Source organism: Mizuhopecten yessoensis, unplaced genomic scaffold (assembly GCF_002113885.1).
Source record: "Mizuhopecten yessoensis strain PY_sf001 unplaced genomic scaffold, ASM211388v2 scaffold716339, whole genome shotgun sequence".
Lineage (NCBI taxonomy): Eukaryota > Metazoa > Mollusca > Bivalvia > Pectinida > Pectinidae > Mizuhopecten > Mizuhopecten yessoensis.
Genome location: NW_018480067.1, coordinates 824,781 through 896,869, shown reverse-complemented (window position 1 = coordinate 896,869; position 72,089 = coordinate 824,781). Strand labels below are relative to the sequence as shown.

General features: G+C 35.7%; 1 protein-coding gene across 1 annotated transcript; it reads right to left on the bottom strand.

The window, feature by feature from the left end:
• Positions 1-32,187: 32,187 nt before the first annotated feature.
• LOC110443315 lies at positions 32,188-62,518 on the bottom strand. The gene is made up of 23 exons (XM_021487470.1): positions 62,403-62,518; positions 56,275-56,340; positions 55,801-55,892; positions 55,033-55,128; positions 51,514-51,627; positions 50,852-51,121; positions 50,431-50,560; positions 47,613-47,814; positions 44,985-45,220; positions 43,767-44,099; positions 42,935-43,192; positions 42,333-42,459; positions 41,002-41,196; positions 39,243-39,279; positions 38,629-38,703; positions 37,989-38,143; positions 37,561-37,753; positions 37,108-37,227; positions 36,206-36,360; positions 35,550-35,663; positions 34,402-34,516; positions 34,036-34,129; positions 32,188-33,798 (listed from the first exon to the last, which is right to left on the bottom strand). Exons 1-23 carry the CDS (start codon positions 62,468-62,470, stop codon positions 33,657-33,659), a joined length of 3,387 nt encoding a protein of 1,128 aa, XP_021343145.1. The 5' UTR covers positions 62,471-62,518; the 3' UTR covers positions 32,188-33,656.
• Positions 62,519-72,089: the final 9,571 nt, after the last annotated feature.

Sequence of the window (72,089 nt, the reverse complement as noted above, 5' to 3'; positions counted from 1 at the left end):
ATCATCTGGGGTGTTGTTTGTTTACACCGGAAGTTAGCACTCAATGCGAGAAACATGTGTGACACTTCGCGGGGAAACGTGTCAGGAAAAACAAAATATAAATTTGAAATTCAGCAAGCAGGGTTGTATACAGAGACATTTTGGAAATACATGAATCTGTTGGTGTGTCAAGAACGAAATTATAATGGTGTGTTACGTTTGGTTACCATAGAATTCCTGTAATTTAACAAAAAGTGCCAAAAATTTGCGGAAGTCTTCAGAAGACAGCCATCTCTCAAGTGTCTCTACATGAGATCACATTATACATTATCAGCAACGTGATGACCCTGACTTTCTGATTACGAGTTACCTTTCTGAGTGACTGATGCAGGTCTAGTAAATAAATGTTTGATCAGTCTTTCACGTTATTTTCCCATTTTGTTCGTTGAAATTTCTCGACTTCCGTTTTTCATCCCAACCTCGCTAAATTTTGCACGAATCTGAAGAATTGTTCTATACTTTAACACTTTCTGGAACGTCATAAACACCTAAGTAGTATCGTATCGGATATCAATTGTAAACAGAGTAGTCACGTTGATAATGTATGCCAAAAGTATCGAAGCAGGTAAGTGTTCTGCGTCAACTAAGATATATATTAAATAGACAAACATTAAAATAGATAAACCCTACAATCTTCCGTTATTAGAATACTGTTGAGAGGTATGGGATGGTGTACCATTAGTTTAGGTGACAAAGACAAACTAGAAAAAAATCACGAGATTGCTGTAAAAGATGTGGATTAATTAGGTTGCCTTTCTTATTATTAGAGAATTGTTGGTGCTCCGAAAGTGAATTGCAGCCATTATCTAAGACTAAGAAACGAAGCTAATACCATACGCAATGATCTACTCCATTCTGTATTATATAAATATCACATTCATGAGAGGGCGATATTGCATATTTTCATCCCAAGGAAGCATTGTTGACCGAGGCGAAGCCTGCTTTCCGAGGGGTGAAAATATGCAATATCGCCCTCTCATGAATGTGATTTTATGTTATTATACCGAGTGTCATGTTTAGGTGTTTCACCACTTCACCATTTTTAAAGGTCCTTGTGTTGATTTGACATAAACCAAGACTTCATCTTAACAGTTGTCGAATGAACCAACCATGAATGTGATTTGATAACACCCTGGCACTGGGACGAACCGTGCACGCATACGTTTGGCGCATGTAACATTTTTTTGGAATAACACCCTGGCACTGGGACGAACCGTGCACGCATACGTTTGGCGCATGTGATATTTTTTAGAATGTCACCCTGTCCTCTTTATCTTTGTAAAACGAGCAAGTAACATTGAAAATGTTCACATCTTTCTCAACCAGTCAGATTACGAGATTTTAACAGAAGGTATAATAATATAATATAACGAAGCTAATACCATACACAATGATCTACTCCATTCTAATTTAATCAATTTCCGATGCTGTCAATGTGGATACACTGTTTGAGTTAAGAATTAATCTCTCTCTCTCTCTCTCTCTCTCTCTCTCTCTCTCTCTCTCTCTCTCTCTCTCTCTCTCTCCAATACTTAATTGGAAAAAATAATTAAAATCACAAATTTTCACTCTTGTATATACATATATATGCAGGTGTGAGTAAAATGTCAATATAAGTTTGATAACTTGTGCCTAATCCCTTCGTGTATTTAATGCAGATAAAAAATGTTTATATCAAAACGTAGAAATACATGTATTGATACGATTTGTCCATATGTTGTAGAGATATCAATTTCTGAACGTGGCAGAAAGAGTTACATTTGACATCATCTAAATATAAGTCAGAATGTTAAATTTTGCCGCACAAATTATTTAGGCCAAGTATTAAATAAGTCCTGGACGATTTTCTATTTGTGTGCCGAATTTCGCCAAAACGGGACAAAAAAATCAGGAACATTTGTTTTAAAAGAAAATTGAAATATATCACAATGAGAAATTAACGTAACATGAAAGACTTATGGTCCGTAAAATTTGACATCAATATAGTTTTTAAACTTATTTAATGCAGTAATGTAGGAGAACGTATGATAGTTATTCTCTGGTGAATTTATAGCGTATTATCTTAAACGGAAAAGAACTCTGTTATATTACTGTAGTATATACTTGAAAGATCTAGTCAAAGATATGATAGAGTCTATGTACGCGCGCCCATTTGATTCGGAACTGACCTGGTTATCTGCCTCTATAACTATCACTTTGGAATTAATCTTGTCAATAAGTAGATTTAGTTGTGAAGTGTGACTTGTGTTTGCTGGTATCTGACTGCTTCCTGTCTGATCTGGTAAATATCAGATCTTGAGTTTCAGTGCCTTTTCGGTGTTGTACAAGTCCGACACAAAACCGTTTTCTAGTCTCCTCTGTAAATACGTCGCGGTGAATCTGATTTTAAACATGCTTTCTGCAATGTTTCTTTAAATGTTTTACCATTAGGATGTACGATGAAATTCCAGAGCGTCTCATGTATGATTCCATTGCTCTGGATGTTTCGGTTAAACTTTGTATATAATGGATGACCACACGAGCTTTAATTTATTCTTCAAACTTTCTTGTCCTTCGCTCTGCTTTCAAATTGTTTGCTTACCATCTTGATTGCGCTTTCCGGATATCCGTTTTTTTTTTATAACTTTAAGGATGTGATGTTGCTCGTACTTTTTGTTCTGTGACAATTTGTATTTCACCTGTTGAGCAACTCGCATAGAACGCAAAACCGCTGGTTGGAAATTGGTGTCATTCAGTTTTAGTCCGTATGCGTCTTTTCCCTATAAACCAATACATTTGCTGCTCTGTCTTCGTTCTGTCGAAGAAGGGAACTGCGCCATTCATATCCTTCTTACATGTGAATTTGATGATGGTGACAATGGAATCTATGCAAGTGTCTATACAGAAACGTTCTTGATAGATGAAGTTTCTTGGAAGATGAAATATGTTGTCGTCAGCACACAATCTAGCACATTCATGATCTCCTGGAGATTTGTGTCTTAAGCCAGGGGAAGTCTAAGCGGCAGAAAACGATTCCGAGTGCATAGTCAACGGAAGTGTTGGTTAAGTGTTGTTAAAGAGAGACATATCACGTGGTATGCTAGATGTTTCTAGTTTACTCTTCAAGATGACCTTTGTCTTTTACTTTTACGTTCGTTTGATGTCATTTCGTTTACCATGCTCGTTTTACTATTCATTGGCCCCAATGACCTCTTTTGTATTGGTGGGCCGTTAAAAACCCATTAACTAACTTACTTCTTGACTCGGTGTTCTGATTTATAATGGAATCTATGTAACTAATAAATAACTAATGATGATAACCATGGAAGCACGGTCTCGCTACAAACAGAACACAATACATCGCCAGCACACACGCAGGCATACACACATAAGGAGATATTAGCCAGGTGGCAAAGGCAGCTCCTGCGAATTCCTCAAAAATTGTATTGATTGTACAAACTGCATATCTATGTACTGTAAAGCGCTTTAGAGTGGCTTATTCTAGCTAGATAGGGCCCTATATCAAATGTTATATATCATTTATTATTTACAATTTACCAACTAGCGATGCGAGTACCCAATATAACTCGACAGGTTCCTTATTTGTGGATCCGGTGTGTTCAGCACATTCTAGGAGTGTTCTTTGCAGTTGTATACACTATACAGGTGCATATATTGGGGTTCAGTAATGTCAATCTCTAGTTTTCAATTAGACAGACTGGCTATAAGGCCCATTCTAAACTTTTGAATTTTATTGATTTTAAGCTGTTCACGTGTTTTGTTGTGCTGTGGTCACGACCTTGACTTCAAATCGTCGATGTCTATGAATACTGTTGTATTAACTATGTAAAATTTAAGAGAAAGTAGGTAGTAAAGAAAGAAGACATGCAGGTTAGGAAAACGAACAAATTATAAATGTTTCAATGGTTGCAACAGATCAATTTTAACCAGGGAATAACAACTACCATTTTTAAGGACTTTGGTATGTTGCGGCTTTAGACAGAATCAATTGCCTTCATTACCAGGGCGAACGTTCACCATTACAGCCAAGAGTAAGGTATTGAAAAGCAAGGCTCTACGATATATTACTCCTCATCTATATCTTTATGTTATTTTGTCTCAGATTTTCTTTCTGTGTGGTGTTCCACCTTGATGACTACCCTAAACAGTTCACCTGCAGCTGCAGGTGGCAAAAAAGAACGAAGTCAAAAGTAAAATGACATCAAGCAAACGAACAGGTACACAACAAACCTGAACATGAAACCTTAAAGTGGCTGTGGCCACAATGACAATGAACATGTCATTCTGTGTATTCGGGTTTAAGTGTTTGTTCCCATAGCTTTTTGATTTTTTGGGTTGGGCTACCTAAACTATCAATTTAATCTCTCGCCGAGAGCACATCTTTCCGCCGTTTTCTGCTAAAGAAAGAGGAAATGTGATCATACTCCAATTAATCAATATGAGAAATTGATTAATAAATAAAAAAATAAAAAAAAATCCCTTTTTTTACGAGGCCAAAAATGACCCATAACGCCCAAGTCCTGTCTGGATTCGGCAGAAATTAGACAAAATCCTACAGTGAGTATGCTACATTGTAAGGCGTATTTGTTATGTTAAACCGTAAAGATTTAGCCAAAAAGGAAGGGTTTGCACCTCTGCATGGTACCACCATGACAAAACTTGAAAGTTTCAAAGAAATCTATTAAAAAATGAGCAAATGCAGAGAAGGATTGTCAATTCTTTTATGTAAAATGGCATAACTGTACCAAAAGGTCCGAAACGCTAAATTATTTCAGGGGGCACAACTAAATATATGGTACTGTCACTACAGATAAAACTCGGAAAAAAATCTTTGAACAAATGAGCAAATGGAGAGACGGACAAATTTTGCCAACGGGCAGACGGACAAGCTTATTCCAGTTTACGTGTAACGGGGTCAGCATAGTCCTGTACGGATACCACTAATCATTAGTTACCGGTACGAACTTGGAACCTGTTATGGTTATGATTCATGTCTTTAAAGCTTACTTACCTGTGTCATCATTAATTTACGGCGAATTAGGGACCTAATAAAGTGAACGGGGTCAGTTTACATTTTGGTCGTTCGAAACCAGCGTGAAGTTGGTTACTTATTCAATATTGGGCTACCCAATATTGGACTGGACCAATGTTGGGCTGGCGCAATATTGGGCTCGTTTGATATTCAAATGAACCTAACATAATAGGTCTTATGCCACTTTTTCACAGCTATACCACAACTGGGCATCTTCTAAGGTATCCAAATGCAAAACGGCATCAACGATACCCCAGGCTAAATATGCCCACTGGACATCATTTCGAATTTCAGTACATAATCGTTATTATTTTGTTTTCAACAGGCCACGGCATATTGTTATAGGTCTTATGCCGCTTTTTCACACATATACCACAATTGGGCATCTTCTAAGGTATAAACATGTAAAACGGCATCAACGATACCCCAGGCTAAAGATGCCCACTGGACATCATTTCGAATTTCAGTACATCATCGTTATTATTTCGTTTTCAACAGGCCAAGGCATATTGTATAGGTCGTATGCCGTTTTTTCACACCTATACCACAACTGGGCATCTTCTAAGGTATCCACATGTAAAACGGCATTAAGGATACACCAGGCTATGGGCATCATTTAGAATTTCAGTACATAATCGTTATTTTTTCGTTTTCAACAGGCCATGGCATATTGTATAGATCTTACGCCACTTTTTCACACCTATACCACAACTAGGCATCTTCTATGGTATCCAAATGTAAAACGGCATCAACGATTCCCCAGGCTTAAGATGCACACTGGGCATCATTTCGAATTTCAGTACATTATCGTTATTTTTTCGTTTTCAACAGGCCACGGCATATTGTTCTAGGTCTTATGCTGCTTTTTCACACCTATACCACAAATGGGCATCTTCTATGGTATCCACATGCAAAACGGCATCAACAATACCCGGGCTAAATTTGCCCACTGGACATCATTTCGAATTTCAGTACATTATCGTTATTTTTTGTTTTCAAAAGGCCACGGCATATTGTTCTAGGTCTTATGCTGCTTTTTCACACCTATACCACAAATGGGCATCTTCTATGGTATCCACATGCAAAACGGCATCAACAATACCCGGGCTAAATTTGCCCACTGGACATCATTTCGAATTTCAGTACATAATCGTTATTGTTTCGTTTTCAACAGGTCACGGCATATTCTCATAGGTCTTATGCCGCTTTTTCACACCTATACCACAACTGGGCACCTTCTAAGGTATCCACATGCAAAACGGCATCAACGATTCCCCAGGCTTAAGAGGCACACTGGGCATCATTTCGAATTTCAGTACATTATCGTTATTTGTTCGTTTTCAACAGGCCACGGCATATTGTTATAGGTCTTATGCTGCTTTTTCACACCTATAACACAAATGGGCATCTTCTATGGTATCCACATGCAAAACGGCATCAACAATACCCCAGGCTAAATTTGCCCACTGGACATCATTTCGAATTTCAGTACATTATCGTTATTTTTTCGTTTTCAAAAGGCCACGGCATATTGTTATAGGTCTTATGCTGCTTTTTCACACCTATACCACAAATGGGCATCTTCTATGGTATCCACATGCAAAACGGCATCAACAATACCCCAGGCTAAATTTGCCCACTGGACATCATTTCGAATTTCAGTACATAATCGTTATTGTTTCGTTTTCAACAGGTCACGGCATATTGTTAAATGTCTTATGCCGCTTTTTCACACATATACCACAAATGGGAATCTTCTAAGGTATATACTTGTAAAACGGCATCAACGATACCCCAGGCTAAAGATGCCCACTGGGCATCATTTCGAATTTCAGTACATAATCGTTATTATTTCGTTTTCAACAGGCCACGGCATTTTGTATAGGTCTTATGCCGTTTTTTCACACCTATACCACAACTGGGAATCTTCTAAGGTATCCACATGTAAAACGGCATCAAGGATACACAAGGCTATGGGCATCATTTCGAATTTCAGTAAATAATCATTATTTTTTCTTTTTCAACAGGCCATGGCATATTGTATAGATCTTACGCCACTTTTTCACACCTATACCACAACTGGGCATCTTCTAAGGTATCCACATGCAAAACGGCATTAACGATTCCCCAGCCTAAAGATGCACACTGGGCATCATTTAGAATTTCAGTACATTATCGTTATTTTTTCGTTTTCAACAGGCCACGGCATATTGTTCTAGGTCTTATGCTGCTTTTTCACACCTATACCACAAATGGGCATCTTCTATGGTATCCACATGCAAAACGGCATCAACAATACCCCAGGCTAAATTTGCCCACTGGACATCATTTCGAATTTCAGTACATAATCGTTATTTGTTCGTTTTCAACAGGCCACGGCATAATGTATAGGTCTTATGTCACTTTTTCACACCTATACCACAAGTGGGCATCTTCTAAGGTATCCACATGTAAAACGGCATCAAGGATACACCAGGCTATGGGCATCATTTAGAATTTCAGTACATAATCATTATTTTTCGTTTTCAACAGGCCATGGCATATTGTATAGATCTTACGTCACTTTTTTCACAGCTATACCACAACTGGGCATCTTCTAGGGTATCCACATGCACAACGGCATCAACGATTCCCCGGGCTAAAGATGCACACTGGGCATCATTTAGAATTTCAGTACATTATCGTTATTTTTTCGTTTTCAACAGGCCACGGCATATTGTTCTAGGTCTTATGCTGCTTTTTCACACCTATACCACAAATGGGCATCTTCTATGGTATCGACATGCAAAACGGCATCAACAATACCCAAGGCTAAATTTGCCCACTGGACATCATTTCGAATTTCAGTACATAATCGTTATTGTTTCGTTTTCAACAGGCCACGGCATATTGTTCTAGGTCTTATGCCGCTTTTTCACACCTATACCACAACTGGGCATCTTCTAAGGTATATACATGTAAAACGGCATCAACGATACCCCAGGCTAAAGATGCCCACTGGGCATCATTTCGAATTTCAGTACATAATCGTTATTTGTTCGTTTTCAACAGGCCACGGCATAATGTATAGGTCTTATGTCACTTTTTCACACCTAAACCGCAACAGGGCTGTGGGCATCTTTAAGAATTGAGATCTAATATATTTGCACATAATTTGCGTCCACAACGATGTCACATTGTGTCTCACACGACGCATTCTTTAACAATATTTGTGTAACACACTTCTTATTATTTATGACTTGCGCAAGTCTAAAATGTCTTGGTTATATCACATTGATTTCTATGCACTCATAATTTAAATAGAATGGATAATCTGCATTTCTACTGCAGCGGGAACATCAGCATTTTTTCCCAGCATAGTAAACCGAACCAATATGAATTGAATGTCAGCTTTCACTCATCATATTGGTGTTATTATAATACGTGTAATATTAACGGGATTATTTCTGCAAATTACGAACTACCTTCGTATACAACACCGCCGATTGACTGCCTATATGTATCCATTGTTTCTCTGACGTCATTTCGTACTCTGGGAATCCCCATCTACAGTCAGCTACTGTAGACTTGCCAAAGTGCATGCCTGACACTTTGCAGAATTGAATTATCAGTGACAATTACCATGGCAGTTCTTCTTCTTTTCCAGCGGATGTGCCATTTCGAAATCTTAAAGACATATGATGAACTGATTATGTAAGTGATAAATGATGCAAGGAAGCCTAGTTATTTCAGCACCCCATCCTGCTCGTCAATTGATCTAACTCCCCATTTTCTCTAATTTCCTGAATGAAAACGGTTCCTACATATGTAGCCTCCGCTTAGGTTATATTTCACTTTGGCAATCATACCGTTATGTGTATAAGGACATCAGTTACTTCATTTTGTTAATAATTTATCGTACGAAATTATTATTGATGTTATCAATTTTTATCGGTGTTATAAAAAAACTCCATCAGTTCTCTAGGTTTTTTTTTTTATCATCAAAGTGTAGCGACCGCCCGAACATCTTCAATGGTACGCATGCGTACGAAAGGATTACAGAATTGCTTGCCATATGTTACACTTTTGTCGCCCGGAACTAAAACACCAATGAATGGCAGTTTCAACATATACACTTATATATGAACAGATCCCGTCATAGGAGTCAAATTTCCCCTTCCAGGCATCATGACAAAATGTTCGTTTTAGCGAGTCAATCACTGTGACTTATCATTCAAATGCTAATTAGGGGCATCTCCAAGATCTATCGAGTCTCATGTCATATGATGATGTCATGAAAAGCTGCAAAGGTATGATCCTCTAAGTTCTGCTTACGCTGATCAGATTTTACCTGTGCACTATAGAAAATACAAACAAGCATAGTCAAGTGTTCTCGTACCATAAAAAATAAAAATATGTTATAACATCGTTTGAGGAAAAGCTATCTTATTTTGCATTGGTTTATTACAAATACCACTGAAAATAATATTTACGTTTTTTATTACGTTTTGTATTTATATGTAGCAAACATTTCAATACAAAATACGATGCAGAAAGGAGGTGTTACATAGGAGGTGAAAATCGGCCCACGATAATTTTTGAATGTTTTCGTGTAAATCAATTAATTTGAACAACTGAAAAACAAGGCTTAAACTTCATCTCGACAGCAAGTTTGACTGCAGCGAATTTTACCTCCCCATGTGACTTTAATAGGATCAGTGTGGCAATAACAAAAACATAATTGCAATCTGCTTGCACATTTAAGTAACATAAACAATTACCTTTGAAAGGATATATAACGATTGGCCATATGTTATAACAATTTTTCGCAAATAACCATAAACATGTAAATCTGCTCCCATAAAATGGCTTTTCAATTTTTGACTGTTTTGTTTTTGTAAGAGTATTAACAAGATAAAACTCGGGTTCCATCAAACTTCCACACTTACAATTTTCTTTAATAATTCATCTTTCTAGCACATAAAACTTGTGTTGATGGTTCACGGGAAATGCCCACTTTTTGGATCTTCTTTTCCGCTTTCCTCTTTGGTTTTCATCAAATATCAAAGTACTGAAAGTACTGAATCAGTTCTGCCATCTGATCTTAAAAACGTTGTATTGATTAATTGATTGAACTTTGCTCAGAAACAACATTTTATGTTTATGTTCATGGAATATGACTGTAGCGCCACATTTTTTATGCATTTTCATTGAAAATTCATCAATATCGATTAACATTTTAATCCTTTGCGAAATCCTATTTTTTATTTTATTTCAGTTTTATTTTATTTGAAAATGTGGTCTGCAGTATGCATATGCGATGTACTGCATGTGTTTATCGCATGAAAACCCACAATAACTGAATGATACACTTTTGTCAATTATAGTAATAATTCATATTTTGTAATGAATAACATAACTGTTATATTTTTGCTGCAGACAAAACGCATGACCAGACTTATCATTTTAATCAATTAACCATCCTTACATAATTTAGTAAAAAAAAAAGGCTCACAGACCCTACCAGTGACAGGAGATATATAGTTTCTTGTTTGGAGAGTTGAAATGTATAATGCTGAATTCACAGCGAGATATAAACATAAGGAATAAGCGACAAAAATATGTTTCGGCATGGCCAACTGACACAAATATACAGCTTGTATAGCAAGTGATCGCTGGAAATCATAGTCTTTGTCTACTGGTTATGAAATTATTATTGATTATGGAATTTTAAATATTCCTTTAGCCTTACAATTTTCAAAAATCATTATTTGCACAAGCATGATAGCCTGCCATTCAGATTAGCTATCTAAATCATAACACTATGCTTTAAAACTTGATAAACTTGCATTCTAGCTACACATTATTTAAATATCATGATGGACTTATGGTTCTTCAGTTTTTTTGGGGTTTTTTTGTGTTTTTTTTTAAAGTTAAACATATTTTACCTTTGTGACCTTGAAATACGATTGGGGTCATTTATTTCAATAACATTTATAACAATTAATCCTATTTTCATACTGCTTAAAAACATAACCTGAGGTGTTATGATTGCTGAGAAGACTTGCTTGAGACTCATATAAATTTTACCCTACTAACCTTGAATGAAGGTCAATGTGATATATTTACATTTGCATGGCATTGTCACTATATAGCCTCTTTGAAAGCTGTGTCGTTGATGGGACTTTAATTACCATGCCGCACGAGACATAATTACCATGCCGCACGAGACACAATTCTTAGCGTATTAATTACAACACTGACCGGAACTACAATATCCAATGTAAATAAACATGACGGCTGCTGAAATATCGCTGGGCATTGTGAGATTTGATAATGTCATTGTAAATTTATGTGCAAAATAAAAAATAAAATAAAAAACACTTTTATTACAACGAAAACAAGACCAAGGTCTGCAATATCGTACAAAATGCACATCGGTTGAAATCACCAATGCCGGCAATGGAAACAATTTTAACGCTCATGCAATTTATCAGAAATATCGTCTGTTACACTGCACTGATCAACAGGGGTTCGTTATAAATGTCTGAAATACACATATTCTATAGACCTACTGACACATATGTTACAGACCTACTGATATGAGTCACAGCACACATAAACATTTCAGACATTTGTAACGAACCTGTGCTCCGTCGCAAGATCACTCACTTCAAACGCTATCAGTTTCACGCGTCTCGCATCCACGGTTCCTCAGTTTCTGACGACATGTCAAATAACGAGGCTGTTATAGAATCTACCGACTGTTGTCAGGTTCCCATACAATCAACAAATAAATTCACGCCTGGATTCTTCACAAAATGAGCAAAGAGAAAAGTTCGAATTAACTTCCAAAAATAACTCCCTCGTGGAGGTCAAGGTCCCATTCACGGTGTTCACTGTATTTATCCATGCGCGAAATTTGTTCCGGGGGAAAATCGAAACAATTTCAAATCTAACTTTCAGCTAAGATTTCTATTGAAAAACTGGAATCACCCTATAGACATATCATACGCAATTGTATTGATACTAAATTGTGGAATAAATTTGAAGTGTTTGTTAAAATGTCAAAGTACTACTTTGTTTGCCAATCAGCACGCGACAATACGCTGTTCAAACTATTGAACCAAATTGTGTGGACTGTCAATAAGGCGGGCATTTTTAAATATAAATATAAGTATTGAACTGTTTCTGTATGATATTTATGATCTATTTGAATGACACAGCTTTGCAAGGAAACAAATCATAATGCGCTAGCGCGCATTATGTTGTTTGCTTGCAAAGCTTTGTCATTCAAATAGATCATAAATACCATACAAAAACAGTTCAATGCTTAATTATTTGATCAGCACAAAAACAATAATTGGAATGGGTTATGCAATGTCACTTCACAAATTTGAACACCACTAGCCCAAAACAATTTTGGTTTAAGTTCAAAATGGCGGTCACGGTCAATTGAAAATTGAATGATTGGAAACAAATCTTAGGTAGGGCAACCTTCTTTGATTTCAGATAGTCTTGAGAAACAACATATACTTTCGAAATTATTTTAAACGCTAGTAAATCTTTTGATTTCAATTGACCCCATGTTTTTAAGAAGTCGAATACATTCAATTTTTGAAGGTTTGTGTGAGAGCAGAGCCTAAGCAGATGTTGCTACATTGCATATTTTAAGCTCACTGTACCATCAAGATTGAATGTCATATGAGGATGTTTAGAATATGGTTCGGTAACGTAGGTTCACTTGATTTGACAATGCATGCATTATACAGTAATGCCGAAATGCCACTTAATTTGACAAGCAGTAAATAAGCAAATGTTCCAGAGAAGACTATGCAATATAAGGACTTTGGTATGTTCCAAACTTAAAGCATCAACAATATTTAGTTTAATTGATAACCGTTAGTTAGTCTTACTTGCCAACATCGCACTGGTCTGGGCACTTCGCATCCCCCCTTTAATAGACCACAACCAAATTGTAGTTTACACTTAAAAACAATAAAGGTAAAGAAACTGTTAACTTAATAAAATATCTTCAGGAAGAGGAAACTACAGAATTCCCCGAAAAGTAGTCCGAATTATTCTGACGTTTTATCGACTTTTTTCATATCGGTCTGTCGTCGATTAACGTCAGAACTCCGGCCCTCTATAATATGCGGGTAATATGCGACCCGCGCCCGGAGCGCACTTCAAACTGATATTTTAGAAACAAATCGTCACTTTCACACACATGTCGCACATGGATCGAAAGATCTATTCTTTATGCACTAGGTGGTCTCAATAACATGGTTCAAAGATCATTACTAAAAGTATTTTCCAACGTTTTCTATACCAACCCATGTTTTTAATGGAAATTAGGCCATGAGTAATGTCACATGACTTGACGAGGTCTCGCGTTACCGAAGGTAAGCATCTTCTATTTTGTGTCAAACTAATTTAATGTAGCATTTTGGCGTAGTGAAACTTTAACCATATGGGGAAAACTAAGAAGCATTAAAAATAAAAGAACAAAATGGGCGATATTAATATTGACAGTGGCGGACACGGCGTGTTGCCCTAGTTGCCCGGGCAACACCCTTTTTCAGTATCCAAAAATAATCTGGACGTAGGTTTTTGAAGATTTTCCTCTTTTTCATATGTGATTTTCTTCTAATATCAACCATTCTGTGAACTATGATTGTCTATGTATGCCTAAGGGTGCAGATGCCCAAACAATAAGTCCACTACTTATACTCTAAACAATAGGGGATTAATCCTCTTTTGTTTATATATTAGTGGGGTCTCCAGTCAGGTCAGTGGTGAAGGCTCAACGGACTGTCTACCTATACTAATCGTATTGTTCTAATGTCACGGTGTGGTGATCCCCCTGTCCGTTGAGAGGATAAAACCATCTGTTGGAATTAGGTATATATGTTAATTGTTATTTCAAAGGTAAAGTCCATTTCATGATAGATAAACCTGAATTTTCACCTGTGGTTTCATGTACACATGATCACCAGGAGTGATTTATCATACCTGTTAAAAAATGTAAATTTCAAAAATTTCAAAGACAATAAAGCATCCACCTTAGTATCACATTATCAGGTGAATAATAACCAATGATAGCATAAAAGCCTGGCATGTATATATGTATATCCTTTTTAACAGGTGTTGCCCTTGTACATATGCATGCATACAAATTCACAATAAAAGACAAACAGTCAAATCATAATTCATATTTATGACAATATAAATCAATATTCAATTGTCAAAATGCTCGCCTAAACTACATGCACATGAAAGGCATGACACAAACATCAACATTTTAATCAAAAACCTACATTTTCCCCATTGTTTCTGTTTCAAAGAATTTGTTAACACTCGTTCCGCTCGGCCATCATAAAATATAAATACTTTATGTTATAAAATATAATCTGGAATAATACCGCAAACTCAGAAAACTATTCTGTGCCTTATTCGATCTGTTTGACAATGGAAATAATGTCCGATAAATTCTAGCTTTCTACGCTTGACAGTGCTTGAACAAGTTTAGTATTACATCTTCAGAAAAAAAATCTCCTCGCTCTGCTCGGCAGGGAAATAATAATTGTCACAATCTCAGAAATAATGGAGTTCTATATATTGTTTGGTGCCAGAGGGTAGTATACATGTACAACCAACATGACAATTATTATTTATTAGCTTTTTTGAGTCTTTATGTGAGTTTAAAATTTTTGGCAACACCCAAAATTAATTCCTTGGTCCCCCTCTGGTTGATAATTATTATCCTGCATGATTCAGCCTGACTAGGTATGATTTATTACTATTAAAAAGAATTATTGCTTTAGAACTTTCCAGCTTTTATATTTTGTCTGGCGATTTCGGATTTCCGTCCTGAAGACATGCAGGCTTTACTATTATGACCAAGTAGTGCTTTCACTTTGGGATTTAACTAACTTTAAAAGGTTTATCACCCTTTTTCAATATTTCTATCATGTCCTGAAATCTGCTTGTTCAGTTTTTAATCTTCTAAAATTTTGACTGGGTTTATTGTTAAAGTATGGACAGTAAAACCCCGTTGTAATGACACCCGTTAAACCTCCAAACCCGTATACCGCCATTCATTTCCTCAGAACGGATTTTCCCCAACGTTAATGCGACTGGTTATGCAAGTACATTATGTACTGTGATGTAAAATTCTGTATTGAAATTGTTGGGATATCAAGTTATTAATTAAACATTATGTATATGTGTGTAACACTTCTATACATATTGTGATTATGTTTTGCACGCTCAACAGTTTGATACATTAAATTACAATTTTGAAAGAAAACATCTTCTGAAGTTTATTATTATTTTTAAAGCTGTGCATTCAAATATAAGACCATGGCAAAGACATTTTCACAGAGTTATTGACCTTTTCTGTATCGATGGGCGTAACACACACCCGTTTGTGGTGGTTTTTTTTTTAACTTACGAACTTGGTTAAACTTTTTCAGACTACTGCACTGAAGCAGCTTTTGGTAAGTTACATATGCAAATTGCGATTATTTAACCCAGCCCCTCTTCATAATCAACATCCATTTATAAATAGATATGATAATGCAACTTTTTTCTGGAGATTTTCAATATCAATCACCAATAGACACCAATAGACGCATTTTTACCCACGACCTGACCATACCGTACCGCCAAATCATGTTATTGGTTGGGGTATACAGCGAGAACAATATCTTCTTGTGTCAGAGAAAGGAAGAAACCCGAATAAGCAACATGGGGCCAGTTCTTAATCGAGATTAGGGGGCCAATATACACCTGCACATCACCAGACATTAAACAAAGTGTAGGCTAAATGATTTGTCGGTTTGAGTCATCTTACTGTACAACAAGTGTGCATACACGTATAGTGTAGCCAAATGGACGGCGATCGTAATTGTCAACTGTGTATACAGTTGGGAGCAAACTTATCTTAGTATATAGTGCACTTCGTAGTACACACGTAATGAACAAGGAAGTGCACTTGACAAAACACTGAAGTGCACTCCAGTTCGGCTACCAAGTTAAGTTTGTCCCAACTGTACATGTAAATGTACGTTTCACTGGTCATTTGTCTGATTAAGGTGACAGCGTACATACCGTGCTAGTAATCAAAATTTCACACATAAACACTTTACTGATTGTGCTACATAAACCTTCTGAAAATTAATGCACAATACTCTCTCTATGATCTAGTGACAGTCGTCACCCGATCTTCCAGTACTTTGATATTTAATTAATAGTTAATTCGTTTATTGGTAGATGATTTGTGAGAGGTGCATCGCCTGTCTGAAATTATCTGTAAACACACATCTTGTTCTTTTTGTCCAGGGCCCGTATTCATGAAACCGTTTTCATGCTCAAGCATGGATTTTGTGCTCAACTTCAATTTCTTGTTCTGGCTGAAATTTATAAGAAAAACTTATTCTGTAAATGATTTTGAAACACTTTGAAGAGATTTAAAGCAGAAAATTGTTTCCAATGTTTATATTTGACTTTTAGTTGTTTTACATGATTTCGGTGAGCTACAAGAATGTTGGTTTGATCACAGAATCAATGATTGAGTACAAGAACGGTTTCATGAATACGGGCCCTGATCTTCCGCTAATACGTGTCTTTTCTGAAGTTGGAACAACCTTAAATGAAAGTGCTATCCTTATCTAATATCTGAATACATTTTTACACACGTGATAGGTCATAGTTTCCCCCATAAGCTATGGCGAATGCAGGGATGTTGCTCTAGCTGACCGGGTGAACCAGTTTTTCTAAATGCTCAACTTTCGCCGCCTAGGTGAAGTAGGCAATGGGTTCTGTCCCCAGGCCGGGACATACTAAAGTGGTAGTTGTTATTCCCTGCTTAACGTTCAACATTTAGGAATTGGCATCAACTGGTTCACCCGTTGTCAGTATAATGTGACTGGGCGGGGTTCCTTCGGCATGGTATTTCAATGAGAAAGTGCTATAAGTTCGGCATCAGATCAGCGCTTTAACAAGAGGGCAATGAGTCTCGCTCACGCTTTTTCCGCATACAGGCGGCGCCACTGCACTAACGGTTATTGCTTTGGGACTCTTTTGTGTTCAGGATGAGAAGATGACAACTTGTCCATCTTATTTTTATCTACATAACCGTTTATTACCATGCCACAATACCGCTTTATCAAAGGATGCAAGAAGTTTTGTGGGCATACATTCCCAGCGAAAATTGCTATGCAGTAAAGATAGCGAATTGCAATCAGGAGAGTAGATACCGCGACGAAAGCATGTGGCAGCAAGGGGAATCGGATGTTGTTTGTCATCGCAATTTCATAACATCGGATTACAAGAACATGCTTTCTTTTGTTGATGATGATGATTTAATTTATTATAAGCACGGTTTAGTTTGATTTTATTCAACGTTTATGTCATTTAAGGACGAGTCCCATATTTTATGTGTATCCGTGCTTGCGCACTTATGTGTGTGTGTGTGTGTGTGTGTGTGTGGTGCTGGAAGCAGGGTATGTTGGTGTAGTTCCCTCCTTATGATAGCGCGGATCTGTTGCCGAATTAAGGGTGCTACCTCACTGTGATACCATGCCAATTGCACCAAACAAAGCTTTCTGCCCTGTCACATTATACTGACAACGGATGAACAAGTTGTTGCCATTACCCTTAAAGTTAATGTGGGAGAGTGCTTTCAAGCACAGATAAATAGTCATGTTTAGCTGACGATCTATCGACGGACAAAAAAAAATGCTTGTGAAACTCAAATATACCACCCTCGCCAACAAAACAGACTGTACATGGGCCAACAAACGCTAAAATGTGTTTTCTCCGGAAACTCGAACTGCTCTGGAAACTCTGTTTGCGACAGAAGGCCAAAGATAAAAAGGCCCTGAAAAAGACACTAAGCAAAGAACTCTAATAGCGGATGGTTTAAAGAACTGTTAATTTGACAGCCCGTGATTCGAGTCTGAATCAAAGACAATCAATTTCATTTTTTTTTGCATTAAGAACTCTCCTTTACAATTGATGGTTTAAAGGGCTGCGAATGTGATAGACTGTGATGGGAGTTTCTGTGATTTTTGCAGATATATGATTAAATGTCCATTGGTCATTGTATGATCCTTTTAATATAGTGCAATACTTTAACAGTATAACAATAAAGGAATACCCCTTTTCTGAAAACTTGGTACCATGAAAACTGCAAAAACAGGTGCTAGACAAGTGGTTGAATTTTCTCCTCAAAAGTCTATAAACCATGGATGAGCTGATCGATCGGGTGTATGCCCACTTTACATGCAATGTTCCTGGTTTGTTACGTTGACCAAGGTTTTCTAAAAGTTGACACCCTCCTCAACATTTTGCTAATTTTTTTTTATGTCGAAATAGAATAATTTTTTAAGCGTTGCGGTACTGGTTATAAATCAATATTAAAGAAATAACAGCACATCAAATTTTGGTTTAATTGCACATTCAAGGGTAATAACTCTGGCATGCTTAATTTAAAACTCATAAATAACTCGATTCGAGAACCAAATGCAACATTTCTGTATAACTATAGGTGTATATCGCTAACTAGGACGCACATTTGTTTGGAGTTTTTGTTAATACACAAAGATACCCTGTCAAGGAGACAAATACAGATCATGCTTGAACCCTCTGGTACAGGAAATATCTACGATGGACGCAGTTTGCTTCCACCTTCCTCAAAGAAGGCTTGAAAGTTCCTGGAAGTGCCAAGATGTTGTACCTAGCTAATAATTCCGATCTTGATGTCAATGTCTCATTCTGGTCCTGAGCGAACTGTGCTGAGACCAGCTCCCATTCCAGGGTATGTTGGTGTATTTGACTCCTTGTTATAGCGCTGATCTTAATTAGATTTTATAGCGCTATCTCACTGAAATACCGACGGAACCCAGCACAGCATTCGCCCGGTCATATTATACTGACAACGGGTAAACCAGTTGTTGCCATTCCCCTAAATTTTGAACGTGGGGATAGCTACCACTTTTAAGGACTTTATTATGTATCGGCCTGGGGACACATCGCCGTACTTACTTGGGTGAACATTAAAGCTAAAACGGTGAAGTTTTGCCAAGCAAGACGCTAGAAAATGAAAAGTAGAGAGAAAATATAATATTAAGAATAAGAATAATATTGCAATGGGTGCAGCTGATTTATTTTGGTCGCTTTTGAGTCCCCGAAATGAAGAATCCCCAATTATCCAGGGGGATCCAACAATAGTAGCCTCTTACGTTATATGCAGTGGGTAACAGCAGGTTTATTCTTTTTCTCGATCCCCGACCCGCAGGGGTGGGAGCAATGCATTTGCTAAAGTTTCTAGTGTAAATAAAACTTATTATGGATATAATAGTGATATTGATTGGTACAATAAATACAGTGTGGTCCGTTTTCTACCTGCACTTAATTTACAGGGGTTGATGAGAGATTTGATTTGTTTGGAATGGAATTCATTGTGAATTTGCATGAACTGAACTTTGACAAAACACTTAAAATCACTCATTTATACAAGGAAATGAATATCATTAACTCCTATTGGAAGAATGGACATTATCAAGTCACTACTCATATCTCAGTTTAATAACTGGTGTATTTAAGTACCTTATCCAGATGATACATTTCTCAAAAGGCTCAACTTAGTATTGTATGAATAATAGATATTTATTAAAACATTATGCTATTAGTGGCTTAAAGATAGCTCACCTTGTTGCATTTATAAACTCCTAAAACCTTACTTCGATTAGAATTCTCTATCATGTACTGAAAATTTGCAAGCTATATTAAAATTATGTATTGATACAGATATTCTTGCAACTTGAGATAGTAGATATATTCATCTTTGTATAAGCAAGTGTAAAAGAAATGGCATGATGCCATTAAAGCATGGTATAAACTAAACTCGGAGTATGATGACACGTTTTTTGAGGAAAACATCTTCATTTGGTATAACAGCAAAATTAAGATAGGCGAAAGAGCAACTTACTATAAAAATTCGTATAGAAACGACTTAATTAAATAATCCTACACATGTATAGTTTACACAATTCAAGAATTTATTCAAAAGCATCCAACCAACGCTCACTATCTACAATATAATGGTCTTGTCTCAGCAATATTGTTTTTATTTCTTCATGCAGTATGCGTAGATCTGGTATGATAATCTGCCCTTACATACCAATCAATATCTACATAGGTTTCTCAGAGATAAAAAAATGGGTATAAACTATTACAATAAATTAAACGTGATTCAAATTAAATACCGTGTTCAATGACATTGACAATTTAACCTAGAATACATACTACACAATGTCATTCCAAGTACCAAATAATACAAAACTCCAGTGGTTCCAGTACAGAGAAACACCTTATATTTTAATTACTAACTCATTTTTATTTTAAAAAAGGCTGGTAATCTCCCCTCTCTGTGTATTTTGTAACTCTGAAATGGGAATATCGCTCGATTACTATGGGAATGTCAAGAAGTTTAAAAAATATTGCAATGCATTTGCCTATTACTAGAAGCCCTACTTACTCCTTTCTGTGTATATATAACAAAAGCAAAGCCTTCTCGATCAAAAATGCCTTCCCAGTAATTGTGTATACAATGAAATGGTCGTTTTTATAAACAGGTACATTTACAAAATGAGAAGCTTGCATAATTCACTAAAAATAAAGGTGCTGTAAACAGATTCAAAGACAACTAAACAGTTCAGAAATACATTGCTAATGGTTAAGATGACAGAAAAAGCAAAAGCTTGAAAATAGATAGACAAAATGGAATAAACGACTTCATTATTATAAACTATGACGCTTATACAATGTATACGATTACATCATCCACAACAGAGTAGAGAGTAAAAATGACTCCCTTTTTCTTTTCTTGTTGAGAATCACTAAACTCTGTTATATAAATGCAGATTTAATCAACTAGCTGATAGTTTACATATTTTGTGTTTCATATTTGGTGTTTATTCTGTTGTATATAACATTGTTTAAATGTCAGTTGTTAACCGTCCGTGTTATGCATACTATGTATATAATATATGTTTAACAGGGCCATATTGTAAACTAGACAAACGTCTAAATATATTACCCTGTCTAAATAAAAATTACAAAAAAGAATTTATAGTCATTGACAGTCGAATAATTGTGTATGTACCAATAACGCACATATTAACTTTTTATAAGAAACATTTCTACCCCAGTCCCCATTTTACCCTTATCTGTTTCCTCTCTCTCTCTCTCTGTTCATTTGTATGTGCGCTTAGAAATGGTAGTAGTTACGCACATGTACGCTTACACAACACACATGGAGGCACGTCCTTAAACGACCTAAGCTGTTGATAGGACGTTAAACAAAATTTAACAAAACCAAACTATGTTGATATGTTTGCTTGTTAGTTTGAATTTGCACATATGATGATAATGTAATGATGATTACCAATAACTAATGATGATGGTGATGCTAATTTATATGTTGAAGAAGATAATGATAATGATTACAAATTACTAATGATGATGATGATGGTGATGATGATGGTGATGATGATTATGGTGATGATAATTTATATCTTGTTGAAGATAATGATGATGATTACAAATTACTAATGATGATGATGATGATGGTGATGATGATGATGGTGATGATAATTTATATCTTGTTGAAGATAACAATGATGATTACAAATTACTAATGATAATGATGATGATGGTATGATAAGATATATGTTGTTGAAGATAGTGATGGTGATGATGATGGTGATGATCATGATTGTGATGATTAATTTAGTGTTATTGAAGATATGATGATTACTACAAATTACTAATGATGATGATGATTGTGATGATAATTTATATCTTGTTGAAGATAATAATGATGATTACAAATTACTAATGATGATGATGATGGTGATGATAATGTATATGTTGTTGAAGATAATGATGATGATTACAAATTACTAATGATGATGATGATGGTGATGATGATTGTGATGATGATGGTGATGATGATGATGGTGATGATAATTTATATCTTGTTGAAGATAATAATGATGATTACAAATTACTAATGATGATGATGATGGTGATGATAATTTATATGTTGTTGACGATAATGATGATGATTACAAATTACTAATGATGATGACGATGATAATTCATATGTTGTTGAAGATAATGATGATGATAACAAATTACAAATGATGATGATGATGGTGATGATAATGTATATGTTGTTGAAGATAATTATGATGATTACAAATTACTAATGATGATGATGATGGTGATGATAATGTTTATGTTGTTGACGATAATGATAATGATTACAAATTACTTATGATAATGATGATGGTGATGATGATGGTGATGATCATGATTGTGATGATTATTTATGTGTTATTGAAGATATGATGATTACTACAAATTACTCATGATGATGATGATGATGATGGTGATGATAATTTATATGTTGTTGACGATAATGATGATGATTACAAATTACTAATGATAATGATGATGATGGTATGATAAGATATATGTTGTTGAAGATAGTGATGGTGATGATGATGGTGATGATCATTTATATGGTGTTGAGGATATTGATGATGATTACAAATTACTAATGATGATGATGATGGTGATGATGATGATGCTGATGATCATGTATATGTTGTTGAATATAATGATGATGATTACAAATTACTAATGATGATGACGATGATAATTCATATGTTGTTGAAGATAATGATGATGATAACAAATTACAAATGATGATGATGATGGTGATGATAATTTATATGTTGTTTAAACTAAAGATGATGATTACAAATTACTAATGATAATGGTGATGATTATTTATGTGTTGTTGAAGATAATGATGATGATAACAAATTATAAATGATGATGATGATGGTGATGCTGATGATAATTTATGTTTTTTTGAAGATAATGATGATGATTACGTTTTACTTATGATGATAATGATGTATTAATGGTGAGATGACCATGATGTTAATGTCATAATGATGATGCAATAATGGTGTGATTATGGTTTAATGATAGCAACGATGTAGAGATAAATGATGATGTGCTGCTGCTGATTATGAATAATGCAATTTTGATGTGAAGATGTTGATCACTTTTGTTTCGTTGGATCTCCAAATTAACGTGGCTGTTGTAAGGGCGTTTAACAAGCGAACAAATAAACGTATAATCAGTAGCTTCCACTGAAACAATTACGGTAATCGGCTTCGGGAAAACCAACACGTGTGGGGAAAACCTTCGATTCCTGAGTTTTCAGAATTTAACACTAATCTTCCTGGTTATTTGAGCATACGCCTGATACAAACACGATATTTAACAACGTGCGGGTTGAATTCTTCCGTTTCCTCCACTTATCCCACTCGCCTCGGTGAGTATCACCGGCAATGTGTATTATGGATAAATCTGCTGTCCCTTATCACAAGTGTTTCGCTTGCTCCGTCTAGTATCTGATTGAAAATAGCACTTAAGGTTTCGTGTTAAAGGTCTTATTGTATGTCAAAATGTATTTCAGGTTCATAGATTCCTGTCGGTATTGAATAAAACTACTTTTTATTGATCAGATGCAAAATACACTGCCACTGTTTTTGGCAGTTTTAATTCATTGTAACAATACAGACGGCTGTTTAGTATAAAAAAATATATATCTATATAGAGAAGTATAAACTATAGAATCAAATTTCTAATATAAACGGTTATGAAAACTGAACAATCGATATATATATATATATATATATAGAATGCTATGAAATAGCGTAGCACTATATCCATATAGAAGGGTTATACAAGTTTCAAACGGTATAAAGTATAGATGTTTTATTTTATCTTTTTACTTCCGGTGGCTGAAGAGAATGGACGTGAAATTGCCAGCTCCAAGTAACGTGATGTGATCGAAATTGACTCGTCATGGATTGCTTGACTCATCCTACACGATATTTTTAATCTTTGGGTAATGTTGAACATCATCATGCATATGAATTAGCTACCTATACCGGGTAAGCTCCACATACCCGTATATATATGTACCCTATACACGACTAGTGGTCACTGTTTGAGCCGCCATGTTTCGCTTAATATAAACTGTGTATATATACGTGTCTTCCCATATCACTCTTCATATTCTGTACTATATTCATCATTAATTCCGCTATTAAGAAGATTATCAACACTATAAATGCAATAACTGACCCTGATGTTATTGGTGAAGTTGTTTCCTGACTTTTGAGTAATGAGCTTTTCAAGGACACGCTGATTTCTAAACTTGGGATCCCAGACATACAGAAACAAATAACTGATCTCCATAAGAGACAGGACGATCTAGAACAATATTTTCGGAGAAACTGTCTTAAGTTCCGAGGTATTCCCGAGAAAGAACACGAAAACACTGATACTCTAATTATTGATGCATGTAACTCGTTCGTTGTGTGATTATAATGGAGAGGGATATAAGCCGATCCCATAGGGTGGGTCCTAAATCTTGACAATTCCCTCGTGACTTCATTGTCCGATTTATCTCGTACCATGAACGTGCTTCCGTGTACGCTGCTAGGGTCTCACATTTGCCAAGGATTCTGACAAGAGGAATGGATCCTCCCCCTCCAATCAACGTACATTTCCAAGGCCCGTTATCTCAAATCAACAGGAGCCATATCTGGAACATGGACTAACGACGGGAGAATTGTCACCAGACATGCTAATGGGGCCATTGCCCATGTCACCCACCTCAGCGAGTTAGATTCCTATCCCGACCCCCCTCAACAAGAACCCCGACACGATCCTCCATCCTGTATCAGAACTTTAGCCTCTCAACACTGTCAACATACTCATCCCAACAAACCAAAACATCAGCCTGATACTACCGCCTCTTTCACTTCAGCCAACCGATTTGACTCTCGTTCCCATGTTAAATAATTATGTGACCTCATATACAGTATTATGTTTTACTAAATATCAGTCGATGTGTTATGAATATGATGAATATCTCTATTCTGAGTGAATATACAAAGATACACTATGAAATAAACAAGTATAAGTATATGTACTATATTTTGTGTTTCAGTGTTACTGTAATCTAAATGTGCGTGCTGTAGTCAACAACCCATGCTTCAGCTATTATGACTGTATCTTTCTTTTAATGCGATCTATATATACTAGTATATAACATAAAATCTGTAAGTGATATATTATGATTCATGTGCATCTAATCAGTGACCAAAATATTTCTGCTCATGATGGTACTGCTTATAAATGTTCTACATGCATTCATATGTGCATACATAACTGAATATTATAACACAGGCATTATATATCATAAACATTCAGATTAAAGGTATTCTATTGTACGTAATGTCTTATATAAAATTGTTATTATGACTTTTCTGTAATATATGCTATTGTTGTTTATATACCACAAAATTTGAGCATATAATACTGAGTCACTCTCCGAGGACATGCCCTTTGTGTTACACATATCACTATATATATTGTTTAACCCTCTATAATTTATGTCAATATAATAAGACCATAAAGATCAATAAACATAATATAGCAATTATATATCCTATGGCATCATAGAAATGTCACCTGCAAGGGTATGTGAAATTTTAACAACCATTATGCTAATATTTTGAACGTCTAGCCTAAGATGTTATATATCTTATTCAGTTTACTCTTCCTAAATTTCACTATGCAAAGCTACATGTATATGGTTTAATGTTGAAAAAAGAAAGAAACTCATTTATCCAGTTACTTTTTAATTTTAATTGATCACTTCAGTTTTACTTTCTATAGGCGCATGTAATCTCAACTCTACTGCCACTATATATTTACATACATGAACCACTGTGCTCACTATAAACTACGCGTGGCATTGAATTATAGTATTTCGTACGCATATGTTTCATATATTTTAGTACTTTACATGTACATGTAGGAATATTAAAATCCTATCACTTCCATATATAATCCATAGCAACTACACATCCTCTTTCTCCTTTACTCTGTTTTCCAGCTACGTGTATGAAGTACACGTGAAATCAAAACGATAGCTTTTTTTTTTGCGCGCGTGCACAAACATCCAGATAATTTGTACGTGCCTCTACCTTTTGTTGTTCGGCTTGATTTAATTTATAAAAACAGCCCGTTCTTTCTATACACTGGCAATAAAAAGACGACTTTGTGAGTGTGAATTGTTACAATTGATATTCTATTTGTATGTTTTTGTTTAGTATAGCTAAATGCAGGAGATATGTTGATCGCAGGGGCTTGTGGAGTTCAACATAAATATTACAAATATTTTCTCTTATGTTTTCACTATTGATATGCATATTTGATGTTTTATCTATTTTGCATATTTATGTTTTGGATCGATATTAATAACTATTGCAAGTGTATTATAAAATACTGGATGTATTACTCGAAGACCTATGCTTTCAAGCATCTGAAGCACATTGACGAGTCGTTTCCGCTTCCGTTTAATAAAATGTGTTTGTGTGCTATTGTTGTAAGTGTGTGTGGAAGTTGTATTGTATTGTCTGTTTTAGTTAATAAAGAAGGTGTTGCATTCCTTTAACTTTGGTGTTTGTAATATTCATTTCAAAATGGATGTATACAATTAAATTAAACCAAAAATGACATAATCCATTACTCTAGCCACCTTTGGAGAAAATTTATATAGGCTTTGCCTCTTATTCCATCCAATTGACTAGAAACAACTTTGTCAATTTTTTTTGTTAAAATTAAGTTTTAAAATTAAAAAAAATTAAATCAACATTCCCCGTCATAAATAAAGAAGCAATATATCAAAAAAGGCGATGACATGCATGTAGATAAAGAAACATTTTGAACTAAGAGAATTAACTGAAATAAACGATCAATGTAGACAGTTATATATATATATATTCATATTCTTTATTTCCACCTCGTCAAGAGAGTTCAATGTATTAATATTATATCAGACCTCTTGACAAAGTTAATGTGATAGAAAAAAAGAAGGCTTCCTAATAAGTCGGCATATTTCTTACGTTCATTCATGTGTGTAATGTTTAAAAATCAACTTTGCAATAGACTTCATCGTAACTGCCAACCCTAAGTTTGATTAAACGATATTGACCGGCCTCTTACAAAGAATACCTCAGTGTTTTCTCTGTCACTCATTTTAGGAATTTGACGTTGTCATTTAAATGTAAACTGTTAACCACAATCTCAATTATTACATCACTTTCCATGAATATAATATTTCACTCTGCACTTAAGTGTATCAGATTATCAAACAACAAGAGACCCAATGGGCCTGTATCGCTCACCTGGTATTAATCTCACAATTGTCATCTTAAAAGTGGACTAAAACACAGCTACAGGCAGAATATCAAGAACCTATTAAAAGATTTAAACATATGACGCCTGTGACCTTGAATGTCAAACAAGGACATTAGGTTGAACAGAGTTTATAGTCTTCCAACCCAGCACTTGGTAGCCCTTCATCCCAGCATGTTAATGTGAATATCATCACCCTTGGTCTTTTGCTTATTCAGAAGTCTTTTAAAGGTTTTTAACATATTTGACCCCTGTGAGCTTGAATATGTGTCAAGGTCATTCATTTGAACAAACGTGGTAGTCCTTCATCTCAGCATGTTTCTGGCAGCATCATAGGCCTCTTGTTATTCAGAAGAAGTTGTTTATTAAAACATATTTGACCACTGTGACCTTGAAAGTGGGTCAAGGTCATTCATTTGAACAAACTTGGTAGCCCTTCATCCCATCATATTACTAGAATTATCCTAGGCCTCTTGGTTATTCAGAAGAAGTTGTTTAAAGTTTTAAAACATATTTGACCCATGTGACCTTGAAAAAAGATGAAGGTCATTCATTTGAACAAAACTTTGTAGCCCTTCATCCCAGCATGCTACTAGCCAAATATCATCACCCTAGGTCTCTTGGTTATTCAGGAGAAGTTATTTTAAATGTTTTTAACATATTCAACCCTTGTGACCTTGAAAGTGGGTCAGTCATTCATTTGGACAAACTTGGCAGTCCTTCATTCAAGCATGCTACAGGCCCAATATCAGTACCCTTGGCCTTTTGGTTATTGAGAAGTTGTTTGAAGATTTAATAACATTTGACCTCTGTTACCTTTAAAGTGGGTCAAGGTCATTCATTTGAACACACTTGGTAGCCCTTCATCCCAGAATATTACAGGCCCAATATCAGTACCCTGGGCCTTTCTGTTATGGAGAAGTTGTTTGAAGATTTAATGACATTTGACCTCATGACCTTGAAAGTGGGTCCAGGTCATTCATTTGAACAAACTTGGTAGCCCTTTATCCCAGCATGATACAGGCCCAATATCAGTACCCTGGGCCTCTATTCAGAAGAAGTTGTCTGAAGATTTTAACATATTTAACCCCTGTGACCTTTAATATAACCAAGGTCATTTATTTAAACAAACTTGGTAGCCCTTCATTCCAGCATGTTACTGGCCAAATATCATCACCATAGCCGTCCCGGTTATTCAGAAGAAGTTGTTTAAAGGTTTTAAACATATTTGACCCCTGTGACCTTGAATATCAGTCAAGGTCATTTATTTGAGCTTACTTGGTAGCCCTTCATCCCAGCATGTTACTTGCAAAATATCATCACCCTTGCTCTCTCGCTTATTCAGAAGAAGTTGTTTAAAGGTTTAAAACATATTTGACCCCTGTGACCTTGAATATAAGTGAAGGTCATTTATTTGAACAAATTTGGTAGCCCTTCATCCCAGCATGTTACTTGCAAAATATCATCACCCTAGGCCTCTTGGTTATTCAGAAGAAATTGTTTAAAGATTTTAACATATTTGCCCCCTGTGACCTTGAAAATGGATGAAGGGCATTTATTTGAACACACTTGGTAGCCCGTTATCCCAGCATGCTTCTGGCCAAACATCATCTCCCTAGGCCTTTTGGTTACTGAGAAGAAGTTGTTTAAAATAAAAAGTTGACGCCGGACGGACGAAGGACGCTGCACCATGCCAGAAGCTCACTTGGCCCTTCGGGCCAGGTGAGCTAAAAATGATGGAGACAACAATTCAGAAAGTTTCCCTCCTTCTGCTACATAAGACTTTTATAGCTTCTTGTATATGGACGCTCGGAAAGACGATCAAGTTATCCTTTTCCGACAGTTATTTTCTCTCAATCGTTTCTCTTGCATGATTGGATAACTCTGTTCATTCCAACATGCGAATACAAGATTTTCTACGGCAGGTTATTTTTGATTTTGTGGTGACCTTTCCTATTCATGACGAAAAGGTTATGTTTTAACATTTTAATAATCGCCCTCTTGTGAAACTCCAACACTCGAAAACACTCGACAATCCGTTCTTTCCGGTTGACTTAAATTATATTCTAATTAATATAATATTCTCCTACTTTGAGGATGTGATAGAGAAATCTCCGATTCGATTGAATGCGTAAGAGAAATGTCAAACTCGAGGAATGATATTTTTAGTTGTCTTATCCGAGACTTTGCCGAGGATTAGACACCTAAACAATCGTCCCGACGGTTGATTATTTCTCCGTCACGCTCTTATGGTTGGGATGATTATTTTTCTTCCATCATTCAAATTCTAAGTTTAAGATTGTTTTGAAATATTTAGTAGCTTTAAGAATCGATTTCGTTATCCTGATTTGCAAATGACCTATCCTGCCGATAGCTTATTGTGACGTCATATCTTATTGTTTCCATGTTGTTGTTTCCTTCACAAATAACACAAATACCACTGTTCTAGGAAAAAAGAACATTTATTTTATTTACCACATCGAATCCAAAAATACAAGATAAAACAAAAGGTTTATGTTATGTAATCAAAAATCAGTAGGCTTTTAAATTGCGTAAAGGATGAAAAATATGTACTAACTACAACCCCGGTAGTTTCATCGGCAGAACTTCCGATTTGTGCGATGGAGATTCTGCGGGGTTGAATTTAAGGTTCTAAATTATTTTTGTCAACGATCTGACATTTGTTTTAGAACATTCTAACACGTTACTGTTTGCTATTGATAGTCTGTTAGGGGACATCTCAGATTGTATCTAATTACAGATTTGTGTGTAAAGGGTTGAACGTCCTTGCAACAGCCAGTGTCATACAATGACGGGTGCCTAGGGAGACACCGCCAGAATCAGAAAGCTGGTAAAAAAAGTGTTGCAATGGGACAACAGAGTGACGTTGAAAAGTTGTATGAATAGTGTAAAGACTGGATGATAAAAGTGAATGTGAAAAGGTGTTTTCATGAGAATTTCTATATGAAGAAAAAAAAAAGAATTACAACTAGTAGTATAGGCAAAATAGGAAAATGTGTTATATTGGGTGCGTGGTTAACTTCAGATTTTGGTATTAATATTCATATTAGGAAAGTGAACAGAACCTATGCGATTTTTTTTTTAAACAATACAAATACAATTTTTTTAATTATTTTCATGTTTTTCAAGCAAAATGTACTGATGTTTATAAGCAATTTCATTGACAAAGTCTGGAATCCTGACGGAAATATCTAGACATAGTTTTCCTTTTTCAATATATCCATATCCTTAAACACAAGGCAATAACTTTATTTTACAGCTCATTTAGTAGACTTCATGTTGTTCCTACGGCTTTTTTTTATCAGTAAAGGGATAACCAACGATCTTTTAACATGACAGACACGCTGTCACGTTTTAAAGAAAAGTGTACTTTTAGCCACTAAATGTTTACCATTTTATTTGTAGGACTCTGCTATAGGTTATATATCTCAGAAGGACACTGATATAGGTGACATCGTAGAAGAACACTGCTATAGGTAATATCTCAGTAAGATACTGCTTTAGGTAATATCTCAGCAGAACACCGCTTTTGGCGGTATCTCAGTAGGAAACTATTTTAGGTAATATCTCAGGAAGATACTGTAATAGATGTTATCTCGGTAAGAAACTGCTATTGGTGATATCTCAGTTGGATATTGATATAGGTGATATCTCAGTAATATACTGGTATAGGTAATATCTCAGAAGAACACTGCTAAAGGAGATATCGCCGTGAGATACTGCTACATATGATATCTCCGTTAGATTCTTTTATAGGCGATATCTTAGTAATATACTGGTATATGTAATATCTCAGAAGAACACTGCTAAAGGAGATATCGCCGTGAGATACTGCTACATATGATATCTCCGTTAGATTCTTTTATAGGCGATATCTAAGTAATATACTGGTATAGGTAATATCCCAGAAGAACACAGCTAAAGGAGAAATCGCAGTGAGATACTGCAACATGAGATATCTCCGTTAGCTACTTCTATAGGCGATACCTCAGTAATATACTGGTATATGTAATATCTCAGAAGAACACAGCTAATGGAGATATCGCAGTGAGATAATGCTACATGTGATATCTTCGTTAGATACTTCTATAGGCAATATCTCAGTAATATACTGGTTTAGGTAATATCTCAGGAAGATACTGTAATAGATGTTATCTCTGTAAGAAACTGCTATTGGTGATATCTCAGTAATATAATGGTATAGGTAATATCTCAAAAGAACACAGCTAAAGGAGATATCTCAGTGAGATATTGCTACATGTGATATCTCGGTTAGATACTTCTATAGGCGATACCTCAGTAATATACTGGTAAAGGTAATATCTCAGAAGATCACAGCTAAAGGAGATATCTCAGTGAGATATTGCTACATGTGATATCTTCGTTAGATACTTCTATAGGCAATATCTCAGTAATATACTGGTAAAGGTAATATCTCAGAAGAACACATCTAAAGGAGATATCGCAGTTAGATACTGCTACATGTGAGATCTCCGTTAGATACTTTTATAGGCGATATCTCAGTAATATACTGGTTTAGGTAATATCTCAGGAAGATACTGTAATAGATGTTATCTCGGTAAGAAACTGCTATTGGTGATATCTCAGTAATATACTGGTAAAGGTAATATCTCAGAAGATCACAGCTAAAGGAGATAGCGCAGTGAGATACTGCTACTTGTGATATCTCCGTTAGATTCTTTTATAGGCGATATCTTAGTAATATACTGGTATATGTAATATCTCAGAAGAACTCAGCTAAAGGAGATATCTCAGTGAGATATTGCTACATGTGATATCTCGGTTAGATACTTCTATAGGCAATATCTCAGTAATATACTGGTACAGGTAATATCTCAGAAGAACACAGCTAAATGAGATATCGCAGTGAGATAATGCTACATGTGATATCTTCGTTAGATACTTCTATAGGCAATATCTCAGTAATATACTGGTACAGGTAATATCTCAGAAGAACTCAGCTAAAGGAGATATCGCAGTGAGATACTGCTAAATGAGATATCTCCGTTAGCTACTTCTATAGGCGATACCTCAGTAATATACTGGTATATGTAATATCTCAGAAGAACACTGCTAAAGGAGATATCGCCGTGAGATACTGCTACATATGATATCTCCGTTAGATCCTTCTATAGGCGATATCTCAGTAAGATACTACGATAGGTAATATCTCAGAAGATCACAGCTAAAGGAGATAGCGCAGTGAGATACTGCTACTTGTGATATCTCCGTTAGATTCTTTTATAGGCGATATCTAAGTAATATACTGGTATATGTAATATCTCAGAAGAACACAGCTATAGGAGCTATCGCAGTGAGATACTGGTACATGTGATATCTCCGTTAGGTACTTCTATAGGCGATACCTCAGTAATATACTGGTACAGGTAATATCTCAGAAGAACACAGCTATAGGAGCTATCGCAGTGAGATACTGCTAAATGAGATATCTCCGTTAGCTACTTCTATAGGCGATACCTCAGTAATATACTGGTATATGTAATATCTCAGAAGAACACAACTAAAGGAGATATCGCATTGAGATACTGCTACATGTGAGATCTCCGTTAGATACTTTTATAGGCGATATCTAAGTAATATACTGGTATATGTAATATCTCAGAAGAACACAGCTAATGGAGATATCGCAGTGAGATGCTGCTACATGTGATATCTCCGTTAGATACTTCTATAGGCGATATCTCAGTAGGATACTGCTTTAGGTTATATTGCTGCAGTTTATACTAATTTCTTTACTGGCAATTATATGTCGGTTGCGAGTATGTTAATGCTATAACATACATATTTATCTCAAATTGTTAACAAGGGTAACACAAGTACGTATAAAGAAATGTTCATATGCTTCAACACAAGAACATATAATGAAATGTTCATATGCTTCAGTAAAGTTCCTACTTTGTTTAGCTATATGTATCAACAATTTTTTGTTTATAAATGTGTGCCTCCTTTATGATGTCATGTATATACATTTACAGTATCTTTTTCCACAATAGCATTTAGGGCTTTTAGTAACTTAACAAATAAACGCCATGGAAAATAATTGTTTTTGGAAATCTATTTCAAATTTTTACTATGATCCTGGAGGTGTTGAAATCAGAAAAAGTGACAAAGATAGATCGACAAATACCCATCGAATTTAAACCAGTGCAAGTGTTTTTTTCCCCAAAACATCAGTTTAATTGTTGGCAAAATTTGCGTCGTAGTAGTCAACATCCCCTGATGCGTTGAACTCATTTTCAATTTGTTCGCGAACTTCTCGGAACGTTGGTCTTTGTGCTGGTTTCATGTTCCATGATCTCTCCATGATGTCGTAATGACTGAAACAGAAGGCATTTTATTTCAGAAGTGTGTTTTTGAAATTCAATCAAAAATCTCAATATCACTATGAAAATTGCAATTTATAGGTCAATTTTCTACAAAAACAAAATGTGTAACGGACTTGATGTCCAATGATATACTAAAACTATTTAAAAGCTAAATGAAATGAGACTTATTTGAGAAATAATAGCTTTTGTGTTAGCTCCCCGGAAGAATTGTTTCCGGTGGTTCCTTACGTTTTGTCGCAGAATTCAGGTCGGCGAAGTCGTTCCCCTTTCTTGAGTGCACGGGACAGGTCGGCCGACCTAATCTTCGGATAGGGGGTTTCTCCTGTAAAGTGTAATGTTAACCTTTGTTAATATCGATATGGCAATGATGATTTCCTCTTATGCACGATACACGCGCATGAATGTCTGTATGTTTTAATGCGTTTGTGGGCACATCGTCAATTCTGGTTAGCTGAAGACTTCAACCGGTAGCTGTGTGGACACCACATTTACTTATGTGGAACTAATACCGTTAACAACATCGTTGAAGGAAGTATTTACAAGTCACAGGATAAAGACAATTGACTTTTGCCGAAGAATAACAAAATATTTTACCAAATGAAAATATTTCCCACATGACCACGCCGTTCGACCACACATCTGACTTCTCCGATGCCGCCTTGCTATTGCTTACGCATTCTGGAGCAATCCACTTTATTGGAATGCGTTCCTGAAAATGAAAACAAATCCATTAAGTGCACATACATATATATCATGGAAAATATCAGATTCATGTTATTGTTAGTTAAGTTGAAAGTTAATGACGCGTATTAATCACTACGTTTAAATTTGAATGATATTTATCGCAGATTCGTCAACAAAACTAAGATGTCTGTGTATTTCAATACTTTGAGATAATTTAAAAGTAAGACAGAGAATAACTAAATTGGGCCGAACTCTTTGAAAGGAATTAAACGAATAGTACGAGAATTTTACTGCCGTCGAGTTCTTATCTATAAACAAATATTGACAATCATCCGTCTTTCTTGTCATTATGTTGCAGTTCACAAAGTTTGACACTTATTCACGTGGGTTAAACGTAGATAATTTGATTTATATATTTCTATCAGCACAAAACAAGGTCATACTGATGCAAGAACAAACGGTAATATATTAAGGTAGTCTTGCTGTACTTTCAACCAAACAAGGCCATTCAGTAATGAACGACAAAACACTTGGTAAAAGTAATACTAAGCATAGCACAAGGCTGTGCAAAATTGTCAAGTAGTAAAAAAAATTCTGGTCTAGGTGTACCATTAGGAAGGTAACTGTTGTGTCTTATAAAGGATCATTCCTCTAGATAATTTCTGTTGTATTTTCCCAAAATCATCGTTAAATTGTTTTTTTTTTCTCTCTCCCAAAAATCAAAAGTCGCAGTTCAAACGGTATTGCAATGGGTAGACGATAGTTTTATACCAAGGTATAGGATTTGAAAAGTAAAATCAAATGCTGTTCAGTATTCCTGATTGTTTATAGTTGTCGCCCCATATCAACACGTATATATTACTATGTAACGTGCCCATGTTACTTATATTTAAACTACGCATTTGACAACGTTATCCATAATGCGATATATATTTATTAACCAGTGTGTGATTGTCGATGTAAGCAAATCATCGATAGTGTGAAGTATAATAAAACGTTTACATGAATGATCAAATATAAAGATACATATATTGATAATAAAATAGATATATACTGACTTTCTTTTCTCCGTCTTCTTCGTCATCACCATGGCGGGGTCCAAAACCCGCGATCTTTGTTTCAAGCTTGTCCGTTAACAATACGTTCCTGGCAGCCAAACGCATGTGAGTAATCTAAGTAAGAACCAAATGATTAATATCAGTGAGGATAAAGGCCCAAACTTTACAAGCAATACGATTGGTATCATTGCTTCCAATTGCCTCACGTAAGAGACGAGAGGGGGCTCCCTGAAGAATCAGGGGTAGGGATCGTTTTTGTCCGTTGTTTCTTCTAAGGGACATGACAAAAAAGGACCGATGTCCTTTCTCTATACTATCGAAGAACCTTTTTGTTTCCTAGTGTCTTGCTTGGGCAGACCGTACTTTGGGCCTTATTGTTGACGTTCAATGGGATCTGTCCCCAAGCCGCGACATGTCCTTAAAATAGAAGTTGTTACGTTATTCCATGCATTCTCAGCAGTTTGGGTAATTGCAACAATTGGTTCACAACTGGTACTAATAGAAACTGTTATTTTAGTCAGGTGAATACTGATGCACTGAACCTAGCTTGGGACATCCAAAAACGACCGTTTGGGATGAGAGGAAAAAAACTGACTGTAATCTACTCTTGCAATGAATGAGGTACAATCACAATGACATAACATATAAGAACAGACCTCTCGACCTGCCAGATATTCCATTCCTTGAACAATGGAATACACAAATCGGAAGAGGAAGTCGATGGTAGAGTCAGCAGTGCGGTCTTTGTTATTGATAAGCCAGTCCTTCACCGAGCCGTAGCCACAACGCTCCAGTACCATAACGGGTCCCACTTGAAAACCAAAGAGATGACATGTGATCAGAATGTTTTTATGATCCCCAGTTGTGCGATACAAATGTTGTTATTAATACGACACCACTGATTCAGAGCAAATGAAGATGTTTGTTTTCGTATTGTAACAAAAAGTTATGCAAAACAATAAGACTTTTTTACGTCACCCCTTCTTTTTCTCTTAGCTTTTAGTCTTGTGTATACTTACATGGATAAAAAGACATCACCGACGTGTCATAGTTTCAAGTTTCAATGGCCAAAAATTAATTAAACTGTATCATAAGCTGTTTCGTCTTTTAGTAGTCATTCGTGATGCTAAAGACCAACACATTATTAATCCATATTGTTTAAAACAACTGTTGAATAAAACAAATTGATATACAACCGATCAGTAGCTAATATGTTTGCGAAAAGAGACACAGGAAAGGCATTTATATATTATCGACCGGGCAAGAGACACAGGAAAGGCATTCATAAATTATCGCCCGGGCAAGAGACATAGGAAAGGCATTCATATATAATCGCCCGGGCAAGAGACACAGGAAAGGCATTCAGATATTATCGCCCGGGCAAGAGACACATGAAAGGCATTCAGATATAATCGCCCGGGCAAGAATCGCATAACTCACGCTCATAATGGGTAGTTTAACATGTATGGGACAGACTGGTGTTATATAGACGGAGAGACACTGTACTATAAAAATGTGTTGACTTATATAATCAAATATTCTATCCATATAGTCTTACTCTTTTCATCGTCTAGGATTGCTCCGACCATTTCCAAGACACACGAATGCCGTCCCACCTTTGTGCCGAAGAAGTTTATCTTAGCCGTCATCAAGACCGAGTCCTGTTCTGTGAAATCGGCTGAAAGAAGAAAAAAATGCTGCCGCTACAAATACATCCAATCAAAACAATATGTCTTCGTTACAGTATAGATCTGGTTTCACTTTTCAATATATAAATAGGTTATAAGATTATTTGATTAGGTATTGGTTGGAACAAGTAATATTGTGTTTGTTATATATATAAAATCAGTTTTATTAAATGCATTTTTTCTATGCTAAGCAAATCGCCATTTGGCGGATATGTAATGTAATACTATTTACCCAATGTTTTTGAAATTGCAATTTACCCAATGTATTGAAATTGCAATTAAATAACACCCTCATTGCTGATTACGCAGAAAATACAACGCACTTTTTAATGTTTTTGCCACCACTGCCTGCTGTTGCCCAGATTGAAGTAGACTGGCCTCATAGATTTTTGCAAACTTTCCAATGAGGATTAAATTGTTGAGTGTCAAATCCTCCGGACGAATAATCCAGTCGGGAGCATGCTCGTAAGTCTGATGACCATACATGTATATGTCATCTTCATCGAATCCCCCTGTCTATAAAACAAAATCTAACTGTAAATGTGATCTATTTAATACTTAGGTTTTTGTTTTATTTGTGAGAGATATAATTGATGTCACAATTGAAGTGGCTCCATTTATCTGTTCCACTAAATAAATGGATTTTAAGAAATAGTGAATTAAAGGACGTATCTGTTACCTCTGAAGAACTTGATAATTGTTTGATCTCACAAAATCATATTCAAATGACAGTACTCTTTGCCATTTTCACCTTGTAACTTGCAAGTCCGTCCATGCCATGTCCTTTTCGGATGGATCGACGAATTGAACGTATGCCTTCCTGACTTCTTTCGCTGACCTTCCGTAGACGCCCAGTCTTTATCAAGAACAGCAGAATGAATACGATTCCGAGGAAGAGTATCCCACCTGTAAAGTACAGTAGTACGCAAGTATTAGTTATTGTCGGATTCTCCAAGCACGTTTTACAGGACAATACGAACCGTATTAGGTAACATTCATTACAATGGGTTTTTTTCAGAATGGTAAAAAATGGTTTTGTATTTTAAGAGATTTACAAACTAGTGCATGTTGACTATAAGCTATAATTAAAAATTCTATTTGAACCAATGATAGAACTGCTAACGAATAACTTATGAAATACTTGTGAAACGCATGCAACAGAGAAACACAGTTTTAAGAGACAACAACGCACAAGGTAAAAAAAAAGACAAAACAAGAACCTAGAAGACATCAAAGTTAAAGAAATGTAATCAAGGACGTCAAAAATCACTCGGTAGATAGTAAATGTAAATCTCTTATTTTTATTTAATCACACCACAGTCTGCAATCATAAAGTAGACTCGTTCAATCTTTTAATAAAGCAAGGTCGTTACGAAATGTTGTTTACTCACTTATAACTATCCCTGATATTCCACCTGAAGTCAGCGCTTCCGAAAGGACAAGCCGCTCCCGGAATTTCCTCGCACCTAAATAGGGTAAAACATCGCTTTTGTAATTATATCGACACTATGAACGTCCTTTATGCAGGCATTGTTTCGTAAGTCCGTTAGCAAATACAAGGACATAAAAGTGTTGTTGACCACAAATCGTGATATGATGCCATCATTTGAGTAGGGCTGCATCGATACGGTACATATCGCGGTACGATGCTAACGATACAATACGTATTACGATACAAATCTGCTTTAAAGGTCAACTTTATAATGTATTATAGACTCCAATAGTAAATAATATCGAAATATTTCTTTGCATAATGTTTAGTACTTTTGGGTATGACTGCACAGTAGACCACAGCTTTGCAGAAGGATTCAATAAAAATAAGTACACTCTTTTTTAGAGTTTTATAGAAAATGATTGATAATTTGATTACTGTAAGTGTATCGCGATACAGACAATCAAAACAATTCGATATGACACAAAAGAAAGTATCGTGATACTATACGATACGATATATCGTTGCAGCCCTACATTTGAGTAGCTACATATAACATGATGCATTACTTACAGTAGTCCATGCCATTCAGGTTTTGGACGTTCTCGATCTGCAACGGAAACAAAGATTTCACTTAAAGTTTAAAAATGTCTTCATCGTTTAAAACTTAAATAAGATAACATAGACTGTATGGCGTTAAATGTATAGTAACTGTAAAATTGAACCACACGTTATTTAAACAACGATAACGATTTAAATTCTCAGTTAAATTCATTTATATGTCAAGGAAATATTATATAGGCACGGAAGTCTAGTGGTAGGACGCCGAACTCGTGACCGAAGGGTCGCGGGTTCGAACACCGGCAAGGCACTTTTTCTATATTTGAACAAGATACTTAACATCGCTGGTTCCAGTCTACTCAGCTATAAATGAGTACGTGGTTGGGCAGTGCTAGAATTGTAGAATGCTACCTGTGAGCGCCGAAATGGCAGCACCGGCTGTATGCTTCCCAGGGAGTTGAGAAAGATATTGGCTTGTTGCAAGGGCCCTATAGCCACGGATAATAACTTGTGGACTGCTTTGAGACGACCTACGAACTAGGTTGTGAAAAAGCGGTATATAAGAACCTCAAATCATTTTTATTTTTATTATTATGACAAAATATACTACAGGATTGAAGATTTTGATAGCCGTTGCCATTATTACGTTGTTCCGTTGTAGCTGAATCAGTATGGAAAATAAGTGCGGTATAGGAAACATTTAAAACTTTGATGTTTAATGTCATAACATCTCCTCTCCTGCAGGTCGGGGATCGAGAAAAGAACACTACTGCTGTTACCCACAGCATTTATCGTAAGAGGCAACTTGTACGTAAACCCCTGCATAATTTGGGATTGGCTATTGTACCCCCTATTAGGGAACACAAAAGCGATCAAAATAAATCTGCTACACCCATTGCAATATATTTGGTTTTTTTTGCATATCCTGATTATGTTTTTAAATAAATATTTTTGGATTAGGATTGAAAAACACTTAGAAGGTTCAAACTAAATCATTGCTAGAAATTAGACAAACAGACTATTTGAAAGAAAGAAATATTTGTAGATGCAGTAATCCGTACAAAGTAAACATGTAACAAGATGATATAGCCATTTCATCTGTTTAGGGTTCATCAGTGCTACTAAGTGTCAACAGACCAAAAATTCCATTTCTTAAGTATTTCTAAATGTTATGCAGCTAACAGATTAAGGAGACTAAAATCACTTTATTACACTACAAAAACAACCTTTACCTAAATCTGTTACCATAATCGCTACCGAGAGTTGTTAATTTACATTTCTATCAACGGCTAAATGGTATTTGAGCTGAAGCTGTTTCAGCAATGTTCTACATAATTAATTGATTAAAAAACTTCATTTCTCCCAAAAATGTTACCGTAAGACAAATTTTCAACACAAAAAAATAATAAGATCATTTTTGTGTACGTCATTGTGATATACGGCATGGTATCTACGTACGCCAAATAAACAAAACTACAAATGTGTAATTCATGATGAGTAAATTATCAAAATTGCAAAGTATGACCCAGGTGTTTGGTTTCAACTGGCAAACAGATCGAAACATTGGAATTTATATAAAGGAAAACGTGACATGCTGGTGAACTTGCCTGTTGTTTAAAAAGTTGATTTTGTTCAAGGCCAACATAACCAAGTGTCACATGATCAGAGGCTAATTATAAATGCAGACCACTTTTAAACGTTGATAGAGGTGTAAGTGAGACAGAGAAGAACAGCTATGGGCAGAGATTTCATTTAACAAAGTTATACTCACGAAATATTCAGTGGACATGTTCTGCATGGCCTGATTAAAGGCGGTCAGTGTCATGATATAGTTGGTTTCAGTATTTTCAATACGGGGTTGATAGAGAATACAGTGATCAATATCCAATTGATTGTCTTCAGGAAAGCACTCTCCTGTATTGATACAGTAGCAGTCTCCAATCGTGTCACATTCCTCTTGTGTGCTCTACAACAAATTGTAACACAATATACTTGCTCATTTGATAAAAAAGTGAATCGCTTTTCGAAAAGATATCAAAGAAATTTTGAAATATTCACAGGATGCGATTCACTAGGAATATATTCAACTGGATAATATACTGGGAAACTATTTCGCCCATCACCGGTATAATCCATGTTTGCTCAGTTTTAATATCACCCTTTACATGTGGATTTTTTATATGGTTTGATGTATAATAATATTCGCCTGCAGAGTAAGGTGTTGTATTGTTTTCGCACCCATTGCAATATTAAGGATCTTTCTATTTCTTTCTACTTCTAACTATCTTTTATTTCCTAGCACCTTTCTTGGCAACATCTCCCTTTTTGCTTTAATGTTGTTCGTCCTGGTGACAAAGGCAATGGGTTCTGCCCCCAGGCCAAGACATACCAAAGTCCTTGAAAATGGTAGTGGTTATTCCCTGCTTAACATTCAGCATTTGTGTTAGTGGCAACAACTGGTTTACCCGTTGTCAGTATAATGGGACCGGGAATTCTGTGCTGAGTGCGTTAGGCATGGTATTTCAGTAAGAAAGCACTATAAAGTCGGCATCAGGACGTACTATCACAAGGAGTAATTTGCACCAACATATACTGTATCCGGCACACACATGCACGCTCCTTAAATGACCTTAGCTGTTGATAGGACGTTAAACAATATAAAACCAAACCAAACTTCCTTGTCATCTGTTTATGTGACATTGAAGAAACCACGAAAAGATCTGCTGTATCTAACTGCATATGGAGGGTAGGTGGCGACTGATGTCGGACGTCCTGCAAGATAGTTTATTTTTCGTTTATGTCTTATACTTAGGGGACATTGAAGATATAAAATTGATCTGTTAACTAATTGCAACACTTTCCCGATCTTTCTTGCCTTCTGTCTTTTCTATCTGCTTTCTCTTCCCGACCGTGTCTACCTAAGCACCCGTCATTATATGACACTGGCTGTTTCGAGGACGTTGAACCCCAAACAAACTAATCCCAACTACTTCCTATCGCTTTACATTTCTATTTCGCGAAACATATTTGATCTACAGTCTGCCGTTCGAATAACTTTTCATAGAGCTTCTAAAAAATACAAAACTATTTTAGAATACTTACATTAACTGTTTTTCTAGTAACAGCTATGTTGTCATGTATGTCAATAGTCTCCTGTGTGACATTGTCTCTGAAGGACCACGTTACCATAGCAATACCGCTGTCGCGATCCAACGTGCGGAGGAGAATTCTACACAAAAAGATAATATCACTACAATGTCCATCATAATTGCTCCCACCTTAAAAACGAAATCACAAACGACCAGCACGAATACCTCCATTATTTCATTTTAAGATTGTTTCATCTTACATTAAACAGCAATGAGTTGTTAACCGGTATTATGCTTAGTAACTGTTATTATTCTTCAGAAACAACAATGTGTTTCATTGTTTCTGTTATAACCATTACTTTATGTATACCATCGAATTATCGCCTGGTCCAATTTTCACTATACGTTGGTAAATTCATATTTGCCCAGTGTTCATTTCGTCTTTCGCATTCTGTTACAATGTTTATTATGTAATTAGCTAATGACAAATTCGTCCCTAATACGAACGGCCAAAATTGCAAAATTCCAACAGCGGCGAAAATTTCTCGAAACATAGCTTGGAAAGTAATGAAAATTGATTAAACCAAATATTGGAAATAACAAAGAGCACTGTACCTGCTTGAAATCTCCTCGAAATCCCGTTCAAAGCTGGTCACTGTGATAACTGGAGGAGAGTCATCAAAACACACCATTCCATAGTCCGTCGCATTGTTACCGATGATATCGTAAGCTCGAACCCACGCGAGGACACAGTCCCCCCGTGATACACTTTCGTCAACAGTTGCATTCTCCGATATTCTCATATCGCGCCAACTAGCCGTTGGGGGTTTGGGAACAACATTCTTCAGAAAGTTCTCCACGTTAAGCTGAAATCTACAAGAACCAATGCTTAAGAATTAGCAAAATCTTAAAAACATATCTGAATATGCTGTTGCTTTTAAATAATTTTGATATTAAACCTTATTATATATTTCATACCGAAAACAAACAGGAGTCTGACAAACTAGCCACAAAACCGTAATTTGAACTCATATTTCCTTAAAATAGGTTAAATATGAACAAATAAAAATAAACAAGGACAGTTTTTAAAATGTAAAAGGAAAACAGGACAAGATATTCCAGAAAGTGTTCTGCTTCATCGCCAACACATGCAATGTAATAATAATAATAAAAATAATAAACAATAATAATAATAATAATAATAATTGGAAGTTCTTATATACTGCTTTTTCGCAACCTAGTTCGGAGGTCGTCTCAGAGTGGTCATACCACTAGACTACCGTGCCTCCTAAATCAAGTCATATCAAGATAATGCTTCGTCCTCATAGCAAGATCCGAAAATTGACATCGAAACATAAAATTTATACTAGATATCACACAAATAAATAGCACAATTCATAACAAAAAAACCCGCTATTACCTAATTAAACGTGTAAATGGATATTACCTCATAATGCCGTTGGCATTTGGTATCCGGTCACTTGTTCTTGTGGCAGAGGGGTTCTTTAGCGTTGTAGAGACCGCCTTCTCTACGGTATCAAGATATTTGTTCTTGAGTTGTGGCGGGTAATCTCTTACATCGGCCAAAAAGCCTCCTTCCTGGTGAACTTTGTTGATAAAGTGTCCAGTCCAATCAACTTCAATGGACGTCTTTCCTTTTTTGTTTGGTACCTGCCACTGGTAATTTGACTCCCGCGAGGCACTTGCGACATGCAAAGGATGTAAGGAATCCTTGGATATATCAGAAGTGGCGTCATACAGAAATAATTCGCGGACATATCTGTAACACAGAAACAAAACATTATTTGAAAACACCTACAGAAAGAATAAGGAGGAGAAAAGATGCATTTTCTTAGTGTTGCACTTGGGGGTAACTGGTCAGTGTTAGTAGTTTGTTCAGTACGGCCCAGAAGTAAACAAAAAATCCATCAGGCACAAAGGCATTATGCTTACTTAAAGGCAATCCCAATTGAACACTCATTGCAGCAGAAGGTCAATATAGCTTACTTTTGAAAATTCAGAACGAAAATAAAAAGAATTGATGACAGTTAAATGCGAAGCAGCATGCGAAATATGCATGTTGTACATTGTACACATCTCTCAATGTATCATATTAAAAATGCTGCTCATATCAGTGACGGTTGTATGGATTTGAAACAGTTTAACTGCATCACAATTGCTTAAATATACCATATCTGAAAAGAAGCGTTTTACATCAAAGGCCAATAATGAACAAAAAAATGATGAGATAAATACAACAAATCAACAACAGTGTTTTGAGAGTAAAATGTGACGCGGCAAGAACATAGGTTTTGAACCCTTGACCACTGATCACTGAACAGAAAGATGTACGATGAAGAAAATTCACGGTTTTAATTCAGAACACCAATTTCCCGGCATTAGGTATTCCAAGGGAGCATCTAACTACATCATCATGCCCAAATTTATGACACGATTGCACAAAATTCTACCGTAAGAAATAATCCATTAAAAAATCAAAATTCCACACATCTATTTTATTTGAATTTTTTCCCGGTCGTATCGTGAGATAATTTTACATGACTATGTAAAACATAATACAGAATCGAAAAATGATACTATTTTCCTTTTACATTTTTACTCTCTTTTTCAATCATTGATGTTTTTATGCAACGCTATAACTTACCTGGTGTTGTTTGCGCGGTCTTTTACACCGAGTATTGCAGAATACATTCCAGGTTCTTTCGGTGTGACTGTGTGGTCACGAGCATCTGGGCTGAATTCGTATACAAAAGTTGGCTTCAGTGGATCCTTTTCTAGCAGGAAAATACCACCGCCACTCAATTTAAACACCTCTAAAACGTACGAATCTAATCCAGAAAGCATGTCTCCCCATCCAGACCATTTCAAAGCGACAGGGTCCTGTAAGGAAAGTGGAACAATATTTTCATTCAGTTTTGATCACAAAAGGTAAAAGCAATACACAATTCGTTCTATTTGAATGGTCATCATGCGTTTAAAGAAATAAATGTGTAAATGTCATGTTTATTTTTAAAGTACAGAATAATGATATTCTCATACTCTATAAGACCACACAGGTATTCATATTTTGTTCAGGAAATGGCATGTTTCGAATATTTAAAAGGATGTTTGAAAACTCGAGCGTCAGATTTGACAGGTTTCATTGACTGATATACTTTGGCTCTTATTTATGTTTTCAAAGTCTTTCAACTTTTCCTGCTTATGTATCGACAAGCAAGACGGCGTTGAGAGAACATTGCATTTAATAAACTATAAGAAATATGATTTGTAAATAGAGTATGTTACTGATGTTTATACATTTTATATAAAATCCTTTGTTTCTTGCAACAACTATTTTTATTTATTCAAAACAATTCACTTTTGAAAAATATATATCTTTCCAATTCCCGACTACCTGAAAACCATTGGCCTGTTCAAAAAGATATAAGCCAATTTTAGTTTGTAATTTCACGTTTGACTTTTACGTTTTGGTTTGTTTGATGTCATCTCTTTAGCAAGTCTTTTTTGCCTTTTAGTCGTCCTAATAACTTATTATGTGTTTACGAACGTAATAAAAATAACTTTTATAAACACACATCAATTTAACAGAGGATTAAGATTATGTTGGCTTAATATAACTACACACAGATGAAATATCCGTATTTTTTTTTAATCTTAATTTCTGTAGTTATACACTATTATTTTTATCCAGAACTATTTCCCTATATTTGTTAATATTCACGAGGGTTTTAATTTCGCTAATTTCGTTAATCACTCAAAATTCGTGAAATTTTGCACCTCATGAAATTTTTACTCGTAGTCAGAAGATCTAACGTCCACGAAGCCAGCTCCGTTTAGGTTACTTGGAATAAAGATAGTGGTGAAAATATGTTTTATCGAAGAAAATAAAGCACCAAATGATTTAAACTGTTTTAAATGAAAACTTAAAACTCAGGTCAATACAACTGGTATATAATTTCGAAAAATGTGCGACTATTTGCGTCTCCCAGGGACATGTTATACAGAATTTACTCATACCATTACAAGGAGGCAAATGCACCATAGACCCTGCCTCCGGCACACATGCACAACGCTCAACACACAAGGAGAAAAATACAACAACATATCATGCCTCCGGCACACATGCACAACGCACAAGGATACACATACGCCAACATACCCTGCCACCGGCACACATGCACGAAACACATGGAGGCACGTCCTTAAATGACGTTAGCTGTTGATAGGACGTTAAACCCTATAAAACTTAACCAAATCATACACCTGAACATGGATAAATAAGTGAGTATACCTGATGAGAAAATGCAATTGCCCGATATGCAATATTACGCATGGTCATAAAGACATTAAAATTTAGTCTGACTATATGCCTGATAAAACTGATTGGATCGTAATGATCACATGACACCGCGTTATGTATACATAGGAAGTAATCTAAACAATATGCAAACATTATAAACAGAAGGAAGTAATGACGGTTTTGCTGAAAATAGACTGGAACCTATATGCAACTCTTTTGAATATCTGAACGGTAACTGTTACTGTCGCAGCATTGAGACTGAATAATACCTGTGCTGACAGAATATAAATAAAATAGAGTAATGTTGATATAGCACAAAAAAACAAACGTTTCTCTGATAGTGGTATACTTTTAAATTAACCATATTTACTATCCATGTTAAATATATTTCATCAATTATTGGCTTTTGTTGAGATGAAAATGTGGTTAAATGAACTTGTGAAAGCGATACTTCACCGAATTTAAAGTCCTTCATAGGTATATTGAATGCTCAATAAAGTCTTAATCATTTAACAAGATTGAACGTATATAAATTGTACGGAGAAAAGTACTCCAATTGGTAGAACATTGTGACGTCACAATTAAAATGACGTCACAAAGTGAATATTGACCTGCTGGTCCTAAAAATAGTAACACCGAATCAATATTACAAATCACCACCCTCCACGTGTTTATGATCCAGCAAATGAGGCTGCTGGAAAAGGATGTTTTACCCGATATAAACTATTATGTTATTCTTATAATCAAATGGTATCCGGGGATTATTTTTACCATTCCACTTGGACATGTTTTTAGTATCAGGGTATTTTCTGTTGTCCGTTGTGGAACATTTTTTCGCTTTATGGTGATGTAATGATACATGTGTTGTACATTTTTTGAATAATTAAACATTTGTCGTGGAGATAGTTGATTATGCTTTCATAAAATATGTCGACATTCCTGACATATTAGTCATAGAAGAAAATATGTTACCCGAGTTATGTCGTTCACAACCTGTAATGGCGGCTTTTCATGAACTGTCCCACAAGTATTGTCATCTCTACAGTGGTATGGAGGTATGAAATCAAACTTCATTCTTATTTCCTTGGCTCCGGTTTTACCGACGAAGTTGGTTCTACTGCCATCGCTGAGCCTCATGTATCCGCCGCTTGCAACTTCGAACCGCATAGTAAACCTAAACATATAACAAAATGGTAAGCTGTTATATTTTGTGCTTTAATTCTATAGGAAGGGACTCTTTTGGTCAGAGTTGGATTTCATTATTTTGCACTTGAACGATCTTGATCCGTATTTAAAACAACTTTATCATGTTTTGGCATATTACTTCAAAATAAGACACTACTTCGTAATTGAGAAAAAAATAATAGCAACAAAGACCATGGATAAACATTTGTGAATAAAACTTGACAAAATCAATTGATTGTTTTGAAGGATTTTAATATCATTTTTTGAAAAAGGAGCTATTGGCATACTAGAAAATGCTATAAAGTTATGTCAGTGTACCCTTTTTTGTGCTATAATCGGTTAAAGATACAAAAACATGATATCTGATTTTAGGTTTTTATTTTTTATTTTTTACCAAGTGTGGTATCAGATATGTATGAAAGTTTGCAGAATTGATCAAATTAATATTTTCTCTTGAATTTTGGAAGGAAAATTTCTTATCTTTGTTACTCAGAAACGAAATTTAAGTTACCCCTTATTTTTTAATGAAAAAATACTAATAGAAATTTCTTACAAACTTGTTTATAGATTCAATGGATCAAAAGAAAATGTGTTACACTTTCTAAAACAGTCACAAATACGGTAAGGGGGAAGGGGAGAGGTGGGTCCGTGTGCTTCACCTAATGTTTAATTACTTTCTGTGTTATTTTTTTTTTTTTTATTTTTTTCGGAATTAGAAATCAAAAGGACTTCAGTTACACAAAGTATGTAAAAACAAGAGGCCTGATGGGCCTGAATCGCTCACCTGGTATTAATCTCACACTTGTAATCTTAAAAGTGGACTAAAATAAAGCTACAGGTAGAATATCAGTGTCTGATTCATAAGAACCTATTAAAAGATTTAAACATATATTGACCACTGTGACCTTGAAAATGGACGAAGGTCATTCATTTTGACAAAATTGGTAGCCCTTCATACCAGCCTGTTAATGACCAAATATCATCCCCCTTGGCCTTTGGCTAATTGAGAAGAAGTCGTTTAAAGGTTATAAACATATTTGACCCCAGTGACCTTGAATATAAGTAAAGGTCATTCATTTGAACAAACTTGATAGCCCTTTATCCCAGCATACTACTGGCCAAATATCATTATCCTAGGCCTCTTGGTTATTCCGAAGAAGTTGTATAAATGTTTTAAACATATTTGACCCCAGTGACCTTGAATATAAGTAAAGATCATTCATTTGAATAAACTTGGTTGCCCTTTATCCCAGCATGCTACTGGCCAAATATCAACATCCTAAGACTTTCGGTTATTGAGAAGAAGTTGTTTAAAGGTTTTAAACATATTTGACCCCTGAAACCTTGAAAATAAGTAAAGGTCATTCATTTGAACAAACTTGGTAGCCCTTCATCCTGGCATGTTACTGGCCAAATATCATTAGCCTAGGCTTCTTAGTTATTCAGAAGAAGATGTTTAAAGATTTGTTAAGACAATTAACCCCTGTGACCTTGAAAATGGACGAAGGTCATTCATTTGAACAAACTTGGTAGACCTTCATCACAGCATGTTACTGACCAGATATCGCAACCCTATGCCTCTCAGTTATTCAGAAGAAGTTGTTTAAAGGTTTTTAACATATTTGACCTCTGTGACCTTGAATATAAGTCAAAGTCATTCATTTGAATAAACTAGGTAGCCCTTCATCCCAACATGCTACTGGCCAAATATCATTATCCTAGGCCTCTTGGTTATTCGAAAGAAGTTGTTTAAAAGTTTTTAACATATTTGACCCCTGTGACCTTGAATATAAGTAAAGGTCATTCATTTGAACAAACTTGGTAGCCCTTTATTCTAGCATGTTACTGGCCAAATATCATTAGCCTATGCCTCTTAGTTATTCAGAAGAAGTTGTAGAAAGATTTTTTAAGACAATTGACCCCTGTGACCTTGAAAATGGACGAAGGTCATTCATTTGAACAAACTTGGTAGCCCTTAATCCCAGCATGCTACTAGTCAAAAATCATCACTCTGGTCATTTTGGTTATTCAGAAGAAGTTGTTTAAAGTTTTTAACATATTTGACCCCTGTGACCTTGAAAAAAGGTGAAGGTCATTTATTTCAACAAACTTGGTAGCCCTTCATCCTAGTTTGCTTCTGGCTAAATATCATCACCCTAGGCCTTTTGGTTATTAAGAAGATGTTGTTTAAAGAAAAATATTGATGCCGGACGACGGACGGACGGACGATGGACGCTGCACCATGTCATAAGCTCACTTGGCCCTTCGAGCCAGGTGAGCTAAAAACAATTATGTTTGATTTCTTCTTTGTTGCATATTATTTTCATCATAGGGAACACAATGACGATTTCAGTGATCAATCTAGTGTCAAACAAGGTGTAATTTTGGTCTTTCGATAAGCGCAAGAAAAATTATTTTCAAAACGGCCGCTAAATCGTCTTTTTATAATATTACAAAAAAACGTTACATGAGATCAAAACGAGACTTCAACGTGATTGAAACCTCAGAAGAGTACATCCTTTATTCAACATGTACGTGCATGTTAACATATATCATTAGACTCAATGATTGTTACATTTGATTAATATGTAATATTATAACTTACACGTCACCATTGTCCAGGCGATATCCAAAGAAAGGCACGTGCTTAGCACAATTGACTACGCCAGATTCTGGCTCCTGGTTAGCTGTCTGACAGATGACCCTTTCTGTTGCATTCGGAACGCTGTGTGATGCTAAAATAACACATTGAATCTGATATGGATGAATCGATATTGATATTTTTATGTTGCAGTTTCGTAAAAAAACAAAACAATATACGCTAAAAATGTGACGTTCTTTTTGGAATATCTACTTCCTAAGTTCGGTGACAATATTGAATTCCTACTGACATGATACTTTAGACTGAATGACCATAAAGGTGTTAGCATTTGTTTTTGTTTAGAATGCCTTCAACGAGACATACTTTGATCAGCGAAAGGGATATTTTAGTTATTCCCGTTTGGGGTACATTCCAGCCTGCTTACCTTTTGTTATAGTGTAGTCAATATGAGCGCTCTTGATTCCAAACTTGTCAGATCGTACGTACTCCGGTCTGTGAGGAAGTTCTCCAAGATCCAGAAAAGCCTCCATAGCGATGTCAAATCGGTTGAACTTACCGATGTTGGACCACCAGGTCAGAGTGTTCGTGCCGTTGTCAGGGGCAACTACGGTTACCGAGTATATGATGTCTTGTCTGTCGTTGTCGTAGTATTCCAAGGAAGCATTTGCAATCATCACCGATGGCCTCTTTGTAACTAGTCAACACGCACATATTTATATATCAAAAAATTAGTTGTACATAGGTTTCCAAATAAGTGATGGTTGATTGTCACATTTATCTAGCTCGATGAGGGTAGTTTTTACAGATAGTATTAAGACACGAGTTTTACTTTGACAAGCTTTTGCATTTGGAAAATTAACGAAACGATACACAGCATTTGGAAACAGCAGGTTTTTCTTTATTCTCCAGAGACTCCTTTAAAAGAAGACACGGAAAAAACCAGCCCCGGTGCTTCAGGGAACATCTTACTGCTTAAAATATACTGCGTCACTGATATTTTGTAAATCGAAAATGCATGACAGATAAACTTCATTGGGTATTGATTGTATTTGATAACTGGTTTTTTTATGAAAATCAAAAACTTACTTTCGTTGCATTTTTTGCTCTCTCCCCGACGCTTGCCAAAAGAGTCTGCGCATTCACAATGGTCAGGTAATGAACATATTCCAGGATAACATGGGAACCTGTAGGAACATTGCGCTAAACAAAGGAAAGACTGGTTTCTTAACACAATGATACAACAATAGAAGCAAAATAGACAAAAATAATTATTAACATTCAAATTAAAAAATACATAAATACACTTAAGTTAATACAAATTAAATTAGATTACCCTATTTGGTACAATTTTAAATACTATGCTAGAAGAATAAATGATGAGCGTGCTATGCCGTCTACTTAAATTGTGTGTTTATTATAGAAGTCTTACATGTTTTCAACCATTATCACACATGGAAGGAGTTTGTTTATATACAATTGGATTTTTTCTCCTTGAAACATCTAATGTCGTATGAAACATAAGAGTCATTCGAAACTGAAATTTGATACCGTACATTTGTAAGTATGCCACTTGAAAGAAAGTTGTGTACCGTACCTTAGTCAGTTTGACATTAAACAAAAGCCGTGCCCTATTCATTTGTCGTTATGCCACCGGAACAAGGGTTATATACCGTTCACGTAAAAGTACATCAATGAAAAACAGTTGTCAACATATGATTAAAAAAACTGTATACCGTCAACTCGTCAGTATTTCACACGGCCAAAAAGTTGAAATTAAACCGTCACTAACACATCTGGTAAAGTTATTGGGGCAAAATGAATAGAATCAATCCGTTGACAACAAATTGCACCCTATAAAACCCAAAATTGGCTGAAGGTACCAAGATAAAGAGACAGCCGCCGAAACGAGGTTGTCCCCGCCCGTCCCCGGAACGATCATTCATACGTTATCCACTCCCAATTATTGAAGACCAGCCTCAATACCTAGCATGTCACGAACAATTTACAATTCAACACTTATCATGGTATTGTAGTGACCTTCAGCACAAATCTCGAATATCTCTTCAAAGCAGTACGTGTCTCAACAATTCCAAACTACCTCAATTATTATTATTGTTGCATGCTTAACGGTCTAAAAACACATGATTATTCTTTAGGGCAAACAAATGGTAAAAACAAATTACAAAAACATCAAACAAACTTAAAGGTAAAAGACAAACGTCATTTTGAATATTGAAATTGGCTAAGGTAACTCATATTTTTCAAAAAGATCAACAGCTTTCAGATAGCCTAAAACTGTAGACAGTTATTGTTTCGAAAATAGGTCTAAGACAAGTAACGTTATTATAAAAATGTTCTCGAGTTGGCTGAAGGTCGTCACACTCTGATAATATGTGTTTTACTGTTAATGGTTCCTGACTCGCTATGCATTGAGGCTGGTCTACGCGTTTCGATAAATAACAAAATGATGAATGACCCATCCGGAGACGGGCAAAGACAACATTGTCTCGGCGCCACTCTCTTAAGCAAGGATGCCATTCACCGATTTCAGGTTTAATAGAATGTTATTTGTTATCTGTGATTTTACGGAGTTTAAAATGAACGGGCGAAAAAACGGTTGGTCTGTAAAAAAAGATATAACTAGCCAAAGAAACAATCTTTACTTTTCCTGTTACCGTTTGTCCTGTACTTTTCGGTTGTTTGATGTCATTTCCTTTAACATGCTTTGTTAATATTTTATTGGTGTTACTAACTGTGCTACTAGGAATACCAAACGAATGCATCGTACATGTGTCAGTGTATTACCGGAACAAGAGATTGTTTTGTACATTTGTCAGTATGTCTCTTGAATAGTACTTGTATATCGACATTTGTCTTAAGATTATCATGTGATTTTCTTGAAGAATCATATCCACACATCCAATTCTTATATTCCCACCGCCACATTTAATGTACGGTTTAAATAATATCTTTGTTTCTTCAGGTTATGAATATAGATATAAATACTTTGAGGAAGTAACACTATGCTGACTAAATACGGTGTCTATTAAGGAGTAGCCTCTGATCCGGTACTGATAACATCTATCACCACTATATCACTTTAGTTTCGAGAGCATTGTCAGACATATTTTGCATGGATATTCAATTTCTGCCCTTGAACAAGTGCAAGAATCAATCAAGCGGCTGGAAAAATAAATTAGTAATATACAATTAAAACGTTTAAGCATGCGTTTGGTTATGGCGTATTCCAAATGTACTGCCGAACATTAAAGCGATATGTACTACACTCATTTGCAGATATAGAACGTGACCTATGTCTTTGGGAGGTCGCTGCATTATTTGCAGATTCAGTTTTAGTTTATTGTTTATGTACAGTCATTCATGTTCCGAGTTCATTGCTAGTTTGACTGATGTAAAAAATCACCGCGTTCTGAACAAATTATTGCATTTTTTTTATTTACAATTCATATTAACATTCACTTTAAATTTCAAACCATTGTTGAAAATTAAGTATTATATTCGGTAATCATAGGACAAGATCATTATAAATAAGGTCACGCGAAACCGGTTGTGTACTCCTAATATCGGGTCATTCTGACGAAAAGCTAAACAGAGATGCTTGTAGAGCCTCCACGGGAACAGTATGTTTCAAAATAAATATCGGTTTGGTTTTATTTTGTTTAACGTCCTATCAACAGCTAAGGTCATTAAATGACCTGCCTAAATGTGTGCTTGCGTGTGTGTGTGCAGGAGGCAGGGTATGTTGGTGTAATAGCCTCCTCGTGATAGCACTCCGACGTTATATTATTATCTCACTGAAATAACATGGTGAAGACATTCAGCACAACATTCTGCCCGGTCACATTATATTAACAACGGGTGAACCAGTTGTTGTCATTCTCCTGAATGCTGAATGTTAAGCAGGGAATAACAACTTCTTTTCAGGAATTTGGAATGTTCCAGCCTGGGGACTGATCCGATTGCCTTTCTCACCTTGGCAAACGTTCCACATTAAAGCCAAAATTGAGGTGCTGCCAGGCAAGGCGTTAGGAATTACAATTAATTTTGTTAGAAATAGAGAGAAATATAAAGATCTCAAATATTACACATTAAAGCCAAAATTGAGGTGCTGCCAGGCAAGGCGTTAGGAATTACAATTAATTTTGTTAGAAATAGAGAGAAATATGAAGATCTCAAATATTGCACATTAAAGCCAAAATTGAGGTGCTGCCAGGCAAGGCGTTAGGAATAACAATTAATTTTGTTAGAAATAGAGAGAAATATAAAGATCTCAAATATTGCAATGGGTGCAGCAGATTTATTTTGGTCGCTTTTTTGTCCCTATGTTGAGGGTACAAAAGCAATTGTCCAATTCTGCTTGCGGCTCCCACTTTAGTCGCCTCTTAAGATACATGCGTTGGGTAACAGCATGCTGATATTATCAACATAGCGTTAAGGAACGAAATATGTATCGAAATAATAATTCAGCAAACGGCATTGTCGGAACATTAAAATGTCAACTGATCTGTAACAAAATTTCGTCATTTGACAACTGCAATACATACAAGAACCTATTTATAATTATAATTTTGGCATAACACTTACGTTTACCGCAGTTTGGGCCTGTGTGAGTTTGACCACAGTTACATACAGACGGGGCAACACATGTGCCCACTCCTCCACACCCTCGAGGACAATGTGCTGGAATGAGAGATCAAGATTTGAATGTATTTAAGTGTGGTTTTTTATATTACAATCGTTATAATAAAGCAGGTTTCTTTTTTTAAAGCCATTTTAAAATGAATCATGTACCGTAACAATGTTACTTTCAAAGTTTTTACTTATTGTAGATGTCTCTCAGACAGAATTATTTGTACAAGAACAACTATTGTTGCTTGCGGCTGTATGAATATGTTTTAATTTAACATCGAAATTACCATCAAATATCCACATTTCAATATTTTCAAGATGGATAAGGAATGAAATATTTATTTATTGGAATGGAAAAATTAAAACAAACAAAATTCAAACAGTTTTATGAGTCATATAATGGGGTTTTGAAAACGTATTTCCGAAGGTTAAATATTTCACACCGAGTCGATCACTCCACAAAAGGAAACACAACTTGTGCCATGTTAAGGGTATGGCAACAATGTCGTCATACTTGTTTTTGTTAAATATCATTGAGAAGAAGCAACTCTTGGTCATGAAATTAAAAATAATTGTCGTCAGGAATTCCCTTTCTTGATGTTAAAAATTCGACTTTCTAACGTGGAGAACTATTTTTAATGACGATACCTCGATGTTTTAATATTAAAAACCCGAAAGAAACATCACAACGGCACCCCATTCATATCGCTGAAAAAAACTTACGATCACAACGTCCATAGATAGACCTGTATCCCCTACAGCAGTACTCTACACGGTAGTATGACCAGTATCTACGGGTGCCCCAAGCCCAACACCTAAGTGAGAAAATATTTTGACAATTAAAACATCTTTAAGGTGTTTCAGAAGACATCAATTTTATATATAGTTGTCTCAAAATGAACATCGCAGGAATCAAAATGGATAAAAGAATGGAAAGGTTTTTGGGTTGCACATTGAATTTCATTTAAATGTCTGCATTGGAAAATGTACCTTTGCCTGATCGAAAATAAATCCATCCGTTATTGAATCATTAAATTAGTAATTAAGTTATGGCATCGTGCTTTTAATAAAGTTTCGTGTGTGATTCGAAAAAAAAAAGGATGTTACATATTTGTGTACATGTGTTTCTCATCGCGTGTAATTCAATCCCAAATTATAAAAAAAGAATATCATAAAAATAATAATTTCACTCCTTACCCTAAAAACCAAAACTTGCAGTATCTCGACACATGAACATGGGTGGCTGTTCGGCTGCAAACAGTACTGAAGGTAAAAACAATATCAATGTCTAGTAATAGAGATAAACAACAGAAAAACAAAACGATGCAGGAGAAGAGGACAAGAGGTCAACAGGGCCTCATTACTCACTTGAATAATTGAACATACGACATAGAAGGAACATTATGGCTAATAGTTAAGATTTATAGCAATAAGTTTTAAAGAAGATGTATCACACAAATCAAAGAAACCCATGAACAATTCTACCAATCAACTGACATAAAAAGCCTTACAGGAACGGTTCCATGTCACAACCCAATACGGGAAACCCTTGCAGAATTGAGGATTTGCTTTCGAAAGCGACCAAAATAAAACTGCTGACCCATTACAATTTTTGTTGTCTTTATATTTATCTCTTCTTCTTTTAACCTTTTATTTCCTAACGCCTCACTTGACAACACCTCTTAAATATTGAACGTTTGCCAAGGCCAGAAAGGCTACGGGTTCTTTACCAAGGCCTGGACATTTCAAACCCATTAAAATAGTAGTTGTTTGTGCTAAACGTTCAACATGTAGGGTAACGCCAACAGCTGGTTCACCCATTGTCAGTATAATGCGACCGAACGGAATGCTGTGCTGGCTGCCTTCGGCATGGTATTTCAGTGATATAACTATAAAGTCGGCATCCGATCTGCACTATCACAGGAAGGAAAGAACATGCGTCCTGCAGAATACACAAATTTACGCAAGCACGCATACACTACAGACATAGAGGCAAGTCCTTAAATGCGATTAGCTGTTGAAAGGAAGTAAATTCTAAAGGAAAACAGTATTCTTTCTGTCCAAAGTGGATGGATAGTTTGGTTTATATTTTTTGTTTTGTTTTGTTTTTTTTGTTTTCCATCATATACATGAGGAACCGTCTGAGGATGGAACGCATCAGCTACAGTCCTTTACATTAATACTCTCTTAATTAAGCATACATATTCAAGTTTTATCATGATTCTGTGCAACTCTGTTCTGCAAGAAGGCTTTGAATTAAAATATATATATCTAACTAAAAGTTCACACATATAAAAAAAAAATTGGTCGTAAATAACCAGTTTATCATTAATTTTTAAATTAATGATAAACTGGTTATTTACGACCAAAAAAGTATTTTTTTTATAGGTGTGAAATATGTGTGAATATTGGTTTACAAATATAACTTGCATAACATACGCCTAGAAAAATAAATATACAATAAATTGACTGGAACTAATTGAAAGGGAGATTGGGGGATAGTTTGGGTAAAAAAAGCAGAAATGTATCCAGAAAAAGGGTGACAGGGATAAGAGAGACATACGAGCAAGAAGAGAGGAAGAGAGATTCCCGACGAAAGCAATAACTATTTATGAAAGGGTGATGATTGTAAACATATCAGCAGATGAAAAATAAAATAGTAAAAAGAAGAAAAGAGGAGAAAAAAAAGAAGGTTTACTTAGTTTTTATCCATAATGACAATATAGTTCCTTGGTATATGCATGCATCTATATATATATATATCTAATTATCTAAAAACTATATGATAGGCACTGAAATCTTTGATAATAGAAGCTTCAATGTCATATTTGTTTGCTATGTATCTTTCGATAGTGTATGTATGCTGTTTTCAGTTTACTGATTAGAGTAGGTAGGTAAAGCTCTTTGCAAAAACACTTTTTACAATATATGTAGTGCTTCATATTTAGAATTATGACATTTTCTGCACTGTTATTCAGATTTTGATTTTGTGTTTTATATTGTTTAACGTCCTATTACAGCTAAGGTCATTTTAGAAAGTGCCTCCATGTGTATTGTGTAAGCGTGCACGGGTGTTTGTGTGCTGGAGACAAGGTATGTTCGTGTACTTGCCTCCTTGTGATAGCGCGGATCTAATGCCGGCATTAAAGTGCTATCTCACTGAAATACCATGCCGAAGGCAACAAGCATAGCATTTTCCCCGGTTATAGTATACCGACAACGCCTAAGGCGATGGATAAGTACCATACTGTAATATAGAATCGAAAAAAAATCCAATTGCTTGAACTAGGTATCATTTTGATATTTTGTAAAATAATGATGTATAACATTGTTGATAATCGAAATGAGACATTTTCATATGTCGGTCAAATAGGACAAGCATTATCGAGAATAATTCAAAGAGCAAAATGTAGTGATATATCATGCAAGGCAACTGATATGAACTTTCGTTTGGCATATCATTTGTAACGCGATGTTTGTACGCTGAATTTGCTATGACATCATTAGTATCTTCTTTCTTGATTAAATCTGATGAACAAAGTATATTTTACTCTTCGACAAATACATTTGAGATCTCTGAGACCCTACAGATGGGGAAAACAATCCATTGAGACGAGCTGAGGAGCAGGGTGTCGATTACAGAGCTGCCAACTCTTACGATTTAGGCGTATTTATTCGAATTTTAGGTCTGAATTACGCTTGTACGATTTTCCAAGTTAAAGTACGATTTTTGCGAATAAAAATATGATTTTTTTCCGGGTTTTTTGGTTAGTTTTGCCGTTATCCGGTTCTGATGTCCGTTTTCAGTATTATAACCACAAATAAGATACACACGTTTGTTCGCATCGATTCTCGAGATAGGCTAGGGTTAATTCAATGTAAAAAGCACGTTTGTAGATGAAGTAAAATGGCGGGAAAACGTGTCAAACTGGAAGGGCAAGAAGACAATTCTCCTCGGAAAAAAAAGGAAATTATCTATTCAGACGTTCAGACAAGAATATTCAAAGCCGTATCCGGACATTGTAAAGTATGCCTGACAAAAGTGTTAACAGAAAACAAGACTTACATGCATGTCAAAGCTTGTGTGATGTTGGAACCTATGATATTCTGAAACCTGTGTGCACCAGGTGGCCTTCTCCAGGCAAATGTTTGCAATGATTGAACAATGGAGGCCGTTAAAGCGTTTCTACACTGAAAAACATGAGGGGGAAAAATAAAGTAGATGACAAAAAGAAAGAAGATATGAAAGCAAAGGACAATGTAAACAACATAAAGAAAACAAACGCAAATAGACCGAGTGTGATTGTTGGGCCATCTAAGGGATATAAAGGAGAGAGCGGCAATAGAAAGGAAGGATCATCCAAGAGTGAAGCAGAGTCTAATAAAGGGCAGGCAAAACTTAGGTAGCAGAGTACAGTAGAAATGGCCTGATCCTAAAAATAAAGGGCATGTCTCAGATAAACGTGGATAGTGGATTCAACCTGCAGAGCACACCTACATATATATATATTTATAAACTCNCCCCCCCAAGTAGTATTTATTTTCTTAAAACCTGCCCAAAACTGTAGTCTCAAACCAAATTCGAATTATTTTTTTGGAAAATGATGAAGCTCACATAGTCCACTTTATGTACATGTCAATTTTAGTGCTGATTGCTTTTTTAATTTTCATACGTGTATTATTACAGGGGTTATTCATTGTATAAAAATATCACCCATGGCCACGGTACGCTACTGCACACCGCTACCTTACCTGAGAGAGGAAAGATAATACAAGTTGTTTACATCTAGAAGATGTGTTGCCTTTGTCCTTCCTTAACAACTGTATACAGGTGTTTGACAGATGCAACCTGACGCTACAAGAGGCGGAACATTTAATTCATAGTTTGTAGCGGACACTTCTTGACTTCTAAGTAGACTTGTGACACCACAGGCAATTACAAGTTGTTCTAATGTTTTGGACATTGACATTAGGAACAAGAAGAACATCCTGAAAAATGAAGATCTGGTTAAAAGATATAAAGTAGGTCAATTTCTTGAAAAAGAACAAGTTCGCTTTCTATGAAGATGTGAAAACCTACTACCAAACTGCTCTTGAATATATGAAGCTGAAATTCCCACTCCAGGATGAAGCTCTGAAACATGCTGAGATCGCAGATGTCAAATTGAGGAAAGTAAAGTCTGTGGAGTATTTTGCCAAAACATTCAAACCAGTTCCTTCGGACAAAGATATAGTTTGGTCAGAGACAATGAACTGTATACAAAGGCAGTTTCTGGCCTACCAGATAGACCCCTTGTAAGGAATAGACCTTTATCCATCAACACAGTATGAAAGAACATAAGTGAACTGAAGAATGAACTTGGACAATCAAATATCAGTCATGATGAAAAGTGTCTTGGTTATACCAAATAGCAATGCTGGATGTGAACGTATTTTTCTCTTGTCAGAAAACCGATTTTTTCTTGTCAGAAAACCGATTTCAGAGGATCAATATCCAATGACACATTGGGGGCAATTCTAATAAGGAAACAGGAAATGGCAGACAAGCCATGTCACAGTCAGACATTCGACCAAGAATTTTTGAAAAGGGCTAAAAGTGCCACTTCCAAGGCACTAGAAAAACAATAAAAGGTAATGAATACATGTTTATACAAAAATGAAAACGACCATAATACTCACTACTTCGAACCTTTTCCGTGTGTACATGGGAATCATCTGCGACCCAGACTGACTACTATATCATTAATATTTCTGGTATTGCATAAAGTGGGTTATGTTTACTACATTTAACGAAAAAATAGTACGTCAAATTTAAATGAAAGTTGATGATTATCATCAGACTGAGGTATGAATCAGAATTTGAGATGGGTCTGATTCCCCAGTTGGCTGAAGGGCTGGCACAAAACGCTACACATATTTCAAAAATTTCCAAAGACTTCTTTTGCAAAACTTTTATCATTTTAAAGAATGGTGTTTACATGATGAAGATCAATATTTAAACTCGCGAAGGAGCTTACCCCTCAGATGTTGGGGATCATAGGGGTCAATTAGTACAAAAACTGAAACTATCATATTTTGAACTTTTCCTTAGAAACTATCTTCATAGTTTTGCTGAAACGTGATGGTATTTGGATCCTCATTTTGTAAAAGCCAATACACAATCAGACAGACGTTTCTGGTTACATGTCCTTTAATTCTTTGTCACAACACTTTATTAATTAATATGTGTATATGTAGCCCGGTGATAATTATGTGTTCGTTATTCCGTCTTTTCGTATTTCGTATGTATTTTACCTGAAATTACACATGTTTGTGACGTCATTGATCGTGTTGGAGTACTCGTTTTGTGTGTTGCTTGTGCGTTACTAACTAGAATGGTCAGAATTGTTATTTAGTCAACTGACCTTGCTTGACAATTATATCAAATATAGTCCGACACACGACTTGAGACACTCTAAGGAGTAAGACTTACATGATAGACACTGCATACTTCCGACTTACATTGAAAGAAGTTCTTTGTCCATAGCATCCTGGACATGTGTTGCGTTTAGTTATTTTATTATAATTAATTTATAATTTAAAAATTAATTGCACAGCGCGATGAATGTGATGAACACCATTATAGGTAAAACGTATGTGTGATGGTATGAAAGATATCTTTGGTGTTTTATGTGTAAAGTTACATATGTATATTTCTTATTTATACGTTCCATTGCCTTTCCCACAAGGCAATTGTTCAAAATTAATACCAAAAGTGAGGTATATGCAAGCAAGGCGCTAGGCAACAACGGGTATCAAAAAGTATAGGGAACTATACTTATCCCAAGTGTTGCAGCAGACATATTTTCGTCGCTTTTTCCAGAGTAGTAAATATTTTAGTGTTTACAGTTGTGTGACCGCACAACGCAACAAAAATACCGTGCGCCCACCGTACACACATCGTTCACACAACGTCCGCACATCGTCCACACATGGTGCGCACAACATTGATCAAAAGATAATGTAAATATCATGTACAACAAATGTAAATATATCACCATCGACCAAAGCATACAATAATAGCAAATATTTTTAATTGATGTCAGAAGCATCTGTAAAGCTTCTAATCGCAAGGGATGAAATGTGGCGAGGCAAATTGTTTTGTTCAAGGTTGTAGTCAAACGTATTTGTTCTCGATCTTTATAAATGAAAAGGATGTTAAAATATAAATGAAATCGGCATATTCGTTTCGCGGATATATATATATATCCGTAAAAAGCAAAGATAAACAATAGCAATAATAGTCACCAAAATCATGTACAATAATTAAATACAAGAAAACTCACCCAGTAAGGGTATATACCCCTGAAGCAACGATTGCCAGGACAAAACAAACAGCAATGATCTGTTTCATCACGACAAGTTATCCGTTGCACTGCCGGAGAAAGAATGAAGGATCTGCGGCCTGATGTTTCATATTAAGTCCATTTGATATTGAGTCATAGGATTTATTTCCTTATTGCTTGCGTATCTACTTACGACAAACTATTTTCTCTTCAGTATGTACTTAAAACCTGGGCCCGAGATCATGAAACATAAACACTGGTGTATTTTAAGTTTTTTAATTCATACAGAAGTAAATTCAGCCCATGCGTTGTGTTTTAAGCGAGGCATGGAACCGCAATATCTTATTCTGCTTTGGGTTTTAATGGATTTTCCATTTTCGCTAATGTTCTTTTACGATGGGAAGACACTAGAACAAGTTCTTTATTTGAAGTATGATAAGCAGGGCTAAATAAAAACAAATGGGTGCCCTCTATACTTCAAATACATCAGTGGTCATCTAAATAATTTATTTCATGTACATTTTGTAATAATATTCTTTAAAAAAGAAAAAAATCGAGTGATTTCGTAGAGATATCAAGATAGGTAAAAACATCGCAGGAATATGGCCTATGCAAATTTTAAAATTCAAGTTAGGTATTTGTTTTACACATAATTTTTTTGGGGGCTTTTGCTCTAATTGCGGAATCAATGAAACACATTTAGTAACAATAACATGACGAAACATAATATATCAGTGAAATAGTCAAATTCTCGCCATTACTAGAAGTTAGTACACAAACATACCCTGCAACAAGCATACATACACATGTACGCATTCATTACTGTTCTGTTTATTGGCTTCATTTCTACAAACCTCCGGAGAGGGTGAAAATGGTCTCACTCATACTGCTTACAAATATGAAATGAAATAGAAATTCTTATACTGCATCATGATTATTGAAATAAAATGAAACAAATAAAAAAATGTTTCTGAGTCTATTATAACTTCCAATAAATTAAAGCATACTTGTTTAGAACAATATAATATGAAATGTCACCACATTATTACATTGCAGTGTTTCATACCACAAGGAACCTTCCTTTTTACATTTGCAAGGAAATCAAAACATACCAATTACCATAGCAATAACCAGAAAACAAATAAGGATTGCCTTCAGCCTAAGACCAGGCTAATTATAAAATATCTCAAACTTTAAATTGTAGCTTGCAGTAGGGTGTTATATAGAGCACCTGGCAATTAATTAGATTAAGTAAAGGTACAAGATTCCCGTTTAGGATTTTCAACAACGGACTAGTTAAAGGTACCTGTAAAAATGAAGAGCAAGCAAAGTAAATGATAATTTCTTGTAGATCTGATAAAGATCCTTTCATTGTCGGTGGTAATATCCTGGTAGAATCTCTTGGTTTTTATATTGTTTTACAGCCAACAGATAAAGCGAGGCATTTGGGTCAAACGAGTAAAAAAGCTATGGGCGGTATCAACACTGAAAGTATTGTTACACCAGCTATGTTTGTAGTGTATCAACTAATGTAGATGTAGATCATCACTGCATGTATACTTTTGTATCGTGTTTTATATCGTCACAACAGTGATGGCCATTATATCACCTAGTCAGGTGTTGACGAAGGCAACCCTAAGAGAGGGATAGATTGATGAACGGTCATGATGCAATACCTTATTGGAACCCACTAAGGCGTTCAGGTTTAAGGTATTTTTAATGGGGATTTGGTTTGGTTTGGTTTTATTTTGTAAGGTGAGGAAGGTAATGGGTTCCCCTCCCACGCCGGGACACAACAAAGTCCTTAAACATGGTAGTTGTTAGTCCCTGCTTAACGTTCAGTATTTAGGGAAATTGCAACAACTGGATCACCCTGGGCTGGGTGCTTTCGGCATGGTATTTCAGTGAGATAGCACTATAAAGTCGGCATCAGATCCGCACTTTCACAAGGAGGCAAATCCACCAACATAACCTGCTTCCTGCACACAGACACGCAGGCATACGTACACAACATACCTAATAACCATATACCAACGTGGGCGGACAAGCAAAGCCCATAAGAGTTATCCCATTCAGAGTGTGAATTTACAGATTAGTAGATATAATCATTGTGCTTCCATTTCAACATATCTTGTTTATAAACCATATAAAATTATAAATACAAATGTTAATAATATGTTAACTGTAAATTCAATCGAATTGAACTTTTTTGTTAGACCTCTTTTAGATTTGCTCTCCTGCTGTGGTCTTCACTGATGCTTCATTATGAAAAATCGTCGTGTTATTACTTATTTGTATAGATTCGGCCAAGTACACGTACATGCATAAATATAACATGCCATTTTAATCGAGACGTGGTTTTCTTGTTACAAAACAAACATATATAATTTATAGCACATGAAATCATTTGTATACGGACGGAAACAAGCAATACTATCAAGAGGTTGGCGATGGTTTATACTTGTACTGAAACAGCAGTTCTCTTGTCTTTTTCATAAATCTAAATGCGCAATAAGGCAATTTGAGTGAAACCCGAAGGAATTCCGATGTCTATTTTTAACGCCAATATATCTTGAACAAAAAAAATAGCAAGTATATTTTTGAAAAGAAATTGTTATATTTAAATCAATTCATTTTTGCTGAAATAATTTCCATCTTTGAAACTTTAAGTTCGTAAAAATCCTATCGAAACAAAATGTTTATGAAATACGCATATACGAAGATTGTACCACTTTATAAACTTGTAAGAGAAATGTTACCAATACATATGTGTCTGCACCTTTACGCTATGATAACAGAGTCTGTATGTAAATTACACTTCCATATACAGCTGTTTCGTCCGTCTAGGACTCCAAAGTGATGCTGGGCCTTAACTACTGCTAAATCAGAAGGAGAGCTACGAAACCCCGGTACGATCCTAAACTTTCATGAGAAACGATAACGTAGATAAAATGTGTTCATACACATACTTGTGTATCTAGTCACGTACTTCACACTGGTCACGATCTATAACAAGTATATCATGACCACGTCCTTGAGTCGGTGAGTATCTGTAACACCGGTGTCATCACCAAAATGTACAGTTTAAAGTTGTCTGAACTAACAGTGCTGTCTAACTACATACAACTAACATTGTGAAATAATAACTGAATCGAACCTCCTATAACTACTTTAACAACGCTATTTATGAAAACATTAATCCCGTTACATATCATCCCCTGCAGGTCTATGATCGGGGAAATAAATGGGGATTTGCTTTTGTGCCTTTTTTTGTGGACAAAAAAGCAACCAAATAAATCTGTCCGGGTGGGGAAGATAATGGATTCTGTCCTTATACCAGGACATACCGAAGTCATTATAAAAAATGGCATCATATCCGCGCTATCGCAAGAAGGCAAATATAAATGTACATCAACCTACTCTGTCTCCTGTACACACACACACACGCACGCATACGCAACACAAATGCAGGCACGACCTCAAATGACCATAGCTGTTGATTGGACGTTAAACAAAATAAAACCAAACAACTACATATGTGTCTTGTCATATACACATCAATTAAAAGCTTAAGTGTTGAAAGTTTCTTAAAGATGGTGGTTGTTATTCCTTGGTTAAGGAAATGGCAACAACTGGTTAATCTCTTGTCAGCATTTTGTGATCATGTGAGCTTCAGTGCTGGGTTCCTTCGGCATGGTATTTTATCGAGATAACTAAGATTTTATTTATTGCAAGGGGGAACTACTCCTACTTACCAGGCCTGCAGCACATGCACGCATACATGAACCACATGGTGTTCGTCATTAAATGATCTTAGCTGTTGATAGAACATTAAAACGAACGAAACCAAACCAGTTCCCATGACGAGAACTGTTTTATGCACCACATTTTATGGATACTTTTGGTGATGAACATTTAACATATATTTAAATTTGTGTAACTGTTTTGATTTAATTGTGTTAAATTAATGTTAAATTAAACGTCTTGAGGTTACCTTGCTACGTTTTTATTTTTTAAAACATTGTTGGACATTATGTTATGTATACGATAAACAAAAGTCTAGAGAAAGGTACTGCATTTAGTTGTCAGAATCGTGAAAACACAACTGAAGTGACGTCATAAGGAGGCTGTTTTGAATATAATACAGAGAAAAATGTGTAATTGAGATTTGAAGCGATGAAAATTGCGTCCGCTTCACTTAAGGAATGATTTTTATTTTTTCAACATTTATGAGGTCATAACAACAATGGGTTTATGGACATATTGAATGAATCGCGTTAGCGATTCATGTAAAATATGTCCAAAAACCCATTGTTGTTATGACCTCATAAATGTTGAAAAAATAAATATCATTCCTTATATTTACATTGACGAATCCTTTCAGTGGATCGATATAACAACGAATAAAACAAATAAACAGGGTTTGTTCCTGCTTATACACGGGTGCAACGCAGTGGCGAGAACAGTGTTTTTTCGCGGGGAAATGTGACACTATCGTGAGAGATCTTAGCAACCGTCAACAACAATAACACAACAAAATGTAGTTCCATATTCAATGTTTATTTGTAGCACAGGACACGTGAATACGTGGATATTTCACCAAGCACAGTTCAATAATATTTTAAGATGTAAGAATTAAGCATCTAGGTCGGTCGTTCCGAGTGAGTAGTTTTTGTAGTGTATTACTACGCAGTGTGATCAGGTTACTATCAGTTACCACGTGCTGAGATTCTATGAACACCTGTGTTATGCATTTATGAATGTAATTTTTGTCAATGGGTCTAAGCATACAGAATGTAAATATAATGACGTGACGTCATATTGACTGTTCCTGTTCGATGGTGACGTCATCATATTACACACGTTACATCAACATAATTTATGTGATGGCTTTATGACACTGCATAACACGGTATTCATATAATAAAAATAATTAGTAAAGTGTGTATATTTTTAACTGGTCTTACAAATGAGATTGTAGGAGAACATAAATACCATAATAAACAACCGCGAAAACTGCAATATCTAAGTATAAAGACACTGATAAAATATCAACATAGTTTTATTTTGCAAAAAAATCATTGATTTGTTGGTATTTCCAAAAGACCGAATATCGATTAACGTTTTTTGTTCATCTCACTTGCTGTTTTATGCGGTAAGTTTCTTTTTTAGCGAACATCGTCCTCAGCCAACGACTCTAGAAGTCATGGGGGCATGACAACGGTGGCGGTTACGTGTGCGACGCCATTAGAGCAGGTCCAGTCGGGTATGACCAATGGAGCGTCATTGACTGTGACTTTTCCTAGGAGATCGATAAACACATGGTAACAATGTAAATGATTTACTTTTTTTGATATACAAAAAGTATGCCTTCATGTTCTCTGAGATAGCCAGGAAAAATCTCCTTTCAGTTGTTTTTTTATTTCCCCTCTTTTTCTATGTCGTCCATTAAGGTTTCGAAACGTCCTTTGTACTCCTCAACCGTATCTAGGTGAAATGGGCGATTAACCATCACAAAATACCTACCTACAACAACAAAATCGTCTGTAGTTAGTGAGACTCTTTACGAAAACACGAAATAAAAAGAGACTTAATTGGCCTGCATCGCTTAACTGGAATTCTCAAACTTGTAACCTTAAAAGTGGACTAAAATAAAGCTACATGCACAATATTAGTATTTTTGACTATGTAAATCATTCCAAAGAACCTGTTCTAAACACATTTGACCCCTGTAACTTTGAAAGTTGAACAAGGTCATTTTGTTGAACAAGCTTTATAGCACTTTATCTCATCATGCAACTTGCCAAGTATAACCACCCTAGACCTTATGTATATTTATATTAGGTCATTCAAAGGTGTAAACACATTCGACTAGTTGTGACCTCGAAAGTGGGTCATTTTGAATACTTTGTAGCCCTTTATCAAAGTATGTTACTGGCCAAATACCAACATTCTGGGTCTTATGGTAATTCGGAAGTAGTTGTTTGAAAGTTTTTTAAATAATTGACATTGTATACAAGTCAAGGTAATTCATCCAAGCATGCTACTGGCCAAATATCACCATCCTGTCTTTTATTGGTTTTAAACAAATTTGACCACTGTGACATTGAATATAAGTTAATGTCATTGTTTCGAACAATCTTATTAGCCCTTCACCAAACACGTTACTAGCCAAAAATCATCATCATTGACTTTTTCATTATTCAGAAAATGTCGTTTATATAATTTATACATATTCGACCCCTGTGAACTTGAATATAGGCCAAGGTCATTCATTTGAACAAACTTGGTTGCTCTTCATGGCATTACTATTATATTACTGGCGAAATATCCTCACCCCGGGCGTTTTGGTTACTTGCACATTTAAGGGCCAAGGGGAACCTTCATATCAATTTGAGAAAGATCCCTCCTGTACCTCATGGGAAGTAGCGACAACAAACCTTCACTGTCAAAATCCAAAATGGCCGCCTGTCGGCCGTTTCGCCCATTCGATCTGATCAAAAGTGAGTATGCACAACTAGGGACCAAGGGAAACTTACAGATCAAATTAGAGAAAGATCCAACCAGAACTATATCAGAAATAGCGATAACAATTTGTTTCAGATTAGCTGACTATCTGATGATGACGGGCTTAAAATATAGAGGGAACAATTAAGTGTTGCAATTGTTCCACTCTCGCTCCATAAAAGGCAAAGAAAACTAGAAAATCACTGTCAGACATAAATGCCCCCACTGCCATGTGAAATTAGTTTCAGTGTTCTATAAAAAGTTACAACCACTTTGATCTTGATACCATTAAACATGCACCAACACAAGGTACTACACTTAAAGTTGATAAGTTGATTTTAATATTCATATGTTTTTTTCTGTATGCTACTACCATCTCCATAACATATTGAATGAAGTTGCTAAGTGTTTAAATTAAATCAGTTGATGATTTTCTATATATAGCAAGTGTGACCTTGGCCTTGACCTTGGATCCCTGAAACACAACGATGTCCGAAGTATATTCATACTTGACCTTTGTATAAAGTTTGACCAAAATCTGTCAAAGAATGAAGTTGCTAAGTGTTTACATTGAAACGGGACGGGACGGGTTTTTACATTGAATCGGGACGGGACGCGATAGGACGGGATGGGACGGGACGGGACGCGACGCGACGGGACGGGACGGACATGGACAACACTATATGCCCCCCATTTTATGGAGGATTGTACCTTTGTATAAAGTTTGACCAAAATCTGTCAAAGAAACATGTTGCTAAGTGTTAAGATTGAATCGGGACGGGACGGGTGTCTACATTGAATCGGGACGGGACGCGATAGGACGGGATGGGACGCGACAGGACGGGACGGGACGGTCATGGGTAACACTATATGCCCCCCCCCCCCCATTTTATGGCGGGGGCATTACAATCCATATTGGTAACAGTCACATGGCAGTTGCTGACGATGGCATCATAGGTATTTATCGGAAGTGAACATTCTGATATATGGGCCCACAGAATCTCTCTTATATATAATATCTTATCTATCAATGTAATTAAGATACACAAAATAGACAATACTAACTTGATTCTTATTTATAGTCGAATCTGCATCAGTGGACTTTAATAATGTTTATATCAATATATAAAGCTTAATCATATATATTTAGATATATTCTTCGCATATTTTTATGATTTACACGAATTTACTATCAATTTATGCTGATGGACTATATTCATAGGTTAATATGATAAATAATAATCAATTGATGAATTGTTCTCAACTCACCTGGTGCAATATCAAGTTCTTTCTCATCGAAATACGAGCAAATCAGCGTTTGGTAGACACCTTTTGCGTTCGCTTTATCCAACATTCCTCGGGACGGATCTAAGGCATCAATTTTGACAAATCCATGCTTAGCCAGCTTAAATATCAAACAAATTCATGTGTTAATTACAAACGGTTCATAAACATAAAATAAATATAAAATAAAGTATGTTTGTCAATAAGAGGAGAGGGTCTCCAGGCTACTACAATTGGTCCGCTGTGACATTTTTAAATCTTGAACGTCCCTTAAGCAAAATAGACAAGGAAACTTTCTATTCGATTATGTAGGAGACATATCGGGGTGAAATGAGGCCTAGGTAGACGCCGCCGGAAGGACAAGGGAGAATACCCATAATTCTACAGGGGGTCTCACGTTAATCATCTCTTACGATCATGAAGTTGGGCACAGCAGGCATATTGTCACACATATCACACTACACAGTTATACTGATCTCGACATGTTGAAAATAACTGAAGGACTCGGTCTTGCCTTGCAGATTTTATGGGGAGATGAATTGAGTTGGTCTAGTGATAATTTTAATGGAACAGTTCAACTTGAGACACGCTCATTTTATCATTCCTTAACATCGACGAAAGCAGCATTTCATCATTAGATCTCGATGTTAATATTATTTTTGGATTCTCAACAGTCCATGAACACAAAAGAGATCATAGGGCCAACAAAAGAGTAGTTTGGTTGGTTGTACAGGGTTTAACGTCCTATTTACAGCTACGGTAATTTAAGCACGTGCCTAAATGTGTGTTGTGTATGCATGCATTTGTGTATGTGTGCCAGAGGCATGCTATGTTGGTGAATTTACCTCTTTGTTAAATTGGCATAAAAGCATCACGTAGTTAAAAATTTCATACATGAAAATACTTTCTGAAATTGCATGCCAATTTCCTGGTCTGTTTTACCACAGGTGATCCGTTTTGGGGACACTGAAGTGAAGAATATTGTCCTCTGTTTATTTCATTCTAATGCTACACACATCCGGATTCATCTGTTTTCTACGTGAATTGTCATAGCATCATGAGACATCGAAACAGTGAAAGCTCCATACCTTTGTTATATCGATGTCGTCTATAACATGCACAGCAGACGATAGAAATTGTCACTGTTGTGAACATGATGTGGTCTGTTCTTTTAAACTGTTTTGTTTTAATAAAAGTGAAGAAAAAAAAATAAGAAAAAACGATCAAAAATAAATTAAACAGTATATATAGCAACTTCCTTTGTCACATTTAGTTTGGTTTATGTAATGGGAGACAACTCGAACAACAATTGGTTATTGAACAATAGGGGTTCGTTATGGACACGGAAAAATCCCCCGATTCTGCAACCGCCTACAGATATATATATATACATCCATATATGTATTACGATACTCGTGTCCCTTAACAGAAGACAAGAAAGAAACCATCCCGGATTCTGTAGTGGGCCAATTTGAATGTATCTTTCAGTAGTGTCAATATTGCTTACGTTAATAATACACTAAAATATTAATTGTTGTGGCATATTAATACTGGCTTAATCTATTTAAAATTCGACAAAATTCGTACACACATACAATGTTTGTCAGACCACTTTCACGGGTTTAATGACAACATTCGGTAGTTAAAATTAGTCTAACCCGGCTAGAAAGTGAAATATGTTCAGTTTGTTATATAGAGGTTCCCCACCGAGTGGTAGTTGGTTATCATATTTATCTAACTCAAGTTAATTTTCAAATTGTATAAAGACGGGAGGTTTACCTGTCTTTTACAATCTGAAAAACTATCTTACGAGAGTTAATTAAACATGATAATCAACCATCACGAGTTAGGGATTTTTTGTGTCCCCTAGTAGGGGCGGGAGAAAAGAAAGAAGCA

What these genes read in the sequence shown, in the direction of transcription:
- LOC110443315 (XM_021487470.1), bottom strand. Translation starts at nt 62,470, where the DNA reads ATGAAACAGATCATTGCTGTTTGTTTTGTCCTGGCAATCGTTGCTTCA. An exon ending in AGGCCCAAACTGCGGTAAAC is followed by an intron (nt 51,628 to 55,032) that starts GTAAGTGTTATG and finishes TCCTTTGTTTAG; the next exon opens with CGCAATGTTCCTACAGGTTC. An exon ending in CCTGAATTCTGCGACAAAAC is followed by an intron (nt 33,799 to 34,035) that starts GTAAGGAACCAC and finishes CTTCTGTTTCAG; the next exon opens with TCATTACGACATCATGGAGA.